Source organism: Punica granatum, chromosome 1 (genome assembly GCF_007655135.1).
Source record: "Punica granatum isolate Tunisia-2019 chromosome 1, ASM765513v2, whole genome shotgun sequence".
Classification (NCBI taxonomy): Eukaryota; Viridiplantae; Streptophyta; class Magnoliopsida; order Myrtales; family Lythraceae; genus Punica; species Punica granatum.
Window position 1 is genome coordinate 42217883 of NC_045127.1, and position 70881 is coordinate 42288763.

The 70881-nt window shown below is 37.0% G+C and overlaps 6 protein-coding genes and 1 pseudogene across 9 annotated transcripts; 4 read left to right on the plus strand and 3 right to left on the minus strand.

The window, feature by feature from the left end:
- Positions 1 to 2174: 2174 nt before the first annotated feature.
- Positions 2175 to 10813, plus strand: LOC116206299 (formin-like protein 14). The gene is given in 20 exon segments (XM_031539130.1): positions 2175 to 2395; positions 2761 to 2881; positions 2990 to 3408; positions 3410 to 3593; positions 3596 to 3690; positions 4143 to 4364; positions 4825 to 5442; positions 5444 to 6217; positions 6262 to 6551; positions 6646 to 6769; positions 7183 to 7225; positions 7228 to 7253; positions 7783 to 7881; positions 8013 to 8054; positions 8140 to 8220; positions 8348 to 8398; positions 8818 to 8898; positions 9282 to 9368; positions 9455 to 9521; positions 10211 to 10813. Coding segments are annotated over 19 exon segments (3531 nt in total). The 5' UTR covers positions 2175 to 2395; positions 2761 to 2799; the 3' UTR covers positions 10357 to 10813.
- A 421-nt stretch (positions 10814 to 11234) lies between these two features.
- Positions 11235 to 14029, minus strand: LOC116192487 (phytochrome-interacting ankyrin-repeat protein 2-like). Its single transcript, XM_031521047.1, has 3 exons — positions 13224 to 14029; positions 12193 to 12364; positions 11235 to 11840 (listed from the first exon to the last, which is right to left on the minus strand). Exons 1-3 carry the CDS (start codon positions 13368 to 13370, stop codon positions 11626 to 11628), a joined length of 534 nt encoding a protein of 177 aa, XP_031376907.1. The 5' UTR covers positions 13371 to 14029; the 3' UTR covers positions 11235 to 11625.
- Positions 14030 to 18374: 4345 nt separating this feature from the next.
- LOC116206308 lies at positions 18375 to 19790 on the plus strand. Its single transcript, XM_031539142.1, has one exon. It carries the CDS (start codon positions 18375 to 18377, stop codon positions 19788 to 19790), a length of 1416 nt encoding a protein of 471 aa, XP_031395002.1.
- Positions 19791 to 20018: 228 nt separating this feature from the next.
- On the plus strand, positions 20019 to 21462 carry LOC116206318. Its single transcript, XM_031539153.1, has 4 exons — positions 20019 to 20825; positions 20905 to 21108; positions 21200 to 21355; positions 21457 to 21462. The coding sequence occupies exons 1-4, from the start codon at positions 20019 to 20021 to the stop codon at positions 21460 to 21462; spliced, it is 1173 nt and encodes a 390-aa protein (XP_031395013.1).
- A 7737-nt stretch (positions 21463 to 29199) lies between these two features.
- On the plus strand, positions 29200 to 38001 carry LOC116213502 (LRR receptor-like serine/threonine-protein kinase FEI 2). Of its 2 annotated transcripts, none has more exons than XM_031548489.1 (14): positions 29200 to 29356; positions 29961 to 30186; positions 30424 to 30559; positions 31431 to 31502; positions 31622 to 31693; positions 32464 to 32535; positions 33931 to 34002; positions 34117 to 34188; positions 34410 to 34498; positions 34980 to 35144; positions 35259 to 35591; positions 36012 to 36257; positions 36845 to 36978; positions 37233 to 38001. In XM_031548489.1, exons 2-14 carry the CDS (start codon positions 30087 to 30089, stop codon positions 37446 to 37448), a joined length of 1779 nt encoding a protein of 592 aa, XP_031404349.1. In that variant the 5' UTR covers positions 29200 to 29356; positions 29961 to 30086; the 3' UTR covers positions 37449 to 38001. The 2 variants fall into 2 exon arrangements, with proteins under 2 accessions (XP_031404349.1, XP_031404343.1); XM_031548483.1 differs by lacking the exon at positions 29200 to 29356 and adding an exon at positions 29364 to 29592.
- A 5979-nt stretch (positions 38002 to 43980) lies between these two features.
- LOC116192228 (protein NUCLEAR FUSION DEFECTIVE 4-like) lies at positions 43981 to 51621 on the minus strand. 3 transcript variants are annotated; one of them, XM_031520707.1, is made up of 5 exons: positions 47292 to 47365; positions 46986 to 47175; positions 45245 to 45908; positions 44737 to 45004; positions 43981 to 44630 (listed from the first exon to the last, which is right to left on the minus strand). In XM_031520707.1, the coding sequence occupies exons 2-5, from the start codon at positions 46986 to 46988 to the stop codon at positions 44150 to 44152; spliced, it is 1416 nt and encodes a 471-aa protein (XP_031376567.1). In that variant the 5' UTR covers positions 46989 to 47175; positions 47292 to 47365; the 3' UTR covers positions 43981 to 44149. The 3 variants fall into 3 exon arrangements, with proteins under 3 accessions (XP_031376567.1, XP_031376565.1, XP_031376566.1); XM_031520705.1 differs by lacking the exons at positions 46986 to 47175; positions 47292 to 47365 and adding an exon at positions 51211 to 51621; XM_031520706.1 differs by lacking the exon at positions 47292 to 47365 and having other exon boundaries at positions 46986 to 47276.
- Positions 51622 to 52258: 637 nt separating this feature from the next.
- LOC116198102 lies at positions 52259 to 53892 on the minus strand (annotated as a pseudogene).
- Between the last annotated feature and the right edge of the window lie 16989 nt (positions 53893 to 70881).

The following is a 70881-nucleotide window of genomic DNA, read 5'->3' on the forward strand; positions in this document are numbered from 1 at the left end:
TTTTTTCTTTTTTTTCTGATGATCTAAAACGTCTTGCAGCAAAAGTTCTGGCTGGGGTTGGAACAATGCCAAGACCTGCCCAAGTCCCAAGACCCCCTTTGCCTTTCTGACTTGAACTGCACTGCCCGTTCCCCTTGTAATGCATTGATATATTAGCAATATCTGGCAAAATTTATGATTTTCATTTTATGATAATGTTTTCACCAGAATGGACCTACAGAGCCATAAAATTATCAAGTGTGGACCACTGGAAATATTCATAGCCCCAAAAATATGATCCACCCACCCTGAAAGTCTCATCATGAATTACAATGGGCCATGCATGCTCTGCTTCTGCTTGGTCATCATAATAATAAGAACTGGACCACATACGTGCTGCTCAGTTTCCTCTGATGTAAGATCAATACATTATTATAAGTCATAAAAGAAAAGGATAAATAAAACAATTAATACGGGAAATTATAGCAAAGTCTAATATAGATATAAATATATATCTCTGCATTGGTGGTCTCAAATATATTACTTTGAGAGTAAGGAAGATCTCGCTATCGAATACTAGAAATTACAATCCTCAGAATGTAAATCTATGTTTTTAGTCTCTGTTACAGACCCAAATTCAAGAAGGTCATTTCCCAGTAACTGTGTTGATACGAGATTCCCTCTCGTATATATAAATTTAAAATCCCCACGATATGTCGAAATAAATCTAAATATATATATCACCTAAAACATTTCCCACTTGACTAAAAAAAAAATAGATGACAGGAAATCATAACCAAAAAAGAAATACCTCGACAAACAAAGTCACTCAGAAAACACGGTATTAAGCCCCATTAAAAAGGTAAGAAGAAAGTCTTGTGTATAAGAAATACAACACGTGCCACTGTCTCACAAGACAATATTTTATTTAAAATTACACTATGTCACAAATTTGTAACCACATGTGCCGATGTGTTCAACACCATTGGCTTGTGATACGTGCCATGGTTAGGATACCTTGTCCCCATTAGCGCAAGTCACATCCTCGTTTGGGTGCTTGACCATGGTCAAGGTTACTAGAACGCAGTCTACAAGCACCAAATCAACTTCTAGCCCTTCAAGATTGGAATCACCAGCCCCATGACTGCGGCCTTGATCCCAAATTCACTCATCAACTTCCTCCGATCGTTGCAACCTCGTTTGTTCCAGATGCTTATCAACTTCCTCCGATCGATATCACCTCTTTTGCTCCAGAAGCTTGGTGAAGTGAAAACGGTCCAGGTCGAGGCGTTGGGCCAATGCCATGGTTGGGCTTGAGATGGCATAAACGTTTGGGCCACAATGGGCACAACTTCCAGAGGATGGGCCTCTGAATAGGGCCCAAGATTAGGCATCAAATCAGAGAGCAATATATTATTTATTGCCCAGTAAAACGGAAAGAATTTCAGCAGAGATTAAGAAAATTGAAAATAAAAAATAAAAAATGGAAAGTATTCAAAAAAGGAAAAATCAAACATCAAAATCAAAATCAAAATCGTTACTGTTCCTCTCATCTCCTCTTCTCCTCTTCTTTCCATCCTCTCAAATTCAAAGTTCAAAATTTGATAGAGAGGAGCAGAGCTCGGAAGCACTCCCCTGCCTGAGAGAGACTTCCGGTGCGCTGAATGTCAGTCTGTTCGTCGCCTTCACTTCGCGCCCTCATCTTGCCCAAACCCTTCACTCCTTTCCTCGCTCCAGGTTCGCCTCAATATGAGAATTTTTACTCTTTCGCGCAGTTCATCTGGATTTCTGTTGCATTTTTACGCGTTAATCGCCTGCGAAGTTCTCAGTTTCAGCTCAATCTTTGGTTCTTCCTGAGGTTGTCTGTCGTGGACTGTGTTAACATTTCTTGGTATTATGTGGGCGGGTTGCCATTTTGAGTTTGAATTAATCAATTCTCTGGATGTTAGGGTTAATGGGTTGCTAATTATTTGTTTTTGAGCTCTTTCTTTGTTATTCGTTGCATTCTTGTATGGAAATGTTGAACTGACTATGTGAAGAGGAAGGGGAATTTTGAACTGAATTTTTTTTTTTGGGGGTTGAATCCTTGAATTCGGTTCAGGCGCTTATTCAATGTGGTAGAAAGAATGGGTCGCAGAGATGAACCTAGACTCACAAAAAAAATGGAAAGTATTCAAAAAAAGGAAAATCAAACATCAAAATCAAAATCAAAATCGTTACTGTTCCTCTCATCTCCTCTTCTCCTCTTCTTTCCATCCTCTCAAATTCAAAGTTCAAAATTTGATAGAGAGGAGCAGAGCTCGGAAGCACTCCCCTGCCTGAGAGAGACTTCCGGTGCGCTGAATGTCAGTCTGTTCGTCGCCTTCACTTCGCGCCCTCATCTTGCCCAAACCCTTCACTCCTTTCCTCGCTCCAGGTTCGCCTCAATATGAGAATTTTTACTCTTTCGCGCAGTTCATCTGGATTTCTGTTGCATTTTTACGCGTTAATCGCCTGCGAAGTTCTCAGTTTCAGCTCAATCTTTGGTTCTTCCTGAGGTTGTCTGTCGTGGACTGTGTTAACATTTCTTGGTATTATGTGGGCGGGTTGCCATTTTGAGTTTGAATTAATCAATTCTCTGGATGTTAGGGTTAATGGGTTGCTAATTATTTGTTTTTGAGCTCTTTCTTTGTTATTCGTTGCATTCTTGTATGGAAATGTTGAACTGACTATGTGAAGAGGAAGGGGAATTTTGAACTGAATTTTTTTTTTTGGGGGGTTGAATCCTTGAATTCGGTTCAGGCGCTTATTCAATGTGGTAGAAAGAATTGGGTCGCAGAGATGAACCTAGACTCACTGTTCAGTAGATTCTTCCACAGAAGACCCCCTGATGGGCTGCTTGAGTTTGTCGAAAGAGTTTATGGTAAACCCTCCATTCTCGCTTTTTTCTTCTACCAGCTTACTTCTGATGCAATCTGATAGATTATTGAATAATATACTGACCTGCCTTTTGTTTTTTGTGCTTATGCAGTTTTCGATTCCTGTTTTTCTACTGAAGTGTTGCCCAATGACATGTACGAGATTTACCTGCACGAGATCATAACAGAATTACACGAAGAATTCCCAGACTCCGCATTTCTTGCATTCAATTTCCGGGAGGGAGAGAAGCGGAGTCAGTTGGCGGAAATTCTGTGCCAGTATGATGTTACTGTCGTGGACTATCCTCGTCAGTATGAGGGCTGTCCCCTGCTCCCTCTCTCTTTGGTTCAGCATTTTCTTCGAGTCTGCGAGAGCTGGCTCTCTCTTGGGAACCACCAGAATGTCGTCCTCCTGCACTGCGAGAGAGGAGGGTGGCCCCTCCTGTCATTTCTGCTCGCGGGTTTCTTGATTTTTAGGAAATTCCACGGAGAGAAGAAGACTCTCGAGATTGTCCATCGAGAGGCTCCCAAGGGGTTTTCTGCAACTCTTATCGCCCCTCAATCCGTTGCCTTCTCAACTCCGTTACCTTCAGTACATAGCCAAGAGGAATATGGGTCCTCAATGGCCACCTCCAGAGCGGGCCTTGTCTTTGGATTGTCTGATTTTGCGGTCCATTCCAAGCTTTGATTCCCATAATGGTTGCCGGCCGGTCATTCGTATTTTGGAAGGAATCTTCTGAGCAGAGGTGGGCTTTCAACGCAGATGCTCTACTCTATGTCCAAGGCAAAGAAAGTCCTACGGCATTATTGCCAGGTGAGATTTCTAAGTCTTATCTGATAAAGCAATTGATTTTCTTTGGTTTCTAAGAGCCGTCTCAATCTTCTGTTGTCCTGGGTGAATGACGCATATATAGTTCTCTTTTTTCTGCTCAATTTCTTTCAAAACTTGAGACAGCTTTGATATTTTGATAAAAAAACCCTATCTTCTAAAGTGCAATGGGATTTTATTGCCTTATCTTATTGTACTTTCAAGAAAAGGCCAAGCTGCCCTGATTTTCCCTGACCATCCAGACCTATTACCCTGTTCTTTGTTTTCATTTCTTGATAACCCGGAAAAAAGAGAAAACCATGTTGGGACTGCACCTTGAGAGATGTTTCCTTCAGTGAGGAGCATCGGAACTTCTTGTTTTCGAACTCCCTGTCATGCATTTGCTTTTGGATTTTCCCTCTATTATTCGCCTCAGTTGTTGTAATGGTTTGTTACAGGCAGATTGCGATGTGATTAAGATTGACATCCAATGTTTAGTCCAAGGAGATGTCGTGTTGGAGTGTGTCCATTTGGATGCAGATTCAGAAAGGGAAGTTATGATGTTCCGGGTTATGTTCAGCACTGCTTTCATCCGATCAAACATATTGATGCTGAATTCCGATAACTTGGATATTCTTTGGGACTCAAAGGAGCGGTATCCTAAAGGATTTCGTGCAGAGGTGAATGTTTGATGGTTGGATTGTATTTCTGCATAATATAACATGCTAAAGCAACAGATGTTAGCAATGGAAAGAAGACCAAGGTTTTTTCTTGTAGCCAAGAGAAATTCTCCAATTTTTCATTCCAAGTTAAAAAGAAAAATGCTGGATTACATTTTACAAAATATTATGATGGAAACACATGAACTAGTGTTTCAATTTTTTTTTTCCTGAAGAAAGAAAATAGATGGTAAATTGAACGTGTTAGAAGATATTACTTCGGAAAATTGAAACTGTGTGAAATAATAAGCACAAGCTTCGAGTCAAGCAATCTATACATGATCCTTTCATTAACCTTTTCAGTCTGACATGATAAGTGTCGTGAATGTGTTGTATTATATCCAAATTTCTTACTCTTTTTTTTTTTCCTTCACCTTTTGACTTTTGAAGTCATATTAATATGAAGATTTTTTTACCTCAGGTTCTGTTTGGGGATGTTGAGAGTATCTCTCCACAGAGAGCCCCCATTACCATATTAAATGGCGAGGAGAAAGGTGGATTACCAATTGAAGCTTTCTCTAGGGTTCAGGAACTCTTTAGTGGCGTTGAGTGGGTTGATAATGGTGATGATGCTGCCCTTTGGTTGCTTAAACAGCTTTCAGTCCTAAATGATGTGAAAGAACTGTCAAGGTTGCAAAAGAAGGTGAGCCTATACACATCTCCTATCGATTCAGAGGAAGAAACCAATGCATCCAGTGCGGCAGATAGTTCTGACGAAGCATCTGAGTTTCCCAATAATCCAATGGATCCAACAAAGCCTGACAAGCCTACAACTTTTGAGGGTGAAGATTCACTTGATGCCAAATCGACCATGGAACTTCTTGATCGAGGATCAGAGAAAATGGGTGGGCCATATGCTGATCAAGAACCCTCCCCTGATGAGCTTCCAGTTACTGATTCATTCAATTTAGAATCACTTGCACCAACTACAGTCTACAAACAACCATCGCCTCCCCCGCCTCCTCCTCCATTGCCTTCAAATTCTGTCTCCCCCCAGACCCACCTGCCTCCACCACCTCCTCCACCACCCCCCCCCTCCTATGACTACTGCTATAAAAGCACCGGCACGGGCACCACCACCACCTCCCTATATTTCCAGTAGTTCTTATGAGCAACCTTCTGTTAATGACAGGACACCTCCTGAAGTTTCTTCTTCAGCTCCCTCACCTTCCTCTTCTTCCTTGTTTCAACAACCCTCCCAAACTCCCCCTCCACCCCCCACCCCCACACCCCCACCCCCCCCCCCACCCCCACCTTCTTTCATGTCTGGTAAAGTTCCTGAACCACAGTCAATATCTCCCCCTCTTTCGTCTGCATCACTTAAATCATCCCCAACGTTGTCGCGTCCAGCGCCACCCCCACCCCCACCACCTCCTCCACCATCTTCAAGTATTTCTTTGCAAAGACCTCCACCTCCACCTCCACCTCCTCCATTACCTCCCCCCAAACCAGCTTCTTTGAAACCACCTCCGCCTCCGCCACCCATGCCTGCTGCTTCTTTGAGAGGCCCTAAACCACCGCCACCGCCACCTCCACCTCCACCTCCACCTCCACCTCCACCTCCACCTCCACCTCCAACCTCCACTTCCTTAACTGCTTGCCGTCCACTTTCAGGTTCACCTATGCGACCTGCACCACCTCCGCCACCACCGCCGCCGCCCCTTAGTTCCAAACTGCAAGGACCACCTCCACCTCCACCTCCTCCACCGCCACCTCCATCGACATCCAATTCCAGTTCATCTGCTAGTAATGGTACTACTCGTGGGCCACCTCCCCTGCCTCCACCTCTCCCCCCTTCCCTTGTCCCTTCTCATGCCAGCCAGTGTGCCAAAAGCACCACGTCCTCCACCCCCATCAGTCAGGACCTGGCCGGCCAGGTCCACCTCCGCCACCCGCTCCACCAAAACTTCCTGGTGCTCCCCCTCCACCACCAGGATCCAAAGGGCCAAGTGCACCACCTCCTCCCCCTCCATCTGTAGGCAAGGGAAGACCTGGTTTGATAAGCCACAGTAAAAGTCGAGCTAGTGTTGTTGGGACTGCAATGGCACCTAAGAAAGCCTCTCTAAAACCATTGCACTGGGTAAAAGTGACACGCGCAATGCAGGGAAGTCTATGGGCGGACTCTCAAAAGCAAGACAATCAGTCCAGGTGTGCCATTACTCAATACGTACTCAATATGTCACGGAAGAAATGTTTCTGGATGATGTTTTTCTGATGTCATGGGATGAAATAACTTTAATAGGGCACCAGAGATTGATATATCAGAGCTGGAAAGTCTGTTTTCAGCAGCCACTTCAGATGGCAGCGGGATCAATAAAGGTGGAGGTCGACGTTCTAACATCAACAAACCTGAGAAAGTACAATTGGTGAGCCTCACAAGTCGCAGTCCTTATAATCTTTTTTTGGTATTCTATTTGCTCAGATATGTTTTAGTTAGATGGCCGAAAAATCAAAAACTTAAATGAATTTGTAGAGGGGCGCACTACCGCCTGTATACATGTAGATGCCAAGCTTACTTCAAAATCACAACTCATTGTATGAATTGGAACCGGAAGGGAAGGAACAAATATTTTTCCCCTCTTGACCTTTGAAAGAGAGAATCTGTAGATTATATGAACATGTGTTACATTCATTTAGTAAAAGAGTGTCCTCGGCTCCTTCAAAGCATTCTACTTGAGTTTATTGTTGTTAGGTTCCTTGTCATATATAATAAATATTCATACTGTACATTGCTATATTATTCAGGTGTCAGTATTTACTTTCTGATTTCTTCTACCAGGTTGACTTGCGTAGAGCCTATAATTGTGAAATAATGCTCTCAAAGATAAAATTCCTTTGCCTGATATGCTTGTAAGTATTCTTTCCTTTAACTGCTCTATATAGTACTTTCCCAAGATTATTGCTTTGTTGGATTTGTCTGTTTTATTCTTGACTTACTATGTACTTCTCTGCATCACAGCAATGACACCAGCTTTCAGAGTTTGATTAAAAAAAATTTCATTGTTTGAATGTACAATTTTTAAAGTGAAACTTTCTCCAAAAGCCCTTTTCTTTTAAATCTAGAATAGAAGAATTATGTGGATGGCACCGGACAAGGCTTTAGTGCTATGGTTCTGATTTATCTTGTTGATCGGGACAAATGAAACTGTTGAAATGCATATATGTGTGATGAAGTTGGCTTCATTTTTTGTTGTAGATATGATTCTGCATGTGCATCTGGGAAGTCCACTAACATGTATACATACCTTGTATACTATGCTCTTTCTTAAAGCGTAATTTCTAGTTCATTGTTTATTTAGTTGAGTAGCCACCATTACTGCTGCTATTGTGTTAGACATTTCCTGCAATTCATCTTGTCCTAAAGACTGTATGATTTCAGAATGCGGTTCTGGCTTTGGATTCTTCGGCTTTGGACATTGATCAGGTCGAGAACCTCATCAAGTTCTGCCCCACAAAAGAAGAAATGGAGACTCTAAAGGTACTCTACCGCACTCAATCGAACTCCAACTCTGTTGCAAGAGAAATAAAGAGACTATCTTTTGACAAAACGAATACAGTATGCAATCCTTCTTCTCTAATGAATATCTTTTTGGTAATCTTTGGTTTCAGAATTACACGGGGGACAAGGAATCACTTGGGAAGTGTGAGCAGGTCCTATGAAAATCAAATACCACCTATATGAAGTGATAATAGCATTTAGATTTTTGATAGCTGAAATTGATTTCCAATGTTTCAGTTTTTCATGGAGCTAATGAAGGTTCCACGGGTGGAATCTAAATTACGCGTGTTTGCTTTCAGGATCACTTTTTCCTCACAGGTATACTCTACTTATCTATCTCTCTCGTGATATTTTATTCATAAGTAATTTTTATCTTTCCTGGTCCAATAGATCTTTGGAGGTTACTCTACAGATTATATGATGCTTACAGGCTAACCTTTTTCAGGTGAATGACTTGAGGCATAACCTCAGTACTATAAATGATGCAACTAGAGAGGTACAAATTGAAGGTTTCACTTTCTGTTTGCAATTCTTTGGCACATATTTTTTGGATGCAGACCAGCCTTCGGACTAGCAAGCTTTGGGTTCAATCAGGTCAATAGGTCCCATCAGATTATAATACCGAAATTAAAGATATATATATATATATATATAAATCCGTAAATTAGGGGAAAGGGGTATTCAGGGGGCAAAAAAACAACAACAGTGGAGGATGGGGGTGGGGGACAATGAGCAAGAACTGGTTGGGATCCGGGAAACAGGCCGGTGCAGCGTGCTTTCTAAAAGTGTGATTCTACATGTATTTATAGTATATGCCTTTTCTGTCTTTTTTTGTTTCCCCCCCATTTTCGTCTATTTATTTGTTTTATTTTTGCCCTTTTGGCTTACATTCAATCTTTATGTTGTGCATTGCAGGTAAAGGAATCAGCAAAATTGCGTCAGATAATGCAGACAATTCTCACCTTGGGCAATGCTCTAAATCAGGGCCTGCACGAGGTACTTTTGTGTTAATTGTTTGGTCTAAGTGTATGCTATAATGAAGCTGTCTCAAATCTGATTTTCGTAATTGGAATTTGATCAACAGGTTCGGCAATTGGATTTAATTAGACAGCCTTCTAAAATTGTCTGATGATACTCGGGCGAGAAATAGCATGATGATGTAACATTTTAATTTTTATTGATGAAACATGGTAAGATTGGTGACGGTCATAATCACAGACAATAAGAGAATTTCAGGTTTTCACTGCACAAATAGCATAAAAGCCCCTAAATAAACAATGATTCAAGTTTGAGTTTTCAGCATTTCTAGTGGGTTAAACAGCAAAAATTGCAATGATGGAATATGAATAGGTACTGTATTTTTCCTTGTATGATTGCTCTTTGTTTCTCTATTCCAGGCACTGAAAGGTTTCCTCGATACTGCTGAAGCTGAAGTGAGGTCACTCATATCTTTGTACTCGGAAGTGGTGGGTTCTTCTTGTAGGATTCTTCTTTTCTAGATTTTATCTGCAAGCTGCTGCTGTGTTGTATGCTAAACACGATGCCTTTGCAGGGAAGAAATGCAGATTCATTGTGTCAGTACTTCGGAGAGGATCCAGCTCGGTGTCCCTTCGAGCAAGGTTTGGTTATCTATTTCATATTTTTGCATGCGTATCATCTCACTAGCTTATTGTGCTTCTCTATCCTAATAATATGTTTATTTTAGAAGAATGTTGCATTGAGATTTAGAATTTGTACTATCTCATGAATTTGTTTCTGTATGTATTTCCACATTTGGAGTGTGGTACCGGGGGGTACTTTTGTTTAATTTGGAGACTCTTAGGCATAACGAAGTACCTGGATGCCCGTTGGTTTCACAAATTTTTGGAACTCTACTCCACTTATCGGCAATTCAACAACACAAGGATTACTTTTCCCTTTTCCTTAATTTTTAAACCATTCAATTCAATTTTTAATACTAAATTCTCTCAACTATTCATTATTTTTCACACTTTTTTCTCATAATTCAATAACACAATCATTACAAACCAATTAAATAAAAACTCAACTCTACTCAACTCTAAAACCAAACACAATTATATCTCACCTAGCAAGTTTCCCATGATTTGAAAAGCATCGTTGATTTGTTTATTGCATGGAAATATGAGGCTTCAGTGTACTCCCATGGAGTTATATATGTCCATTCTGTTAAATATAGATGCTGTTTTACGTGTTAGGTGGCAGTTATGTTCTATGTTTCAACGTCATATGAGCTTCCTTCTCAACAAATTGCTAATTCCTGTATATGGGCATTTATTGTGTCTTACAGTGACACAAATCTTGGTCGTGTTCGTTAAGATGTTCAATAAGTCCCGCGAGGAGAATGAGAGACAGGTGGAAGCTGAGAAGAAGAAACTTGAAAAGGAAGCCATGAAGGAGAAGGCAGCTGCTAATTCACCAGCAGTGAGACGTTGAGATCAGAATGAAAGGACTATTACTATGAGACATTCCTAAGACTCGAGGGCCGAGACAATGCGATTCCCAGGAGACTGCCATAGTTAAGAGACACTGCAGTTCTTTTTCACCAAGGTGAAGATTTAGCAGCAACTATCGGCTCTAGGTTCTAATAAGCTGAGTCCAACACCTGGAAATTGCAATTTTCAAATTCCGTCCAGGAACATGTTCTTGGCCTCCCAAAGTTCGATTGTTGCCACATTCGTAGTGTAAGTTTAGCCATCTAACCCACACTAACCCCTATTCTCAAGAATACGAAACTACTAATTCTTTTACTACTATGTAGAGAAAAGAGTTATCATAGTAATGGGAGTAGCTTCATTTAGTGTTGTAGATCCGAAACTGCTGACTTTTTTACTAATATGTAGAGAAAAGAGATATAATAATAATGGAAGCAGCTTCATTTTACAGTGTTGTATACCGTTTGTCTCAACTCTAATACAGTTAAAACTTCATTCTATTTTTCATGGGCGGGAGAGGTTAGCTCTTACGGCTGACTCTGATAACTCGCACGAAAAAGAGGGTTCTCGAGTCTAGCTCGATTCTACCGAATAGAAAATTGAACTAATTTAGTGCCAATTTTTGGTGCAACTCAAAGGGCAATTAGCTAGACTTCTTAATTGAATCAACCACATGGGAGCTTGCAACTTTTAGGCAGGTTGGGTACATTGATTTCCGTCACCCACAAGAAACTTGATTTTGAATCTGCAGTGAATACTGTTTCAAGCTCCTCAAAATGAAAGAGGTTGCGCCGGAAATTAACTGGCACCCAAAGATATCATCTGTCTGCCGTGTCAAAGGTGAATTGGAAGCGGGGATGGGCATCTATTGTGGTCTGCTTAGAATGGCATAATTACCATTGCCATTCATAAATTAAGTAGGCGGATTAACGTCATGACTCGTTAACGAGTAAGATCAGTGTCTGAAGATGTAAATACATGGCTTGATACATTCATCCAACACTGAACCCATCCCATATGGGTCACTGATATGATTCTAATAACAAGGCCGCCAACTCTTCAAGGTATCTGACATGACATGGACTTATGACACGAGTTGTACGACAGAACTGCTTAGACTCAACTCAGCTACGACGGGAGACCGGACGCTCAACAAGGAAATATATTGCAAGATGACTTGGACAAGATAGAAGCAGATGAACAGGTCTTCGGGATGTGTAATCTTTAAAGACACCAGGCGAGGAAGTGTAGAGGAGCTTGCAAAAGCCATTTAGCTCTCAGAGCTGGAGGAGACCTCGCTTGAAGATGAGTTCTCCAGCTGAAGACGCTTCATCTCCTCGTAAGCCCATTCGAGACCCGAGCAGTAGTGCAGTGGCGGGTTAAATCTACAATCATTCATGTCCTCAGGCAGGAAGGCCCCATTCTCTACCAGGAACTTGACAGCTTCCCTTTTCCTCTCTTTAGCTGCACTGTGGAGCGGCGTCCCTGAGTTCACACGCATTAAAAAAGGCCATCAGCAATTCGTCAGAAAAGGAATCAACAAAAAATTGTTCACTGAGCATTGTCTTTCAGGAGTTCCTCGATACAGGTAACATATGATCGAGATCTTAAAAGATCCCTAAAGTTAGCTCATAGACATATTCAAGAAGCAATGGGATGATGCAACAGTATTCCTTGGTACGTATATGAAATTTTCCGCAATATGGTCACAAGGTTACTTAGATTGACCAAGAAACAAAATCAAGCTCCAATGGTGTAAGATAGGGGTTCATTCAATATTTAAAACATAAAAAATTTTCCTCCTACTTGCTTTGGTAGAGACTAGAATTTAACTTACAGCCACAGGCACCCTTAGTTCTAGCATCAATGTTCGCACCACGCTCAAGTAATTCATCCATGACCTCGAGATGACCACCCTCAGCGGCAAGGTGGAGAGGTGTAAAACCTTTCGATTTGGGGCCCCATGCAGGGACATTCACATCCATTCCTTCATCAAGCAGGCGCTTAACCTGTTCCAAGAAAAAAAAATATCAGCCTGATTCAGTATTCAGTGAAACTCCAAATAGCATTCCATAGAAGAATTAAACAAAGCATACTCAATTACCAGGACAAGCACACTCACAGAGAGAGGGTCGATTAAGTACTCCCCATGTCTCAATTGAATTTGAAAAAAATGACAAAACCAATACTCTTCAAAAACTTGGAAAAAAAACCACCAATTACCAATACGAGCAGTTTTGTTAATTCACATAGCAAGCCACTATCTAGTGGAATTCGCATAAAATTTGGAAAAAACAAAATCTCTCACAAGCAAAAAGGTTTGGGCTGTATACAGAGTTACCATCAGCAATATATCTCAAAGCACAAATGTCATCAATCTGGTTTTGAACTTTTCAAAGAAAAGTTAAACAGATTAAGCAATAACTATTTGACTTTTGTGTCGAATAACTGCCCACGTGGTATAAATCAGTGATATCGCTGAATCCATAAATTCAACAATTTGATCCTGATATCCAGATGCATTATTTATATTTCACTATAATCCTTAAGAAATTTCAATCAATATGGTCCCCCATAATGCCCTTTATCCTATCCATAACTCAGAAATCTGCCAACTTAATGCATGCCAATCCTATACATTAACCCATTCTCTTCCATACTGGAAACATCATCATCGATCAATCTAGGTCTCTTATAATCACAATCAATCATATATATACGCGTCTGTAAACAAGCGCGGGTACTATTAACAATATGGGGTTAGGACACTGTTTAACGTGTCAGAAAGCCAATAACAACATCATTGAACCGTACACATATAGAGTCCAAGCTTCAGCACACAGGACCAACAATTAACAGTTGAATTACCTGTTTCAGATCGCCTCTTCGGGCGACGATATGCAGCAGAGTCCATCCCCTGTCATCCCTATCAGACCCGCTCCTAAGCAAGCGCCTTCTCGTCAGCGAAAGGCTCCTCCGTAACGGACGAATATCCTCTTGCGGCATAATTATCATATCCAAATATTGGAATCGATACTATAACAATCGATGTGCCCGAAATCCCTATAGCCCTAGAAGGCAGCAGCTCGATCAACCAATCCTTATGAAGAAGAACACCAGAGTCTGCAAAGGCGGATAGATTCTCGAGAAGTAACCACAACTAATCGACCAAGACCACGAATTTACATGATCCTCTGACACCAATCCGAACCGATGATCAAACAGAAGAGGCAAAGGAAGGGGTGCTTCGCAATTAGCGGGAAGAACCGGCGACAGTGCAGTGATGGGCGACGCAATACGGAGAGAACGGATTCAAACCAGGGCCGAAGACGCGGAGATTCTCACATAGCATGATAGAGACGACGTGCGGTGAGGATGATATGTACATATCTCTCGGAGAAGAAACCCCAGACCCCCGAAATTCGAACAGCGATAGGTAAACAAAGTAGGAGATCGAACTACAGGGGGACAATCAAACGAATCCGGCGAAGATGAGGAGGGGGGTTATCGGGAGCATGAAGTGGCGATGAGGGCTTCTGCAACGAGAGGAGGAGGAGGAGGAGGATAAACCCTAGGGAGCTAGAGAGGGAAGGAAGGATGGAAAGAGACGACGAACTCTGCCAGGGAAAGTCTTTGAGGTGAATCGGAAGGGAATCAAGGAAAATTGTCGGGGCGGCAGTGGGAAGTCTCAATAATATATATAATCTTGTGACCCGATAGTTACGCTGGCATATATTTTATATTTGAAGTTTTTATCTCCTTTTTTTCCAAATCTATTTCATACTTTTAAATTTATTAAAAATATTTCATACTTTACATTCTTTTTAAATCTATCACGGTATTATATTTTTCATTAAGTAGACTCAAAATCTATTGTATGGTTTTAATTTTTTCTCAATGATAGTTTTAATTTTTTTTCTCAAATCTATCACGGGTAAAGGACTACAGTGGCATGACCGTTAAATGTTGACCGAATATATAACGGCGGGATAGATTTGGAAAAAAAAAATGTAAACTATGAAATATTTTTGATAATTTTAAAAGCATATGATAGATTTGAAAAAACGATGAAATTAAAAAATACATTTTGTTAATATGTTTTATATTTTATTTTTAGTTAATATGTTTTGTTAGTTGGATCAGTTGAACTCTCATATATTAGGTATAAATCGAAAAATATGTAAGGTTAACTCTATTTACGATGTGTTCAACTATTCCCTCATAGAAAAATATATTTCGTTTGCATTAAACTTTGAATTTTGAACGAACATCTATATCTATCTATCTATCTATAATATTAAGAGGAGATGTGGTAGTCCCAATCAGGTAGCTTATAATACTCAATTGCTAAAAGGATTTCTCTTGATTTTTTTGAGGTTATTTAAAAATATAATATAATGTTTTAAAAAATATTAACTATAAATTTATGAGATCGATTTTTATTTTCTTGATTTTTTGTGCTTTTGTTTTAAAAAATATTTTAAATTTTTTTGAAATATATAAATATAGATTTGTAAAACCAATCGTCATTTTCTCAACTTTTTGAGCTCTTCCTAAAAAAATTTGTTAATTTTTATTTTTAAAAATATATCAATATAAAATATAGATTCGTGGAACTAGTTGTTATCTCTTAATCTTTTGAACTTCTTTTAGAAACCAAAATTTTAATTTCTCTTAAACAAACTGATATAGATATAAATTATGGCTAATAATTATCTTTTATTTTTTTAATTTCAAATTTTTTTACAAAATATCCCTACATGACCAATCTGCTTTTCAGAAAAAAACAGATAATATTTTTCGTAGATATATGTGCTACATCTGATTTTCTTTACCCCACTATTACAGACTGCAGAAATTGAAAGGCTAATTGAGCAAAAAACAAAGGCAGAAAAAGCATATACACTCCTCCTTGGAACAAGAACTAATCTTTTAGTAAGTCCGCTCCAATTTGCCATTATAGGGCCATGTAACAACGATTGGTTGCGTGATTGAACTTGATGCTCTTGCAATGAAGTGGAAACAGAAGCTTGTGTACAATCCCCAACCTTGCTGGATATAATTAGTCACCCATTGATTATTGTCGGAAAATGTTGTGTTTGTTGTTCATGTCCTCTCACTTCAACTCATGCACTTGACTTGTTTGTTCCACCAAGGACAGAATGTGTACATCAAAATAAGTTTGAACGTTAATTTTGGATTGTTCGTCCCAGCTACTGTGCAATATGAACAATGGAATCATTATGCAACTGTGCAATCTTGTTTTTGTATATATATGTGCAGGCCCCTTAGTCTAGTAGAAAGAAAGAATGACAGAGAATCGCCAACAGAATGAGAAAAGTAAGATATAAACAATGCAGGAGGAAATTATCTAAATTTTAAGAATAAAGCCAGGAAGTAATCTACGGTTACACTTTGTTTAAATACAATGCACTAAAGAGAAGGATGTGAAGGGAAGTGAAGTAAAGTGAATGGAGGAAACGGAAAGAATTTTAAATTAAACTAGGTTATTGAATTCGTGTATTGAACACATTTTATATTTTTTTATAAGAATTTAAATGTGAAGACACTAATTTTTATCATTTTATTATTTAGGGTTTTAGGGTTGAGATTGAGCCCATGCTAAATAATATTAATTGAAGAGTTTGAGCAAATGATTCATGTAAAATACTTCATATATATAATCACAAACATCTTAAATTTATAGAAAAATAATTTTAAACCCTTAGCTTTAATTAATGAAAGGATAATAATCATAAAATCTTTAAATTTTTAAAGTTAGTATTAAGCTGATTTTTATTCTCAATCACATTTCATGTACTAAGTTGAAGATAAAAATAAATAAAAAATGAAAAGAAAATAAAGGTGAAGGGTCAAAAGAAATTTATCTATTAAGTTAACAAAATCAACGGGGTGGAATATTTATTTTGATTAAGAAAGAGGTGGAGTGTCATTGCGCAAAATTTAGAGGATGGTGTGTATTTTATCTTTGACTTTTTTTATATTAATTCATTCATTTTTTTTCAAATACTCTTATGCCTTCATTCAATTCCACATTGGGAATTTTTTTTCCCCGTTTAGTTTTGACATTTTAAAATAGAGTGAGAGGATAAGTAATTTTAAGAAAATAATTTCAATGAAGATATTGAAAACGACTTGTTAGTAATGTGGGGTGTCGGGTGCTCTCTACTGAGGCTGCATGTGTTGGCAAAGATTACATTCAGAGAAAGCTTATAGATTTAATTTAATATTAGGCGAAAACCTGCTCTTTGCACTGGTAATGCATCGATAAATTTTTATTATATTTGGACTACAAAATTTCAAACTTAATTTGAATAGCAGGTAATGTCTGAATAATAATAATTCCTATCATCATATATAAAATCTGAAGTTACCATATATTATCCGAAAAATATAAATAACGCATATAGCATATTCCTCATAATACGAGAAGATAATTGATAATATCTGGTTTTTTTTAGAAAATATTGCATGTGATAATATGATTGATATCAACCTACTGAAAAAAATATAATTGATATCAAATATTTTGCCATACTACTTTTAGAATTTATTGAAATATTTCATGTACAATTGTATAAAGTGTACGATCATAGATCATATTACAATTAATTAAATTATATAGTTGCCCAATTAGATATTATGAGACAATTATTCAATATTAGATATAATATTTAAGATATCGTGTAAATGATATTATATATATATATATATATATATATTAAAAATGGGAATCTCCATTTTATTAATAGGAAACTGTATATTAATATTAATTTTTATAAAATTCTTTAGAAACTATAATTTTTTTGGGTTTTTACTTAAAATGGCCTATGGTTTAACCGTTTTGTCAAATTTATCATATGTTTTTTTTTGTCAAATCTATCCCATGGTTTACTTTTTGTATCGAATCTATCCCGATGTTATCTTTTCCGTCGACATTTAATGGACGTACTGACATGGCATGTTTGAAAATCAACGGCACCCACGTGGAGCGTTAGTGGGGCCACACTTGCCACTCTGGACAGATCCCTGGATAGATTTGAAAAAACTAAAAACCATGGGATATTATTGGAGTGATGAAAAAAACCTATGAACATTTTCCCGCCCCTTCCGCCCCTTCTATACCAGAATCCCGCCTAAGCTCTGCCCTAATCCCGCCAAACCTCAGCCATAATCCCGTCCAACCTCTTTCTCCCCAGTAAAATCTCGAATCCTCTACTAGAAGGAGAGCCAAACATTGGCGTTTAGGGTTTTGCTTTGTTTTCAATCATAAAAATATCGCACTGCGTACTGTCGATCAAGGTAGGGGTTCATCGATTTTGACTGTTTGCGGTTGATTATGACTATTTGTTGAGTCAAGTTAGACTATTTAAGCCTGATTTTGATAATTTGTTGAGTGGATGTGAGGGACTTATATGCCTTTTTTCTGTTCGAAAAAGCAGAGGGACTAAGCTGAGCTGGATTGGTCTCCTTTGCAGCAACAAAGACGAGGCTTCGTTGAAGGAGGGACCATTTGCCTGCAAAAGTTGAAGCTTTTTGTGGTCCCAACTGTTACACGAACAGGTTGGTACAAATGATGCGTTGTTGGGTCTTTAATGTGCAGTACACTATCGAAATTCTCCTTTTTTTTGGCTTTGTCTTGTTTGTTGGGTTCATTGGAGAACATAAATGTAAAAAAATTGTTCTTTTGCAGGTTTGGTTGACTGGAGAGTCTAGCCCTATTTGTTTACTAATACCAAAGTGGACGTTGAAGGTAAACTGTCCCACTTCTTCCCTTTTGACTGTCTGAGTTATTCTTTTTTATTGACTTTGCTAAAAGAATATGTATCATTAGTTTTTTAATGCTTTTACTGCATTCCTTTATATATATATATATATATTAACAGGATGGGAACAAAATTTGGTTTGGCTTTACATCATGGAGGTTATATACAATTTCAACCTCAAGTGAGGTATGTTGGAGGGATTGAAACCATCATACAAGTTGATCAAGATAAAATGTCATGGCATGAGCTTAAAGGAATATTAGATGACTTTGGTTACAAGCCACCAAAGAGGATGTGGTATGTGGTTCCGAAAAATAGTTTGGATGTGGGTTTGATAGAGATGAATACTGATTTTGAGGTTATGGAAATGGCTGCTCTTGGGGTCAAACATGAAATTATGCATGTCTATGTCGAAGCTGATTTGAAGGATGATGATATTGGTGAATGGAGACGGTCTGCAGATAGGAATGAAGAAAGGAATGAAGAAAGGAATGAAGCTGTTAATGAGGGAGGGAATGAAGCTGCTGATGAGGGAGGGAATGAAGCTGAACATGAGGGAGATATGGCAGTTGAGGGTGATAGTGCAAGTGATAGTAATGTTTATTCCAGTGATGATGAAGAGTATGGCAGTGAGAGAGATAATGATGAATTTATGGATGGTCAGAGAAGGAAAAGGATATCGAAGAAGCCTCAAAGTGTAGCACCTCTGCAAGTTAGACCTGTTGGAAGTGATTATGGTGATTCAAGTGATGAAGTGATCACTCCCAATAGCACTAATGATGAGGGAGAAAGTAGTAAAATGGTGAAGAGATCGAAGACATTCAATCCCAGGTGTGATATGAAGAATATCACGTTCAAGAAAGACATGTGGTTTGAGAGTGCTAAGCAATTCCAGGCTGCAGTCAGGGATTATGCCATATACAATGGCTATGCAATTAAATGGTTGAAGTCAGGTAAAAGGAAGATGGAGGCTAAATGCAAGCAAAATTGCCCATGGAGAATATATGGAAGCCTCGCGCAGAGGAGAGATGCCTTTGTTATTAAGACTTTTCATGACGAACACAAATGTAGTCGAGGTGAAAAAAATCAGCAGGCTACATATTATTGGATAGCAGAGCACTTTCTAGACAAATTTAGAACAAATTTTGATTGGAATGTGAGAGATTTGGCTCAAGAAATCAATGAGAAGTTTGGGATTAAAGTTAGTATGTCTGTGTGTTATAGAGCTAAAGCTCTTGCACAACATAAGATACCAGGAACTATGGAGGAGCACTATAGCTGGTTGCCATCCTATGTGGCTGAGCTAAAAAGGGTGAACAAGGACAACACTTTTGAAGTTGTTTATGACAGAGATAATCCTGATTATGTTGTTCGATTTAAGAAAATGTATGTCTACTTTGAATCATTGAGAATTGGCTTTCTTGAGGGATGTAGACGAGTTATTGGGATGGATGGATGTTTTTTGAAGACAGAATTGAAAGGGCAACTATTAAGTCCTGTTGGAAAAGACGGGAACAATCAAATGTTCCCGATAGCATGGGCTGTTGTTGAAGGAGAGAATGAAAGCTCATGGAGATGGTTTATTCAACTGTTGAAGGACGACTTGGGACTATCTGAAGGATATGGTTGGACTATACTCAGTGATTAACAGAAGGTACTGATTTGTCCTCATTTAGTAGATTTTCATTTGATTTCTTATGTTTAATAACATGGGATATCTTTGATGATTTTGTAGGGGCTCGAGAATGTAGTGAGAGGTCTCCTACCCCATGTGAAGCATAGGAACTGTGCTAGACATCTATATGCAAATTGGAAAAAGAAGCATATAGGTCTTTCATTAAAATCATGCTTCTGGAGGGCAGTTAAGAGCACTACAATGGTGGGATTTCAAAGAGTATTAGCTGAGATGAGAGCATTATCAAATGAAGGTACTGATGATTTTCTGAAAATTGATCCCACTAAGTTCTGTAGAGCCTTTATCACTGAGATTCCAAAGTCTGATGCTGTAGACAACAACATATGTGAGTGCTTTAATAGCTATATATTGCATGCTAGGGGTAAACCGATAATAGACATGTTGGAAGACATTAGGACTGCCATTATGCAGAGAATGGCAGAGAAGAGAGATCTCTTTGTGTGTTCTACTGACGCATTGTGCCCTAGGATAAGGCTGATAGTGGAGGAGAACAAAGAGAGGTCTAGGTCTTGTTTGCCCACGCATGCTGGAGATTGGAAATTCCAAGTTAAGGAATTTGGGAATACATATGTTGTTGATTTACCTGCCAAGACATGTAGTTGTAGGAAATGGAACATAACAGACATTTCATGCCCCCATGCTGTGAGTTGTATTCGTTATGTGAGGAAAGATATTGATGACTATGTGAGTGAGTGGCTTAAAAGAGATGTGCATTCGTTGGCCTATAAACATCTCATGCTACCATTAAATGGTAAGAACTTGTGGGAAATGCCTCAAGGTGATCCTATATTCCCTCCCATGGTGAAGAAACAACTTGGAAGACCAAAGAAAAATAGGAAGAAGCACATCGGTGAACAAGAACCTGAGGGAGATCAAGTTTCAAGGAAAGGACAGGAGATGAGGTGCAGTATCTGTCATGAATATGGCCATAACAGGAGGACCTGCAAGAAAAATAACAACCAACCCACTGATGGAAAAAGTTGTGAGGTAACTTTTCATTCTTTAAGTTAGATAATGACATATTCTATATCTCTGGTAGATGACCAAATAATGTGGTCATTGACAGGTTAGACAAGTGGATGAGAGCCAGCAAGTGGAAATGCAAAGTCATGTGAATGAGGTCTCTGTCAGCCAGCAAGTTCAAATGCAAAGGCAAGTGGAAGTGCAACACCCTCATGCACCAGCATCTACAAGCCACCAATCAATTACTAGAGAGGTGCAAGAATCTGGAACTTCAACACGTGCACAGGACATCAGACCAAAATTACAGGTTTGTGCATTTTTCAATGCTGGCAAATGTTAACAACTTCACTTCTTATATGTTGTTGTGTTGAGATTTGATATTTCCTAAGAACTTGCAGATTTGGAGGAAAGAAAGAGGAGAGTCAAGCTCCAAGAAAAAAAGGTCTGCCACAAAAGTGGATCCAAGTGTGGATGCTCTTATACGCAGAGAATTGTCCCTGGCTTTTAAAGGGATTGGGGTCCTAACAGGAGAAAGTGGAATGACATACATTCGTGTAAGTTTCTTTGAACACTTATATATATTTGTGCAAGTCTTTACATATTTAGCTCTTAAAGTATGACTTATATGTATATTTATTTTAGATGCCTGATGAAGAAATGAGGATGTCTTACAAGGGTAGGCATGGAGGGCAGTTTGTTAGCCCTGTCCAAACCCAATCATCTCAAGTACAGCAACAACAACAACAGCAGCAGCAGTAGCAGTAGCAGGGAGCAAGACATCAAGAGCAACAACAGTGGCAACCCAGGACAAGGAACCAACATAAAGGTACGCAGGTACAGCAGCAACAGCAGCAGCATCAGTAGCACCAGCAGCAGCAGCAACAGCAGCAATAGTAGCACAGAGCAAGACCTCAAGAGCAACAACACCGGCAACCTAGGACAAGGAACCAGCACAAACAGTTCGAAGGTATGAAAACGGGGAAGAAATAGATTGTTAATGGAAGAAGAGGAGACACATGATTGGTTTTTGTGTAATTTTTTGCTGTGATTAGTAGGAAATATGTGGAAGAAGTGGAGGATGATTTTTTGTGTAGCTTGTTGGGTTAGTTATGGATAAGTAACTTTGGTCATTTTGTTATTGTTATTATGTCAGATCTCTGAAAACTAGTGGTGGATTGGTTTTTTTGTGTAGGTTGTTGGGTTAGTATTGGATATGTAAATGTTGGTCATTTTGGTATAAAGTTGGATCTCTAAAAACTATAGACTTTGGTGTTCCACTTTTCTTATTTATTTGCTGTTACACTTTGCTTATGGATTTTTTGTTTCGCTTGCTTTAACGGTTGCTTTTTGTTTTGGATAATTCCTAAACCTATCCCATAGTTTTCATGTAACTTCAATCATATCCCATGGTTTTCAACTAACTTCAATATATATCCCGTGGTTTTCAACTAACTTCAATAATATCCCATGGTTTTATATTTTTTTCAAATCTATCCCGAAAAAAATGTTCAGAGTGGCAAGTGTGGCCCCACTAACGCTCCACGTGGGCGCCATTGATTTTCAAACGTGCCATGTCAGCACGACCGTTAAATGTCGACGGAAAAGATAACGTCGAGATAGATTCGATGCAAAAAGTAAACCATAGGATAGATTTGACAAAAAAAAGCATATGATAAATTTGACAGAACGGGTAAACCATAGGCCATTTTAGGTAAAAACCCCCAAGTTTTTTGGGTGAAGATAAACTATAAAATAGAATAGATGTGGCGGCGTGTGAGAGTTAAGAATTCCAATGATGTGATAACGTGAGAGAAGACAATTATAATTTTGAGGTTTCAGCATGAGAGGATCGCTCGAGTGTTTGTTATTATATAGAAATTGATTGATTGATGATGACTCACATACCATGAAGAAATTCTAGAGAAATGAGATCGATGGAAACTCTCGCACGTTAATAATGCAACGAGTGATATTATTTTCACAGACTCTAATACACATCAAATATTGAAGATATGATGTGTCTACTATGGGACCCAAAAAAAAGGCCACCATGGGACACAATTCTCATTCGTTGGATTTTTCAACTTCTAATTATAACCGTCTATAATTTAAATATTTTTGCCTCTTATATGATAGTCCTTCGCATTTTTGTTTTTTGTCTTTTGCGCACTAAATTATCAAGACATTCGTGATTCGTCCAACACGTGGGCAAATTACTTTGTGACATGTGTCCTGAGTATAATTGACCTAATTAACCAACCGGGTTATTATCCAAATCAAATAACCTGCCCAATTTTAAGAGTCGGATTAAAAAAAGTAACCAAGTTAAGTGGCCCGAAACAACAATTCAGCTTAAAAGAATGGTTTAGTCAATTAAATCAGTTCATCTTTCTCTGTAATACGCCAATAATGGCTTCCACAACGACCTTTTTTTTTTCCCTCAATGATGATGTTCAACTTCGACGACGTGAATGTGTGTCATCTTTAATCGTTTTCTAAGTGGATGCTCACGTAAGGTCATGCCACGCCACCCCATTTCGATCGTTTTCTTTTATCTCAGTTGCAACTCCTATGAAAGAATAACGTTTTCGTCCATATATTCTCCATGTTGGCCTTTAACCAACCACCGTCTACGGATGTGACCAATGCAAGTTGTCGAAGGTCCTTTCTTTTTTTTCTTTTTTTCTTTTTTTTTCTAGTTACAGCTCCGATATATTGTTTTCATGATTTTTTCCGGAAAATTTGCTTACCTAATTTTACTCTCAGTGAATATGGATATTTTCTATTGAAATATGCGTGATCTAAAAGGAAATTACTTAAATTATCTTCTTTTCCAGAACAAGTATGCCATAGTTGGTTCATCCCGTTTCTTATTGAGTAAAATACACTCCCCTCCCTCGAAGTTTTGCCCAATTATACTCCACCTTGTTCTTGACGAAAATAAACACTCCACCCCATTTTTAATGAAAAAATCGATATTTCACTCAATTGATCATGTTGACTTGATAGAAAAAAATTCTTTTTGATCCTTAATCTTTAGGGTATTTGTTAATTTCGTCTTGATTCATCTTTTCGCTCACTATGATTCTTAAGGTGACATAATTAGTTCCCATTAGATCTTGCTACCTAAATCACCATCAAATCTTTTGACATGCAATTTTTTTTACAAATGCAAAGAATTTAAAATTAAGAACTTAAACAAAAAAGAAATAAAAAGATGCTTAGAACTACTTTGTTCAATATTGACGATGACCATGGAAGATTTTTGTTATCTATAGAATGGGTATTTGTAAACGGCGAGGACCCCTCCATAATATCAATATATACACTAGGACCTTTAAAATTTTAGTATTTTGAATGAAGGCTTTGTTGGGAACCACACCACCACCCTAGGTTATAAATTGTTTAATAGGTCGTCCCTTACTTTGTTGGATTGTTGACGATCATTACCGTGTAACAAGAGCTACCATGAAATATTTCATAAATAATAAACAATTTTTGAAAATTAATAAATAAAAAAGGATACATCAACAAGGAGTATGAAAGGGATGGTATTGCCACCACATCGGTACCTTATGGGGCCACTAGCTGACAGTGATTAATAGGAGGTGCGAGTGTGGACGAATGGCGGTTAGGGTGGGGTAAAGGCATAGCCACACCCCAACCTAGATGCTGGCCTGTTTGTTTTGGGAGTTAAAATCACTTTCATTTTAACTTTAACTTTAATTCAACTCACTATACAACAAAATACACATTTTCCAAGTCAAAAATTTTAACTTTAACTTTAACTCAACACACTACACAACAAAAATACACGTTTATCAAGTCAAATTTATAATCACAACTTATTTGTCATTTTCCACAATCAAAATCAAAATTATTTTAACTCTGAATCCAAACGCATCGTAAGACTTCAAAGGACAGTTATACTCATCAACTATAGATTGGCTCCCTATGATGTGGTGTTGTCATGTTTTATAATTTTGTTTTAAAAATTTTTATTCAAGAAAATATTGTTTCGTAGTAGGTATGATCTCCTCGCCCTTGCTTGTTGAGAGCCTCAATGATTGTTAATGAACTGCTCTCTTTTCTTTTTTATTTTCAAATATATTTTATTCTAAAAAATATTGCATATTGATAGGTTTATCGAAAATTTGAACAGTAAGATCAAAATGAATAAACCGTATAATGTTTAAGATGATAACAATTCAAAAGAAAAAGAATTAGTATGAAAGTGAAAAGCAAATAAAGATTGAGGACCAAAAGAAATTTATCTTATTAAGTCAATAAGACTAATGAGGTGGAGTGTCTATTTTCCTTTAAAATATGATGAAATATCATTACACAAAACTTTAAGGACGGGGAGTGTATTTTACCCTTCCTTATTTTTAGTCAGACTAACCTTATTTATTTCATGGAGTCTCAATCAACGTGAAAGTTTTCTAGAGACTGTTATCTATAATCAAGGGAATGTTGCAATATCTTCATCCCCGCGTTTTACAACTACCTTATGTGGGTTATGATATGGGTAGATTATGAGCTATGTGATTTTCGGATACGGGCAATCTAACATATCATGATTTATGAGATATTTTAATAATTTTTTTATTTTTTTAATTATCACTTCATGGATTGGCTTGAGCAAATATGTTGGTTTGCTCCAAGTTGGGCAACGGAATTTGCGTTGCTTTCTTTAGTGGCTTTGCTACATTATTTTCCCATTATCTCTCTGCTTGCTGCTCGTGTTTCTCTACTATCAATTCTACTCTGCTCCAGGATTTCATATTAAATTAGCCTAAACGTATTCTCCAACTAGCTATAACCATATACTATGATGAACATATTCAATCCCCTTAATGACTCACATGATTCTACAAATAAGTGCCCTTAGACCCCAAAAGTTTTGTTCCACGTAACAAATTTTCTTTTTATTAAGGTTTTAACAATTGATACTATGTGATTTAAATAATGTGCATAAATTTATTGCATTATTGTAATGGACAACATAGAACATAAGGAACTCTTTTGTTTGTAGTACTTGCAACATGCTTGCAATAAACATGGTCTTTCCCCTTCCTCATTTTTGCATACGTTAAAGACAATGGACATCACTTGGACGACAATAAATTATGTTCATTATGAAAAGCATATACAATGTTCACTAGCAGTATGACCAAATCACCACCGTGATTTGATAAATGATGATTTGCCCAATGTGGCCTAGGGTTCGGGCGATCACTAGCGGCAGTTATTTCTAGTTTAACCTTGGTGAATAATGATGTTCTCCTAGGTACATGGACATACTTGAAACATGAACAAATCATTTTCATAGGTGATATAGTGTCTTGCTGTTATTTCGTCTAGGTTGTTTATGAAAGCAGTGGTGAAGAAGACCATGATGACAATTAATACTTCGAAACGATATGACATATTAAAAATGGTATTTTCTTCTATTTATGCATAAGTGTAAGCTAGCCTTAGTGTTCACTAGAGTGATTTTCAATAGAAATATGTTTATGAAAATGACTTTTTTTGGCGTTGGAACAATAATTTTAGTCTTAGTTAATTTTGTAATACTCTCTGGCTATATTTCTCAAATATCGTGAAAATATCCCTCTATGCTTATACTTTTTATTTGCACGGGCGATACCTTATGTTAGCTCTAGCAAATTATATATTTATGCGGATGCTCTTTAATATTCAATTTCTTCATTTTTAGGTAAAAAATATTTCCTTTATTGAAAATAAATCATGTTTACTGATTGTTGCATTTTTATTTCTTTAATTTTACTTGCCTTATTCTTGTCCTTAATTATAGGGATGGTGATCCCAATTAAAAACTAATATTTTCCAATTTTAGGAAGTTATTTTCCCAAAAAACCAAAATAGGGATTTTTTCTGGTAACGACTCAACAAAAAAAAAAAGACCTTCTCCGGTGACCTCCTTCAATGGAGGTGGCCGCCATGCCATGTATCCGATTGAAACATACAAAATGATTCACGATAAAGACAACCGCCAATGGTCCTCCTTACACTCTTCGGCGTCAATAGTCAATAGGCCGTCACTGGTTGCCGTTATCACGTCGGATTACTTGGATGTTATCGGTCGCTGTTACCATATTCACATAGATACTGCAGTTTCAATAATATGTATTGGTGTTTTGAATCGTGAAAATAATTAACTGGAATTATTGTTTTAAACCGATTGAGTTGGAACCTGACCAAGTATTAACCGACTGATTTTTAAGGCCCCGTTTGATTTGTAAGTTTGATTTTAGAATCATGATTTTGATTTTAACTCAACACATTACACAACAAAAATACACGTTTCCCAAGTCAAATTTATAATCTCATCTCATTTGTCTTTTTCTACAATCAAAATCAAAATCAAACTTACTTTAACTCTAAAATCAAACGCACCATAAAGAACGGTTCGGGTTGTAAACCCGACTAATTGTTGAATGGGTCGGGCTATGGTTGTTGGTTGGATTGGTTGAATATGATACGTGGCACCTTCTCCATGCAACACATTAAAGTTTCATTAATTTTGAATATGACATAATGAAATTGTAACGTAATTTAAATATCTGAGGTTTAAAAAGTAATTTTCAATATCTTAATTGATATTTAAACAAAGGGTCCCACCATGGGACATTTCTTTGGGTAGAAAAGTCCTTGAAGATATGATCTACCTAATATATAGTAAAATGTCCTAAAATTCTTTGGAATTTTCAATATTTTATTGCGTGGTTTTGACCCATAACTATGCATAAATTTGATATACCAAAATACATAAATCCCCACATATCTTTAGTTCTCGATTCTCTTCATTAAAACCGATTAAGTTCTGAGCGACATAATTAATTAGAATTTGAACACAATTGTCATTTTTAGTTCTTTTTGGGAATAATTTTCCAATAGTCATAAATAGACTGTACGTTAACTCTGTTTAGTGCGAAAAGCAACAACTTTCGAACTGAATGTTCTGATTTTAATCTGTTCAAGCTATATAAACTGGTTAAGCTTTAATGTCCATGTAAATGAAGGTTTTGAATCTCATTACCGTTCTTGGCACGCTTTAAGTGAATTTGTTAACAGAACCTCATGATTGTTTACCTCATTTATTACTCATCATTATTTTTGAAATTCAGGTTAACGATTCTATTAAAGTTTGATGTGATAAATTCATAGCAACCTTTTTATGCTGTGTCCACAAGAGGTTGTGGAAGATACCTCATGTGGATTTAAGCAACTGGCAACTGCCTCTCTTATCCTCAGACCTATTAATTTATTTACTTACAATTCCTTACACGATAATAATTCTAAAAATGAAAATAAAAGGAGAACTAATCAAATCAAACAATAGTGTATAAAAACATCTCAAGCATATATGAGGTATAATTCGAGATGTAAACTGCAGGAAATTTTTCAACGATTATAATATGAGAAAGTATCAATTATATTGTAATAAAATTGAAATTACTATTTATCACTCAAATAATTATCATAATTGCTTTTTTTTATAGATATTATAATTGCTCTTATTATAACAATCTTATTGATTTTTTTATTATTACATCATTATAAAATAAGATTATTTAAGATTTTTCATAAAGATACAAATACAAATATATATATATATATATATGCAGAATACCATCCTCTTCTTTTTAGTTTCCCCATATTCAGCAATTAACAAGAATATTTTTGTTATGAATTTCACTATTTGTTCCTCTCTTCTAAGTTCTAATCGAAAAAAATATCACTATTTATTTAAAGGTCATTGGGTCGTATTAAAAGAGGGTTTGATTTTCTTTCCTAGACTGACCGATATAGAGGGTCTCCTACTTGCCTGATCCACATTATTGAATTTCATTCCACATCACAAAATAATTCCAGAACTGCAGCCGAACTGAACTACAGACCTTTCTAACGATTAATAATGTATCTCCGACATAATAATTGAAGGCCTTAATTTAAATATCACTCGGAGTAGGAGCACATAGTTCCAATTTGGCATCACGATTATCGCAACTGCTCCTACGATTATGTATGGTTGTATATACACGTAAAACTGACGAATCTAACTGTGCATATGTATGGTAGCGAATAAAATATCCACAGCTTCTAATTGTTAATGAATGAATATATGTATGAAGATAAAATAAAATAAAGATATGATCGTCTTATTTCCGGTAGAAAAAAGAAAAAAGGAAAAAAGAAAAAAGAGGAGGGGAGAGACAGACGTATAGAAGCGTCGGTGGCACGTACGAGAGGTCGCGGTCGCACGTGCGTGGCCCCCCCTTCCCATTGGCTGCGCTGATGTCCCCACTTTGAATTCCCCCACCCCCCCCAAGCATCTTATACTATTCCCACACACACCCGCACATCCACACAAACTCTCTCTCTCCTCTGTGAGCACAAACACTGTTTGCTTCTCTCTCTTCTTCCTCTTCATCATCTCTTCCTTCCCTCACAATCTTCTCCGGGGGGTTCCCGTTCCTCAGCCAGGCCTGCATTGCCTCCCGCTTCCGGCACCGCCAGATCGAGCCAAGGTTCGCCCTTCTCTCCCCGGGAATCCCACACTCTGCTGATTTAGCTCATTTCGAGCTTGAGCCCCATCCCTCCTCTCGGCTGCTTCGATCTTTCTCATTTCCGGGTCCTCTCCCGATTCTTGAGAGTTCGCCACTGTTTTGAGCTGCTCGATGCTACGGTTCAGTGGTTAAGCTGCTGTTTGAGTGGCTGCTCCGGGGAGTGTGACGGCAGATTTGTCGATTGAGGCGCTCTCTGGGTCAGTGTGCTTGGTTTGACTTTGTTTCGGGCTCAATTGAGTCGGCGCAGCCACACCGGAACCCACTGTTTTTGGGATTTTGATGTGGTAGAGGCGATCCTAGGGTTATTTAAGTCTCTGTTGCTTGTCGCATTATCGGAAATTTATCAACTTTGGCTACTTGATCATTCAATTTTCGGGTTTTACGTGGGGGAAATGTTTGTCTTGTAAATGTCATGTGGTTCTTGTCGGGAGCATTGGCATTTGTTTTTTGAGTCAATGGTTAGTCCCGGTTACTTTGATGATGTTATTGCTTGTTGCTTCTGTCGGTATTGAATGCAGACCTGTTACATTGATTATTGGCAATTCTTTGCTTTTCTGCTCCTCAGGAAATTTTTCTTTTTCTTGGCTCCGGGATGGTATAATCTCAGACACAGCTATATGTTCAACACGGCCATTTCACGAAGTGGTGCATCAGATGATATCTGATAAAATTATTATGCCCGACCAGTGCCATGATGGGCATTTGTCAAGCAAGATGTAAAGTATTACGGGTTCTTTGCATTTTACTTCTCTATGGCTCAATCAACAACAGCTTGGCTCTCAGCCCTGATGGTATGCTGATGCTCATCTTTTGCTTTATGACTACTGACTACAGTCGCATAAAATTTTATCGCTTTGCGCTGTGGATCTGTAGACAGAGTTTTGTATGAATGTTCCCCACTTTCAGATGCAGGTGCATCTGTTTATTATATGGCTTTTGTTGTAGAAGAAGCTGATTTGTTTGTTGTAAATGTAATTCTTAATTTCCCTCCCTTATTTGTGTTTCTAATGATCTTATATGATTTGTAGGTGAGGCACTTTTGAGCTTCAGATCAGCAATTGTCACTTCAGATGGTAGCATTCTTCAATGGAGGCCAGAGGATCCCGATCCATGTAGGTGGAAAGGTGTGACTTGTGATTCAGAATCGAAAAGAGTGATATATCTGTGAGCTCTCAACTTATCTTGAACTTTCCTTTTAATATTGTGCAGACCATTTAATTTCTTTTCCATCATGGTTCTTGGTCTTGGCCATATATTGTATTAGTTTCCTAAGTGGCGAGATTCTTGATGTTTCTTGTCTTTGCTTTAAACTTCTATTTCATTTGTATTTTTCCTCCCATTTTCCTTACTGTACTGTTTACTTATTTTAGCCAATGTATGGCTGCTTGATGCAATGGCCAGACAATTAACATGTAAACATCCAAATGAATTGAAGACTGTAAAACTTGGACTCTTTCATGTTTAGAATTTGATGTCCTATTAAAGAAATAATGATAGTTGATCAAGTCCATGCGTACTCTTTGCATAAAATAAATCCAAACCTGGATATTGATCCTGAAGGTTTTTGGCTGTTTCTTTTCTATGGATATATGCTGTTTTGTTCGACTCCCTGTTTCTTTTCATTTGCTTGGCATGGTGATTGAAGTACTTATTCTAAAAATTTGGCAATTGGGCATTCCTTGTTCCTGAGTGTGAAATGTTGATTGCATGTGAAGCGAAGGAAAGTTTTCAATTTCCAAACTGATCTATTTTTCTAGTAGTTTGCTCTTTGCCCAAATTATTTTCCCCTGATAATTGGATGGGACTTCTGCCATTTGAAAGCTTACACAACCCATAAACTGATGTTAGTAATGGAACCAGTCTATTCTCATATGAACTGCTCAAAATTTTTAAACAAGGACTTTTCCTTTTCTGAGGAAGCTTATTCTTTATGCCATTCGACATGTTTGGAAATCTTCCCTTATTCTTTATGCTATTTGACGTGTTTGGAAGTGCTAGAAATAGAGAATAATTAATTGCACTGATTTAATTGCAGGAGCCTTGCTCATCAAAAGTTGAGCGGCTCGATTTCACCTTACCTCGGAAAGCTTGAGCACCTAAGAATTCTGTATGTGTCCTTGAAGAAATCTCAGTCTATCTCTCCTTGTATTTTTCTTGGTTGTTGCAACTTAATACTTTTGATGAAAATTTCTCTATCTGATCATCTGTACTTCATATTTTATGTAGAACTCTTCGTGATAACAATTTCTATGGGCCAATCCCATCAGAGTTGGGAAACTGCACTGAGCTGCAGGGAATGTAAGTGCTAACTGTAGATTTTCAGAGCCTGCATTCTACTAGCTTATGTTGGAACAATTCCTGCCGGCACTATTGTTTGCATAACCTCGATCTGTTTTAAATGCTTTTGCTCATTTTTCACGTCACATCTGTTTCAAAATATTTGCTTCACATTGAATCATAGTTCAATGTGCCCAATGTCTTTCTGAATAAATAGATTACCTTGTAAAATTTTTATTTGCATTTGCATCGCTAAGCTGAAGTGTGTGTTATTCAATGCTTCTTAAGTTTCTTTTCAGTTGAAGTATTTCCTAGATGGAAAATAAAGCAAGTGACGGTGTTTAGGTTTTATATTTCCTAGTAGTACAAGTCCAAGTAATATATATGGTTCACTATTCCTTTCTAGTGGCATCCTAAGCAAATGGCAGGACTGAGTTAATTCCTCATATGGAAAGTACATTTACTGTGGCGGCAAGGAACAAGTAGATAGAAATAACTCATAAATTCTTTAATCAGCAAATGTATCATTCTTATTGGATCTGATCACACCTAGGCTCAAGGATCATTATAATTTTGTGGATGCTTGCTCAAGACAGGTTCCTACCAGCATGTTTTTCTTTATAAATGTCAAACATGAGAACTCAAAGTTTTCCCTGCTACAACATTGCTTGTTTCCTAGAAACGGATTTTCATACTATATTATCTTGCGTATGTAGCATTTCACTGTTCTCTTTCAGATTTCAGATTCCACTCCTGTATTTCTCGTAACAAGATTTAGTTGTTTATTGCAGATATTTGCAGCGCAACTACTTGAGTGATTCTATTCCTAGCGAATTGGGAAATCTTTCAAACCTTGGACACCTGTGAGATTCTAACCTATTGTAGTAAATGTGAAGAAGAGGCTACTCGTGTTAAAGTTAAAATCGATTTGACCTTATTAGTAGATGGGCCCATTACTAGCCGAAAGCACTAGCTAATAGGTGGTGTAACATGACGAATTATTTTGTTTAAGTTCTTATCTAGGGCAACCTTTTACTCTTAACACCTGCCTTCACATGAAATTCACCCTTTTAGAAACCTGCCCTTTGGGGAAACCCTGCATTAGAATCTGAAGGTGTTGACTGGGGACTTTGATCTACGTACATAACAGAACTTAACTGATGTTTTTTTTTTTTTTGAAGAGTGTTAGTTTTTGGCACATTAACTCTGATAAGGATACAAAGTTGGAGGAGAAATGCCATTGTCAATACCTTTTCCTTTGTTTATATTTAATTTGATTTGATTTGTCTTCGTTTTTACACGTAATTCAGTAGTGGGTTCATTACATTAAAGCTTGTGTATAATATGCAGAAGTCCTAAATATAATACTAAAATACCTAAATATAACAAGATTCAATATGTAGAATTATCCCAGTAGCAATTGGTAGTTTTAGCTTGTCCCCTGGGACTTTTAAGTAAGATGATGGAGGTGGCTGGCCCTTGGATTGGAAAGCTGGCAAATCACCTCATTTTACTTGCTTCAGCTTGATATAGAAGGTTTATAGCCCGTTTGTTTTCAGAGTTACAATCACAAAAACTTTAACTTTAACTTTAACTCAACCCACTACACAATAAAAATGCACATTTCCCAAGTCAACTTTAACTTTAACTCAACACACTATACAATATTTGTCATTTTCCACAATCAAAATCAAAGTTACTTTGACTCTGAAACCAAATGCCTCATTATTGTTTTTCTGCATTGACTGGGGTTGGTTACAGAGTTCCCTTTTCTGTTGTGTCAGTTGGAGAACCACATTTATTATCAGGATCCCCCTTTTATTGTTTAATGCTATATTTTATATTGCGTTTTCCCATGCCATTCTTACTTTAGTCCCGCCTTGTTTCAAGGTCTAGTCTAATTTTAGATATTCGAGCTTTTGATAAAAAGGAAAGTAGCCGCTTCCATTGGACCAATCAATCACACTATCAGAACAGATCTACGTTACACCTGACAACTCTTGTACTTTGAGAAAGGGAGGGGCAGAGGGAGAGTTAGTTTTCGTAATTTGCTTAGAATTGCCTGAGGGAGCACATGTAATGTAGCTGAAATTGAACTTCTTTTCTACATTAATTTGCATCTGTCATTAAAATTAAAAATTAATTAAATGCTATTTCTTGGATTTTACAAGAACCTTTCAGGGAACTTTTTTCTGCATTAATTTGTATCTGTCATCAAAATTGAAAATTAATTAAGTGCTATTTCTTTGATTTTACAGGAACCTTTCAGGTAACTTGTTAAGAGGATCTATCCCTCCATCACTCGGGAAGTTGAATAAGCTTGTTACCTTGTAAGCACTGAGCACCATTATATTCTTTGATGTAGGCGTACAATTGAATTTTCCATCATAGTAGTGTTGGGAAAAGTACTCAGGTTTACTGAGGTGCCTTGATTTGATGTGCAGCGATGTTTCTGCTAATTTCCTAGCTGGGCCAATACCATCAGATGGTGTGCTCATCAACTTTCCCGAAAGCTCGTAAGTATCTTTTCTCATCCCATGGATGCATAAAAACTCATCTTCTTCTGTTGTATTTTACATTGCTATTGAGAAAAGACACTTGTGCCAGTTAAAAGCAACTTCCCTTTTCTTGAGATACCGATACATAGCAGTTGATCCAGTTATAAAATATTTCCCACATGATTCCTGTATGTTATGATGCTGCATGAATGTTCATTAGGTGTTTAAGCTTCTTGCAGATTTGGAGGTAACCGTGGCCTGTGCGGTAAGCAAATAAAGGTAGCCTGCAATGGAGGATCATCTACAAATAACATTTCTCCTACTTCGGGTAAATTTGCATTTACGAGATAGCGAACTTTTGTTTTGTGTTCTATTAGCATCTGTAAGGTACTTCAATAGCAACTTTTAGGTGGTTGTGGTAGGATCCAATACCTCTTTTGTTTTGTTTTGTTTCCCCCCACCCCCCCCACCCCTCTCCTTCTTTTTGTTGTTGTTGTACTTCTTGCATGGGGGTGATTCCCTCATGGACTATACCCTAAAAGTGCATGCACGTTCTATCTACTTGGACGAACCTTGGGGGTTACAGTGAAATGAAATGGGGGTTTTTGATCAGTGAGACTGATTGTTCTTTTTTGGATTTGCTATTATAGAAACTTGACTTTCCAATTTTTGATCAGTGAGACTGATTGTTCTTTTTTGGATTTGCTATTATAGAAACTTGACTTTCCAATCATGACACCTTTGCTTACCACGAATTGATCGAGTAAATCAGTAGTTCCTTACATAAGCTTGTAATTCAAATCTTATAGCACAAAATCCAAATATGAAGAGGAACTCTACGCGTCTACTTGTTAGTGCATCAGCAACAATCGGCGCATTGCTTCTGGTGGCTCTTATGTGTTTCTGGGGTTGCTTTTTGTACAAGAAGTTCGGTAAGAATGACAGCAAAGGTTTTGCAATAAACATTAATGGAGGTACTGCCTCTTCCCTAATCAATGGACTTGTACAGAGCATAGCGTTCAGCCTTTCTCATTATTATCCATTAGTTTCTGATTTTTGTCCTCTGTTAAACAAATTTGTTGCTTCAGGTGCATCAGTCGTAATGTTTCATGGAGACTTGCCTTACACCTCAAAGGATATTATTAAAAAATTGGAGACATTGACAGAGGAAGACATTATAGGTTCTGGGGGTTTTGGAACTGTATATAGACTTGCAATGGATGATGGCAATGTATTTGCTTTGAAAAGAATTGTTAAGATGAATGAGGGCTTTGACCGCTTTTTTGAGAGGGAGCTTGAAATTCTTGGAAGCACAAAAAATCGTTACCTGGTGAATCTAAGGGGTTATTGCAATTCTCCTACATCAAAATTACTGATTTATGACTTCCTGCCTGGTGGTAGCCTTGATGAAGCTCTTCATGGTAAGGTTCTTCCTTATCTGGAACATTCAACTTGATTATTTCTGCACATGATGGGCTTGTGTGTTCTCTTTTTTTTGCATGGTGATCTTATTAGTGTGAAATGCATTGGCGGAGTATAGCTGTTAGGAGTACTGAGCGATTGTCTCTTCTGCGGTAGTTCTGGCAATGGAGGCATCAGCTTTTTGGGACCTGCTTGCTCTGGCTTTTACTTTTTTTGGCGTCTTTAATGATGAAAAAACATGTTCCATTGTTATGAAATGTATCAAATATATTGATCAGTTGACCAATCCCATGGCAGCGGATACTCCTATTAATTGTGCTGCATTAGTCGAATTAAATGAGGCTAGATATCTTTGTTGGCAAAACATTTTGGACTCATTTTTTTTAGAAAGGATGATATAATTTTGCTGGCTTCTGCAGAAAGAGGTGAGCAGCTAGACTGGGAGACGCGCCTCAATATTATTCTTGGAGCAGCAAAAGGACTTGCTTACCTGCATCACGATTGCTCTCCTAGGATTGTACATCGTGACATAAAGTCTAGCAATATTTTGCTAGACGCAAACTTGGAGGCTCGAGTATCTGACTTTGGGCTTGCTAAGTTGTTAGAGGATGAAGAATCTCACATTACAACAATTGTTGCTGGAACATTTGGTTATTTAGCTCCAGGTCAGCAGAATAAAACCATTCCTCACGTAGACATTTCCCACCCTTTTTTTTTTCCCTGACTGGTAAGTAGAGCTATTCATTTGAATTGCACTAAAGAGAGTGCAACTAGGTAGAGGAGCAGAAAAACCGTAAAATACAAAAGCTCTCTTCACAGAGTGAACTAGAGAGTAAATCATTTTGAATAAAATCATGATAGTCCCATGCATGGTCCTCTATACAAAAATTCTGTAGCTTGAGAGAAGCACTAGGGACATTTCTCGTGTTGCCTTTCTGGGACTGCTAGGACAGGGCTAACGCTGAGTGCTTATCAATATGCACAAACTGAGAAATGCTCAAATGCCTTCACATACAATTTTGTTTGTTGATTTTCTGTGTGTGGAACTAGCTATTAAAGAAATTAAAGTGAACAGTATATATGTTTCTGGTCCTTTCTGTAGATGTCCATTGAAATAAGAAAATCTGCATGTGCATTAACTTTGCAGAATTGCCCTCTGGTGTGGAATTCATCTTGCTGGATTTGCAGTATTTGTTTCTCCTAAAACTGCAGTATTTCTTTATCCTAAATCTGCACATTTCTACCTTGCCAGAGTACATGCAAAGTGGTCGAGCAACTGAAAAGACTGATGTGTACAGCTTTGGAGTCCTAGTTCTAGAAATATTGAGCGGTAAAAGACCCACTGATGCTGCTTTTATCGAGAAGGGCCTCAATATTGTTGGTTGGGTATGTACTGAAATGTTCTCTTCTAGTTCTCTTTATCTTTGTTTTTTGTGATGGCTCCCAACTATTTCATTGCTTCCTGAGATCACGAGGTGGCAGATGTGGTGGTTTCTTCTTTTGATAACCAATGTTTCTGTTGATTTATTAATTGTGCTGTCGAGAAAGAGGAGTCTTACTCCTAAATCTTGTAGTCTACATTTTCCATGATGTGGCTATTAGCACTCGGTCTCAATAATTCATTTGTTCCTTGTTTGCAGTTAAATTTTCTAGAAAAAGAGAATAGGCAACGTGAAATCTTAGATCCTAACTGCGAGGGGGTGCAACTGGAAAGCCTTGACGCCCTCCTCTCGATTGCAATTCGATGTGTCTCCAGCCCTGAGGAGAGGCCCACCATGCACCGAGTGGTCCAGCTACTCGAATCCGAGGTCATGACCCCTTGCCCCAGCGACTTGTATGACTCCAACTCCGAATGAAGAAGAACCAACGCGTGAAGGCATATTCAGAAACTTTTGTGAACTAAAACTTTGGTGAAGTCTGGAAGAGAGCAGGAGCAAGTGAACATTGAGCTGAGATGGATCTTTCTTTTTACCACTTTTCGTTCGTGCAGAGCCAATTTGCTGATCGAGTCCTTGCTCCTACCTATTTCAGCATTGCATGATCGCCGGAGAATTCAGAATTCCGTTCATGGTGCGGGGTATGCATTCATCCCCTCTCTCTCTCTCTTTCTCTCTCAATCATTTTTGTGTTGTGCTTCCATCATTTGTAATTCCCTTGGGCATTTGTTGAATTCAAACTGTATATTGACATTGTGTAAATTTTCCCCATTCGAGCTTCCCTTGAAGAATTTCATCCCATCTGTTGGTGCCATTTTTTGTAACATATAATCCCAGATCCATTTAAGGTTCAATCACTTGTACATGGGGACATCATACATGCTTCAGTGTTCTCGAATAAGCATTTGATTTGTTCCGTGTTCTTTAAGCCAACAGGTGTGTTGTAGTCAAATATTCACTAGCTTGGCCTTCAGTGACTGCAGATTTTTGTTGCTCCGATTATGGGCCGTTTGGATTCAGAGTTAAAGTTATTTTGATTTTGATTTTGATTTTGATTGTGGAAAAAGACAAATGAGACGTGATTATAAATTTGATTTTGATTTTGATTGTGGAAAAGACAAATGAGATGTGATTATAAATTTGACTTGGGAAACGTGTGTTTTTGTTGTGTAGTGTGTTGAGTTAAAGTTAAAGTCAAAATCAATTGTTTTTTAATCCAAACGGGAAGCTTCTGAGCAGAGAATTGATGAGAAATAGAAATTGGAAAGGTCCATAGAGATGGAGAAGAGAGAGCTTTTACCAACTGTACTTATTATTAATATCAATTAATTTCGAAAATGGACTTCTAAGAATCTATCTATATCTATATATAACATGGATACGCAAATTTATATATATATAATTAATTCAAATTAATAAAATATATATCAGAAATAAAATTTAGTCTATATTTAGTCTATATTTATAAATATCTATATCTATATGTAAATTTGGATACAATGCAATAAATAGTGGTGCAATTGTAAATATATATAATTAATTGACTTTAATAAAATATTTATTAAAACTAAAATTTAGTCTATATATCTATATATTTATAAATGTAGTATATATATATATATATATACACTTTACTCTCGCTCTATTAAATTTAATTGGTAAATTTTTATAGACTAAGAATTTATTTCTCAAAATGCTTAGGCCATATTTACTTTTGGAGAATTATATTAAATTAATTTGGTAAGTTTATAGAGACTAAGGGCATGTTTGGTTCGTGGGAATCGATCAGGAACGGAATAACTATTCTGCACGGAATACACAATCCGACGTTTGGTTCACGGAAGTGCGGAATAGCTATTCCGAATCGGGAGATCTATCCGGCTTATATACGGAATTCGCGTGCCTCCCAAGGATGTTTGGATTGGGCATTTAGCATCCGGAATTAGCGTGAAAAACCAAAAATGCCCTCAACTTTCTTGAGTTATTACCACGAAATGCATCGAGCTTTTCTTCCTCAGAAACCCCCGAAGAACCGCTGCTTGTCCTCGACGACGCACCGCCGCCCGTACTCGACGAACCTTCGCGCGAACCCATGGCTCGCAAGCCAGGGGTCTCGACGAATCAAAGCACGAACCCATGGCTCGCAGCCCCAGCCCTTCAAACCCTTCCATTGCTGAGATCGGGACCCGAGTTTCCAAGCTCCCGAGCTTGGGTTCGTGGAGATCGTGGGCTCGCAACCCCCACGTCATCTGCCTTGATGTCGCTCAGCACCTTCTCCACCTCCTGCCGGTCCAGCAATCCCTTGTCGCCGAGGTGAAGAGGCAGCGCCCTAGCCCTTCAAACCCTAGCTTCCATTGCTGAGATCGGGACCCTAGCTTCCAAGCTCCTGAGCTTGGGTTCGTGGAGATCATGGGCTTGCGATCCTCGGGCTAGGTTCGCGAGCCCTAGATGGCTCGGGAGCCAGAGCCAACTCCTCGCAGCGATCGAGACTGATGGGCACTGTTCATCTTCTTCAACGAAGAAGATGAATAGTGATCGGTTTTTTAAAAATTTTCAATTTAATATATTATTTTTATAGTTGGGGTATGTATGTCTTTTTATTTTATTTATGATCTATTCCCGATTTTCGCTATTTTTCTATTCCGTCCAACCAAACAAAATGAATTTCATCAGAATTTATATTCTATTCCCCGTCTATTCTATTCCTTATCTATTTTATTCCCTGTTTATTCTATTTTAGCGAACCAAACGTGGCCTAAGGGTTTATTTCTCAAAATGCTTAGGCCATATTTTTTTGGAGAACTTTTCAATTTTTCAAGAACTTTTTTAAAAGTAGAGAACTACAAAAAAATATGATTACAGAAACAAAATTGAAACGATTTTTTTTTAAAATTTTTTTCTTTTCCACTATTAAATTTGTATGGATACTAGAAAAGCTTTTTTTTTTTAAATTTTTTTTAAAGTTCTCTAATTTTTCATTAGACAATTCTTTTCTTTTTAATTTTCAATTTATGAATTTCCCTTCTTATTTATTTCAACAAGATTTGAGCCCCAATACTAAACTATTGAGATTTATTACGATCTACGATTTTTTAAATTTAACATTAAAAAAAGTGCTTTTATATTTTTCAATGGAGAAATAAATTTAGAAAAAGGAGAAGAAAAGTTCTTTAAAAGTAAACATGTTCTTAATCATTCTAATCAATATACATATAGAAACACATTATTAAATAGCATATTATTTATATATATAATTTGCTAATTTTAACTTAACAGTTAAAATTTATTTTATACACTTCTGTGATTTTTTTATTTCTGATCATTCATATAAATTTAATGTATTTCACTTCATTAGTATTATTATTATTATTATTATTTTAATTTCCAACATTCTAGACATATAATTTGTCCAGAATATTGATAAAAGAGAAAATAGTATATTTGGTAAGAATTCTAGAAGTCTATAATTAAATATATTATCTATGAACCTTAAAATAGTATATTTGGTAAAGTTTATTTTTCTCTTTTTATTGTCGTCTATCATCCTTTTGACGAGACAAATTTATTATAAAATGGTACTTCATTCAATATTATTTATTAGTTATCATAAAACTTCTCAATTAAAACCATCTTAAACATGGTAATTTTAATTTATGAAATGTAAAGGAAAATATTGTAATAAATGGAACTTACCATCTGATTAGAAACTTCCCATATATATATATATATATTTATATAGAACTAGGTTTTTTATTTTATTTCTCCTAGTGTTCTTAATTCTTATTCATTTTTGTTCAAGTATGCACACAGGTTTTATGTAAAGAGGTTTTGTTCTAACTTTTACATTTCGATTTCATATTATTGGTGCTGGCTATATAGATTTTTTTTGAAAGGGAATCATTTACTATGTCATTCCAAATTCTTAATTTCTTAATTTTATTTCATGCATTTTTTTAGTGTATTTTGATCATTGTCATTTCACAACTTGTTAACTTCTAATCTGATAGGTCACTTGAGGTATTATGTTGTCTCGCGAGAGGACGAAAATTTCAGGACAACATTTTCCTCAAATTAATTCTTTTCATTATATGTGGTCCACAATTATCAAAAACATTGATCTTTATTTTGCATTTAATTGCATAAATTTTGTTAAAGGTGTTTTAAGAATAAAAATCAGTCATTCAAATTAATCTTATCATATAATAATTAGTAGAAATAGTCTTATTGCAAAACCTATCATTCATGTTAATTCGTATGTATTACAATTTCTTTAATTTTGTTCATATAGTCTATTGTAGAAATTTAAAATACTAATAACTTTTTTAGTTGAAAATTGACATATGTAAGGTTATTTTTGGTAGGTACCTCTAAATTTATAGAAATTACATATCTATAACTATTATTGTATTGCAAATGTTAATTGAATAGTTTAATTCAAAAAATGTTTATTATATATATTTATTATTTTACTATGATACTTGTATACAAATTAATTAAGGGTAAATTGCACTGATGGTCCAAAAAGTTTTACAAATATTTCAATATGGTACAAAAAGTATTTTTGGCTACTTGATGGTACAAAATGTTTCAAAGTTGTTTCAGTATAGTACAAACTGTTATCTCACCATTGACGCCGTCAAGCCGACTCTGGTAGTGCAAAATGGATTTTTGTGGGACGTTACATGATAGTACAAAATATTTAGAAGCTGTAACTTAATAGTACAAAATATTTTACGTAAGTTACATGATAGTGCAAAATTTACAGATCTTGTAAATGACGGTTTGACGGCGTCAATCGTGATGACGGTTTGTACTATATTGAAATAATTTTGAAACATTTTGTACCATCAAGTAACAAAAAAAACTTTTTGTACCATATTAAAACATTTGTATAACTTTTTGGACAACCGGTGCAATTTACTAATTAATTAAATAATAACTAGATTTGTCATGCAAACATGTCTAATTTTTATTTAGAACAACCACTTGGTAAAAGAATTAATAGTAAACTAGCCATGTGATGGCGCATCACGCGGGCATCCACATTTTACTTTTCAGTAATAATTTTAATGGGAAAAAAATTTAGAAAATATTTTATAAATTAATTTCAAAATGTTCATATAGTTTTATTGGTGGCTTTAGCAAATAATAAAAAAATTCTAATTTCTTGTTTTATTCTTTTGAAGAGTAAAAAATAATGCTATGTGATATAGATAAATATTGAAAAAAAGATCTATAATGCTTATTTTTAAAATGAAATGTGCATAATAATGAAATTTTCATTAAAAAGAAATAATGTACATAGCGGCAAAGAGGAAGAATATAATAGAAAAATTATTCCCAAAAAAATAGGAAAATAGAAAAGATTAATAATGCTTCATTAAAAATCTAATATGCATAATATTGAGATCATAATTATAATTAATCAATACACATATCAGTAAAGAGGAAGAATTTATCACAAAAAAGTTGCTTCCCCAAGCAGTGAAAAAAAGGAAAATAATTATGAATTTTTTTTTAAAAAATTTAAAGAGTCAAAGTTTATATTAATGGGGAGACCTCAAGAGATGCTTCCCCAGGAACTGAGAGTTCACAAAAAATGCTTACGTGGGACATTCTTGTTAGAGTATGCTAAATTACATCATATAAAGATTGTTCGTAATTGTATTCTCCATACGTTTATTTATTATCTTAAATTATGCATATAATTTTTAATTTATGACCACAATTTCATTAAAGTTATTGGAATAAGAAACCATCAAAAAGCAAAACCTTCAATCGTAATATTTATCTTTTAGATATAATTTTGAATATATTTTATTATAATAAATGTATAAAAAAACCTGTGCATCACATGAGTAATAGACTAGTTTGTTATGTAATTTAAATAGTGATTTAGAAAAAAATATGCAACTTTTTTTTTAAAGTTACATATCTAAACAAGAAGTTTCATATGTAATTAATAATTAATAATAAAATAAAAATTCTTGATGTGCAATAAGCATGATCAAGTATTTAATATTTTTGAAAAGGTAAAAGATAAAAAATCTATTTCAAAACTTAAGAAAGTATGATTTGCAAGAAGACTTTATAAATATGATAATATGATGTAGATATTCTTTGCATTCTATTGAAGTATGGGTTATAATGTTTTTATTATTAGACCTCCATTGATATATATTAATGCACTAATTTTTAAAAGAAAAAATAAAATGTATATATGATATATTTTTATTATAAAATACATGAAAATCCTCTGTTACAACTTTGATTCAGAGTTAAAATTACTTTGATTTTAATTTTGATTTTGATTGTGGAAAAGGACAAATGAGATGTAATTATAAATTTGACTTGGGAAATGTGTATTTTTATTGTATAGTGTGTTGAGTTAAAGTTAAAGTTAAAGTTAAAGTTAAAATCGAATTTCTGAGAATCCAAACGGGCCTATTAAGAGTTTGATATGCAATAAAATGCAGTATGTTTTCTCAGCAGTATTATTTTTTTCATCGATATTTGGTATAATAACTAACTTTGAATGGACGGTGGTGATCAGCGTTGGCCCCACAGCTCTTTGTTTAACTTGAGGGTTATGATTGATTATGATATGTTATTATTCAATCTCGATTAACTTTCCATAACTCTCAATATGACAATGTGGATACTTAGAGGAATTGAAATTCATATTTAGGGCTAATTTCGATTCCCCAGTCAATCTAGTAATGTTTTACAAGTTAGAACGGCAATTTCAATTCCCCCCTAAAGCATTACGATATCTCTTTTGTGGAGACCGAGATCCGTCACTTGTCGTCCCACTCATCTAAGGTAGGGATGAGACATATAAAAGAACTAGTTAATACGAAAGTCAAGTATGAATTAAAGTGAAATTCTATGATTACTTTAAGCGATCATTTTTTTACCGCTCATTTTGAAGCAAGAGTATGGAATTGCACTGTTTCCAGATAATCGCACGCTATCCTCAAATTCGAATTTGATGACTTAAGGTGATCACACAACTAAATGAAACTTCTCTATTCGTATATGATCTCCAAGAACACAACCTATCTTGATCCTAAATTGAGAAAATTAAACGATCATCCTGATTTAAAAGGAAAAAAAAAAAATCAATCCAAATCCAATTGACTCGAAATTCTACCTCTCTCGAACCGGTCGTAGGCCGGTCTAGTCCTCAAGAACAAGAGAAAAGTGGAGGCTAACCCCACCAAAGAGATGCAGCCCCACAACACAAAGGTCAGGAAGTAACATGCCTTCCCATAGCACACCACCGAGTCACTATAGAAGAAGCTCCGCAGGGTGGACCCGGTGCTTGCGTCGTACACTTCTGCCGCTAGGAGCCCGTAGAAGAGAGACCCAAGCGGAATGTTCGTGATGAGGATGTTGTGGTTGACCCCGACGCTGTTGGGTCCAAAGAGCTCTGATGTGATGGAGACCGCTGCGGCGAATATGAAGCCTGAGCTTAGACCGATGAGGGAGGTGGCTGTGGCTAGGGCCATTGCGTGGCCCGACGCAGCCAGCAGGAAGAAGGCCACCGGTGTCGGCAATAAGGCCAGTGTCAGCCAGCCGGTCCGTGCAAAGTACAACTTTCTGCACAGCACGTAAAAGGATCATTAGTCTGGTAATCATTTGGTAGAAACTGCATGCTGCCAGGACCACGAGAAACTGGGTGTAGATGGTGCATATTTATACTTACGCACGGATGTAGTCTGGTGCGGCTGAGAGCAGTCTGCCGAAGAATGAAAAGGAGGAGTAGAGCGTAATGAGAATAGTGGTGCGATCACTCTGCCCAAGTGACTGCGCGATCTGCCCCAAGTTGTTGCTATACACAAGCCCGACTGTGCCCCCACAGAAGTAGGCGATGTAGTAAAGCCAAAAATCAAGCCTCCTCACCAGTAGCCTAGCAGGGTGCTCTTCTCCGAGCATCGCCAACTGATTCCTCCCAACAATCACCTCACAGCAACCTGTAGATATTGCGAAACGAGGTTATGTTCTCAGAAAAGTAAAACAGGAGTACTATGATGTTCTTAGTTACTGTCCCCTTAAATTAAGCTATATGATGCTAACGGTTCATTTTCATATATTGATAGAATGCGGGGTTTAACAATTAATCCCGAAATCCCCGTGTCTTATTTCTTATCAAACACAATCTTAATAAAATCGTTTTTGGTTCTGTTTTTCGACCATTCCTAGTTTTGTGTTACCTGCAATGTATGCGTCCTTCTGCCTTGTGAGTCCATAGCTTGACCCCTTTTCGGTGATCAAATGGGTTAGCCCGTTCTCGTGAATACTTGCTTCGCGTGATATAAGTTCCTTATGGAGCTCAAGGTCCTCGTCATCGACCAAGAGGAAGCCTGAGCCCTCGAGGCGAAAGCTTGAGTGGACAGTTTGGTGGAACCAAGACTGAGCATAGACAATCCCCGGGATGAATAGCGGGAACACAAGGAGGAAAACTGCTCCACCGAGGAGGATACGGGCTAAGAACTCGTCTGTGGTAGCAGTTCCAGTGAGGAGGAGGTAGAGGCCGGTGATCACGGCTAGGATGTTGAGGATGAGGAAGATCACGGAGTCTAAGCGAACGGCATCCGGCGTAAGAGGGCTGAGTGAGGGTTGGCGGAGAATAGGGACTAGGGCAAGGAAGGAGACGATGAGCGGAACAACAGCATTGAGGAAGAGGTAGATGGAGCTTGCGGAAGAGTCGATGGAATTGGCTATGAGGGCGTAGAGGGCAGCAGTGATGCCGTTAAAGCTTACTGTTAGGGACAACGCGAGCGCGCGGTTCGAAGGGAAGTTGCGGATGCATAGGACGTAGCATACCGTGTTGAACCAGCAGATGCTGCAGCCTGCTAACAGGCATAGAAGGAATTCCTGTGACAAGTTGATGTCATTGCAGTTAGTTTAAGATTGATAAAACTTAACATATACACAGGTCATAAGAAAAACATTCAAGAATCCCTAGAATTAAGACGTTCCGAGTTCGATAATCACTAGTGGATGGGATTTCCTATTCCTCTTTATTTCTTCAATTTTCTATACCTTTATTAAGCCTGTGGATTCGGAGTGGCAATATGTATCGTATCTTGTTTAACGAGTTCAATCCGTTTTGGTACGAAACATATTTAGTCTGAACCCAAACTCTCTTAACTATGTAAAGCATCTATGCCGTGTTTTCATGCCGTATAAAAAATTGTCAGGCTGATACGGGCTTCCGCTATAACCAGGGAAAAAAAGGTGCAGGGATTTACTCGAATAAATCGACTAGTCTAGGGGCCAAATTTTTTTTAAAAAAATGCTAATCTAGAGGAGGTGGATTAGTCTAGCCGTAAGAACACTTACATTACCATCATGATCTAACCTATACCACTTTGGTCGGTGCAAGCGTCTTTCATAAAAATTATGGGAGGTGTAAGCGGAAATTGACCGTAAACTCGAGCCTAAGCTTAGTTTGGTGAAAAATGCAAATGGAGAACAAGAACACCTCCTCTATAGTTAACAAGCTAGCTTAGGTATGGGCTTTATGCATGAATTCTAGTAGCTTTGTGTATCGGATGAATGGCTGTAATTGAAGTCATGATCCATTGTGCAAAAGTTGAAAAACTCAAAATTATTTAACAATGTCCTCTCCTCTGGGTTCGACATTCAACAGATCACATCAATTGGACAAGGATAACCTAATCACACTTCAGTTTGAATGACCTTGTTTAAGGGCAAATACATAATTTTGTTTTTGAAAAAACGTACTACAATTAGCATGGTCAAAGTTTATTTTATTTTAGCATGGTAAAAAATTACTACAATTTTTCTTTTGGTGAAAGACGGGGATTTTTTTTTTTGGTAGGAAAAAAAATAGGGGATTCGGATTACTGTATATTGATCCCAATGTCGACAACTTTGACCGACATATATACACATATATAGATAATCTCGCAATTAGGAGTGACTAACCATCAAAATGCTCGAGGTCGATAGGGGCTAGCCTGTTGAAATTTCCTTAAAATGAATATACCCCCACAATGTTGTAAGGGGGAATTCGATCTTAGGAAGTCAAGGCAACTGACCCAATCCACTAAGCCATCGGTTCTTGGTATTTGCTTGCTGACGGGTCTCAACTAACACCAACAGCAAGTCTCAATACCTGACAATCTCATAACTTAATCTCTTGTTTTGGATAAGCATCTCATAACATAATTATATTTTACGCTCCAGGCAATTCCGTTTTAGGGTTTGTGAGAAATATTAATAAACTCGTACCAGATGATCATTGGCTTTTCTTCACATATTGTTTGTGGGACTAATAACACCCTCCTCGCTGGTTTTTACTGCTAAGAAAACCATTAAAAGGAGATGATTATGCCATTACTCCTTAGTCAATATATGCATTTAATTTCAAAAAAAGACAATATACGAATTTCACAAAAGACAAATCTTTACAAAGCCATTTCTTCAATATAAGTTTTCTAATCAGAAGATATATTATTATTGTTTTTTTATTAATTTATGAAATGTTATTCAAGCTGGATCTACTCCCCCAACAGTGAAGCCACCACACCAAAATTCCATTTTGGCTATTGCTAGCCATTCATAAAGAGGCACGACATGGATGCTGGCGAGAGTAAGAGCTGGGGAATATTAGGACCCACTAGAAAAACACAGAAACAAAGAATAATTGTTTGATGTGTCTTTTTCTTGCAATTTTTTATTTTTATTTTCATCAATGGTATCATCCTTTCTATATAAAAAAAAGAACAATAAATTATATAAATATTGAATGGACTTATATTTTGTGTACTTATTGTTCTTCTGCGTTTAATGGACGATGACGTGGTGAGCTTTGAATCGGTGAGAACTGTACTTTGGTGGGCCAGCTCCCAGCCCGACCTGTTTTTTTCAACTTATTTTCTTTCATATAAATTAGACGTATACCCGCGCTCGCACATGAATTTAGTAAATAGGCTAACGATATCCATAATGAAATTACTAATGAATGAATTTAAAATTTTAAAATATAAGTTGGAGAAAAAGGAAATATTAAATAAATCTATAGTAGATTATCAATTAATATTTTGAGTGTTCAGGTAAATGTAAGGGCAGGAAAGAGGGAGATAAAAGACAGAAATAGGGAGAGAAGGGGGAAGTGATGGAAAGAAAATAAGATGGTTAATCGTGAAAATTTATAATTTGACTCCTAATTTAGTAGTTGTTGTTAATCAGAAATATTACTTTAATGGTAGTTTAAAAAAATTAAAACTTACTCCACTATACTCTTTTCCAATATAGTAATATAATATATATATATATATATATATATCCAATGGTCCCTACATTTTTTTTGCTAGTGACTATAAGTAAAGGAAAATAATTAATTCGGCCAGCAGATAGAAGAACATAGAAATGAATATACGGAGGCTGGGGGTTTAAATCGGTGGAACTAGACCTCAACTTGGAACTAAAAAATTTATACTTAATTTAGGTAAGTGGAGTTTTTTTATGCCCTTCGTTTTCCATTCTCTCTTTCCTATTTCTTATTAAGTCCGTGAACATCTATTATATATCAATAAATACATATGCGAATTGGTATGTCAAGTGGAATTTGTACACTACTATACTTATTATTTTCTTTTTGGGTTACAAGAATTGGATCTAGTTAGGACTGTGTCGATAAATCATACTTCCTTTCTCAAATGTATCTAATTGTTCATCAAACTAAACTAAGAATATGGGTAATCAAATATTAAACAGTGGGAAGCTTTTAACCACGTACGTGCATGTAGTAACCAACCTATATTATAATGTTTAATCTCTTCCTCTTTTTCTAAGGTCAATATATAAGATCTATATCTTTCTTTTGGACTGTGCATGCTATACTAATATATATATATATATAATATACACAAATAGATATAGCAAACTGTATTAGAAACAGTGACGTATACAAGACCGAATCAGTGGGTGAAAAAGATCTTATGCTATAATATTAAGAATGTTTGATTCCTATCTACATATTAAAGTATATCTAAAATATAAAATAATAACTGAGTGTTTTCAAGTATTATTAAAGTTACAAAATAATTTTAAAGCTCTTAAAATTGCTCTTCAAGGTATTATTTCAAGACCTTTTGTGTATCAATTATCTCATACATTTGTTTCTGCTGAAAAAAAAAAACTCTCCGCACATTTGCAAGTGACAAGCAAATGGAGAAATAAAGTTATGAATGTCATTCAAAATGAACTATTTTATAAGAAAAATATTATTTTGTCCGAGAGGGAATGTAAACCATCAAACACTAGAGGACAATAAGCTTAATTGATTAAGAGGTATGAAAGATAATACTTCGACTTGAAATTGATAGAATATACGAAGAGGTCAAGATTTGGGATTCTAATAAAATTAGGGTTGGAGATTTTTTTTCCTGTTATTGTAAAAGAATATGCGGACAGGAACAAAAAAAAGAGAGAGGGGAAAATAAGCTCAAATCTTAAGAAAGATATTGGGTCATAATCCACCGAAAAAAATTGGGCGATAATTTTTGTATTCAATCCCGATTTTTAATTTTTTTTTTTACAAATTTCAAAGAAATGAAATGGAATTATATTTTGCATCACATTTATTTGTTGCAGTATAGGGGAAAAATCAAATTAAGAAAATATTTATAAATTGTAATACATTTGTTCAATTTGTTAAAAGTTGAGTGAGGTCAATACCACTATTTTCCATGTAGATCCGCCACTATTAAGAGAGGATATAAAGTAATGACGCATTTCTTCTCCAGTGATCAAGAGGTTCTAGGTTCGATACTTAGTAAAATTATCCGTGTCCCTTTATTAGATATTTAAGATTTATTTTTCAATGTACTAAACTAATGAGCATCCCCTAATCGAAACTCTTTCATGCACCTGTGTCCGTCCAAAATGTAGTGAGTTTTCTGCATTTCTAGCGGCTTGTTTTGTCATTTGTTTGGTCATTTCGAGAATTTACATGAGAGTGCTCAATGTGAAATGTTCAAGAGCTAATGAGCGTAGAATATCCTATCGAAATTTCAACGGAGGTAAATAGCTATAAAAAAAAATCACTCGGGGAAAATGATAGAAAAGAAAAGAAAGAAATAACGAAAAGAAAAACAATTAAGTTGTGCGTCATGAGAAAGTCTTGTATGTAAATATTACGAACTAATAAGTGTTAGACGTCTTCGGTATAAATGGTTATAAATTTATGATATGGTGCTGGTTAAAATATATATATATATATATATTTATTGAGTCATGTGATATAATACCTAGTAAAATACCTACAAGATTTAGGTGATACCACGGAATTTTAGCCGAAGCCTATAAATGCGGACCGTCAATTAGCAAAATCCTAGTGTCCTCACGTAGATCGATTTGTTATATCCAAAAAAATATTTACAGTAACTACAAATATAAGGATTCCCTGTTTTCCGTACAGAAATTGACACCCAAAAATCTCCTTTTCTTTTTTCCTCTTTTCCGGAAATTGTTTTCCTAATGCTCGCACTCGGAGAAGAATTAGCGGAGATTTTCTGATTGCCAAACATCTTATAATTCCAAAAGAAGAAAAAAGAAAAAAGAACAAAGAAAATTCAGAAGCAGGTGAGAGAAAACCATCGATCAAGAAACAGAATTGAATGAAGATTTTACGGAATGACGACAGGGCAGAATGTTTTCATCGGACGTTCCCAAGTGTTCCTTTCCCGTAGAAAACAAGGAAAATGGCATTTAAAGTTTTAAACAAACATATGTGCCCCCACCGCGACACAGGAGGCACTAATAAAATTGCAACAAATAGATGAATGAACTCATAAAGAATAGTGCCAAAGAAGGTTGTAAATTTATGTGATGAAAGAATTCTCTTAATATCGTCAAGTAGCTATAAGGAATCACCGTCTGAAAAATATTTTTGATAGTACTCGAGAGTTATATTGAAGTAATCATATTAGAGGGTTCGTTTGGAGTGCAAAAAAGAAAAAAAAATTGAAACTCATCTGAATATATTACAAGCTATAGATTATATATATGGCAATCCACTGAAATTATTTTCAGTATTCTTTTTCACACCAAACGTGGCGTTAAATGAATCATACGTAACATAATTAATAGGGAATTATCGACGACTTAATGGTGAATTAATTAGAATGGGATGGGTATCACTGACCACGAAATAGGGGACGGTGATGATGCCGCTGATGACGAGCCACTGGAGGCCGTAGCCGATGAAGCCCATGGTGGTGGCCATGAACATGACGACCGAGAGCGGGAAGTAGATTAGGGCCAACCCCGACGACCATCCAAACACCTTCCCCATGTCGGAGGCCACGGCCAGGTAGTTGAGCTGCACCTGCGATATCCCGAGGACCGACTTGAGGGCCGAAGAGTAGGCCGAGAAGTCGAAGTTTGTGCCTGTAAAGGCCTGGATCCATATCGTGACGACGAGGATCATCCACTTCCTCGACTGCCGCGCCATGGCCTAGGCCAGAAGTGATTGATTTGCTCCAGTGATGGGCGAGCGGATGCACCGCTGTTGGAGAGTGATATATCGGGCGGTTGGGCTAATGCTTGGGATTTTTGTGGTGGTCTCAGTCGCAACGAGGCCGCATTAATATAGGGATGGTGGAGACTGGACAAAACTCACAATTTGGTCCTTGGAAGATGCACTTTTTGGAAACACATCCCTGAAAGATATTTTTTATACTAATTGAACCCGGCGTGTACAACGTTTAGTCATTTTAGTCCTTCCATTGAAAATCGCAGTTAGTCCCTGACAGAAAATGCTGATATGACCCGTTATCCAGTTGCATGGAACGTGAAGTTCTACATGAACATTCTTTTCCCCGAAATAGCTGAATAAAGAAGACAACCGCCTCTCATCCCTCTGCTTTCCTCAACCCCCAAATTGACCACAGGAATCCTATATCCCAAATCCTCTCCATTGGTCTCCTCTCATTCCATCTCATTCGCCATTTTGTGCAGGACAATGGGAGGTGGAGGAAGCTATGTCAGCATAGACTCGACTCACTCCGCATAGACTCGCCTAGCTGCAATTGAAGATGGATCGGCAAATCTCGATGAAGGGTAAGCCCAGGTTCTCTTCAGTTTCTCGTTGAAGTCCTCGAATCGCTGTTCTTTTTCTTCAGAGTGACCGTGACGGGGAAGATATAATCTCACTTGTCTTGGTGAAGGGATGAAAATGTGTAACTAATCCATAGGAGAAAAAGTTTAAAGTAGATTGTAATTCGGATACATCTCCAACTCCAGTATCACTGGGTGATGAATTTGCATTCAACACCGCAGTGTCGAATTTGGACAGTCACAGTTTCATCATCATTCTCTAAATCCAGCAAACTGTGCACAGCAAGAGGATCAAATTGACTACAAACTGAAGTAAAAGTCGATGGCATATGCTTGAAGAGAATAAAAAAATCTCATTCTCGCAAATTAGTTAACAGAGTCGGAGCATTCGCAAAATGTGTTCCGAATTCGTAAAAGCTATGATTACAGTCTTGGCAACATCTGCCATATGCTATGCTCCATTTGCAAGAGTCCTCTTCGAGGTGCTAATGTAAAGCACTGCATCGCATTATAGATAAAATTTCCAGTCAGTAACATATCGTGCGCACAAGAAAGAAGTACAACAATCATCCGTTTGAATATGAAGTTCTACTGTTCAAAGACAATGTAATTCCCAAAATCATTACCGTTGTTCCTGCAGTTGAAAGCATCTCCATACTTATTCTTTAGCTGCTCGTTCACATATTCCTCGGTCTGCTCCATTGCTATGTTCATATAACATCTAGACAGGCCAGAATACCTGCATGAATAGACGGCTTAAATCCAAACCTCAATCACACTGAGCTCATCGATCAATAGAAAGATAGTTGCAGTAAATGTAAGGATCAAATGCCATGATCTTTCGAAAATATTTACATAGAAACAAGTGATTAGAGATTGGTGTAAAATGCGAGCATTAATCAGAAGAGGCCACAAGAAGCTTTTCGAGTAATAACCGACAAGGGACCCTTTTCTCTAAGCAATAAAACTTCGAAAATCTGAAATCTATCAGCTGATGGAATGGAATAACATCACCCTCCTAGATAAATATAACAAAAACAACGAAGAATGAGCAAGAAAAGTAGAGAATTTGAAATCACATGCCTCGTTAATCGACACCCAAGTTAAGGCTGACGATGACAGGCCTTCCACGAATCGACTTCAGGAAATCCGCAGGAGTTTTCGTGGTGGCTGAACCCTTCTCTCCCCCTCCACTCATCTTCCTCGCCTTCAATCCCTACCTGACAGTCTGAAATTTGTAATCTCACTAATGAAAAGAACAGATATTTCCAAACTAAAGCACGGAATCGACTCGATGTTCACTATAATTGCATCAGAAAACTAAACTACAGCAAAGCTCCATCGAGATTTTGCCATCACTTGCTTCAGCAGCTTGACATCTCACTTCCGACAGAACACTAGGGTTTCATGCCAAAATCACAAACCAATGCCGCTCAAGCGCGAGCAACAACGATGAAGAGAAACGGTCACTTTGAACAAAAAGAACAGCGATTCCAGGACTTCAACGAGAAACAGAAGAGAACCTGGACTTACCCTTCGTCGAGATTCGCCGAAGGATCTTCAATTGCAGCTAGGCGAGTCTATGCAGAGTGAGTCGAAGAGAAGGATTTGAGATTTTGGAGGGAAAATTGCCCACTTAACGGGCCACGTCAGCATTTTGTTTTCTGACAAGGACGAGTTGTGAAAGGTAACAAAAGGATTAACGGGTTCTAACTTTTTATTTGCAAATCGTAATTTATCTAATTAAATTCTTTCGGGGACTAATTTGTACAGAGCTGTATTATTCAGGGACCAAAAAGTGAGTTTTGTCGTGGAGACTGTCAATCGCTTTCCTTCTGCCTCGGGTCGGCTTTATGAAGTGGAGGATTTTTGTTTTTTTGGTCTAATCTCTCTCTTTCTCTATTTATTTCCCTTTTTTCATCTATTTTTCATCCCTTTTATTTATTTATTTGTTTATCCATTTTTTTTGTTATCATTTTTGTGGATAGAGTAGTTAGAGAAGTCATGTCAAGAAATAGAGAAGTGGAGGCTGCCCGAGCCCAACAATAGTTTTTTAATGTTTTTTTTCAAATAATATGATCTAACCGGTCAATTGTGTATCTAAATAAAATAATCTCTATTTTTTTATGATATCATTAAAATATGTCAAATTTTTATTTTTAAAATCCTTTTCATAATATTTTTTTAGTAATCACATATCTTTAAATTTTAAATTTAAATGAATGTTTTAGTATGTGATTACTTATCGAATATTTTAAAGCATTTTAAATTTTTCATGATATATTAATCTTGAATGTTTAAGTTTTCAAATATTAAGTTCTCATTTAATAAATAATAAATTTTTATGTTGTTAATTAGTTTTTATTTGATATATCTGTAAATGGCGTTGAATATATAACTTTAAAAAAATTGCATTTTTCATACCTATCTTCCTATTTATATGAGATCTTGTACATCGCTTTAACAAAGAAAATAATCCTTTATTCACTAAAAAAAAGAAAACAATCCTTTATGTTGATATTAACAAAAAAAAACAGAAACAGGATAAACTTTAATGAAAGGCCAAATAACGAGCTGGGAAAAATCGAAAAGGAAAATGCACGGTTACTTCACTTAAGTCGTGGTTCAGTGCTGAGCTGCTGAAATCTGATATTTGTTGAGTTTTTCTCTTTATTTCACTTTCAATTAACTCTCTATATAGCAAAGGAAAATTGGAATTTGATGATACTTTTTTGGTTTTCTTTCAATGTGAGCCACCTAGCGTTAATGATCCGTTATCTTAAGTTGATGTGTAGAGTCATCTTGTAAATACTTGTGCCTTCAATGAAACAAAAAAAAAATTATTTTTGATTTATTCTCGTTAGAATTCTGTTTTATCATGAATATAACTCTTTGAGTTTTGATAGGTCCTTGACGATGGCGCCATATCGTCAAAGAAAAAATACTTCAGCCACTCTTTAAGTCAGTTCTACTCAATCCCAATACCATCCTGCTTTGCCAACAACTCCTCAAAGCATGTCGCCTCAAGTAGGAACTGCTAATCAAACTGGTAGCTCAGTTGCCCCTACACCAGCTAATTCAGTAACCGAAGGTTAATTCTTTTTCATATTTAGCCTTGTTTCATATTCTAACTACTTGGTCATCTTGTATATGTTGACTTTCTTATATTATTCATAGGTACTACTTCTACTACCAAAAAGAGAGGTCGTGGTTTAGCTAGGGTTTTTCAGGTCATGAAACAACTTAAGGAGGGCGGCAAAATTGATGGAGTTATCATTTTTGAAGATAACTACAAACCCGTAGGCCTAGCTGAGAAAATACTTAAGATGGATTTAGGCGTAATCACCCGATTACTAGCTCCCCTTTGAGTATTTTATTGGAAGAGAATGAAAAATGAGATGGAAGAGCCACTGCTTGCTTGTCTACAAGTAAGAGAAACTATGAATATTCTAATTTAATTTAAGATATATTATGTATTGCAGACTTTAGCTGCAAATTTTATGTTAAAATGTGGTAAAACAAGCATATTTATTTTCTTATTATACTTTTTACTGTGGGAGCGCATGGAAACTTCATTTCTAATTAATAAGATCAATAAATTTCTCATATTGATATTTTTAGTGAGTACAAGAAGGAAATTAGAAAAAAGAGATTATATAATATGCATCATGCTATTTTTCGGACATAAATTATATAAACAAAAGTAAGAGAATATCAAAGTTATCTAATTTTGGGAGAAACTACACAATTCACTTGGTCCGGGATCTTGTTTCATGATTACATGCTCTACTCTTTGCAGGCACTCATGAAAATATGCCAACGAACCCACACAGCTAAATCAGAAGTAAAAATTAATTTAAAAAATGATCTACCTTGTAAAAAATATTTGCCAATAGATAGGAAGCTCAAGCCAAGAGTTTGTATTGGATGTTGACAAAAAGAAAAAAGAAAAAAAAACCTCCCTACGTACATATAAATTCCAAGGCAAACTTATATAGAGATTTTTGTACAATCATAATATCTTAAAAAATTTAACAATCATAATAATACCATTACTTTTTAGGGTAAATTGTACCGGTGGTCCAAAATATTTTACAAATGTTTCATGATGGTCCAAAAAGTTTTTTTCGCTACATGATGGTACAAAATGTTTCAAAGTTGTTTCATGATGGTACAAACCGTCAACTCGAGCTTGACGCCGTCAAGCCGACGCTGACGTGGCTACTACGTGTCACCTCCTTGCTGACGTGGCCGAAAAATTTTAAATAATTCTAAAAATTTTAAAATTTTAAAACTTTTAAAATAATTTTAAATTTTAAAAACTTCTAAAAATAATTTTAAACTTTTAATTTAAAATTTAAATTAAAATTTAAAATAATTTTAATATTAAATTTTAAATTTTTATAATTATTTAAAATTATTTTTTTTAAAAAAAATTTAAAAAATTAAATTTTGAAAAAAAATTTTTTTTAAAAAAATTTAAAATTTTCAAAATTTTAAAATAATTTTTTAATTATTTTTCTAAATTTTTACTCTTTTTTGTATTTTTTATATTTTTTAAAATAATTTTAAAATTTTCAAAATTTTAAAATATTTTTTTTTAATTTTTTTCAAATTTTTATTCTTTTTTTCTATTTTTTAAATTATTTTTTTGTATTTTTTGGACTTTTTAAAATTTTATTTTGTCTTAAATGACGTGACGCACTATGATTGGTTCCACGTAATAAAAGTGACACATAGGATGCGTCACGTCAGCAAAATGTTAACGGCGTCAGCTCGAGTTGACGGTTTGTACCATCATGAAACAACTTTGAAACATTTTGTACCATCGTGTAGCGAAAAAAACTTTTTGGACCATCATGAAATATTTGTAAAACATTTTGGACCACCGGTGCAATTTACTCTACTTTTTATGAGGTTGTTCAATGCAAACAATTAATAGACTATCATTCATAATAGACTCATTAGTACTGCTAGGTAAAAATTAATAGGATTTTTTACCCCGTATATCTCATGGTTTAACATTTTTTTCAAATCTATCATATACTTTAAAAAGTGTTAAATCTATCCCATGATTTACATTTTTTCTAAATCTATCATGTCGTTATATTTTTGTCAACGTTTAATGATTTTCCCACCGTGGCCTTTTTATCGGAGATAGATTTGAGGAAAAAATTAAAACCATAGGATAGATTTGAGAAAAAAACCATATGATAGATTTGAGAAAAAAAATTAAAACCATGAAATAGATTTGGAGCCTACTAATGTTTCATTAATGAAAGATATAACGACGAGATAGATTTGGAGAAAAATGTAAACCATGAGATATATTTGACACTTTTTAAAGCATATAATAAATTTGCAAAAAAGGTTAAATCGTAGGATATATGGCGTAATTTCCCTTAATTAATATTTTTTTTAGTAATATATATATATATATATATATATATGTTGACTCATACCCAATAAATAGGGGAGGTTTTTATGCTATATATCTCATATTTTACCGTTTTGTCAAATCTATCACATGCTTTAAGAATTACCCAAAAAGGCCTATGGTTTACATCTTATTTCAAATTTATTACGCCGTCAATTTGTGTGTCACGGAAATGTAAGAGGGCTCCAAACCTATCCTATGGTTTTAATTTTTTTCTCAAATTTATCATATGGTTTTAATTTTTTCTCCAATTTATCTCGGGCAAAGGGTCACGGTGGCAAGAATGGGCCCACTTACGTTACACGTCAATAATACCGTTAAATGTTGACGGAAAAATTAACGTCAGAATAAGTTTGGAACTTGATGAAAACCATGACCTTTTTTGGTAATTTTTAAATAATGAGATAGATTAGAGTAACGGGTAATATCATGAGATATTTGATGTAATAATCCCATAAATAGAGCTACAAAGGTAATTTTTTAAATAGTATAAGGTCATAAAGATAAACTTCTAAATGATATCAAGATTGAAAAAATACCATTTTAAGAAAAATAAGTATTATCTTAATGATATATTTGCATGAATTAAATGCAGAACTTTAATAGAATTTTAAAGGAAAATAAATAGTAAAATGGTAAAAATTATTAAACGTTTTCATAAAAATAATTATTTGAAACTGTCAGTACTTCAAGTACTTATGCAGTATTGATATTACATCGATTTTAGTACTTTCAGTTGTCAAGTAAATTTTCAAAATACTAAACATTTAAACTAAAATAGTCAATATTTGGAAATTTTAGTACTTCAAATACTATCGTAATATCGTAATTAGGCAGATTTTAATATTTTTAACTATTCAGGTTAGTAGTTACTTGTACTTTCAAAATTCCAAATATTTGAACTTAAAATATTAAAACTATTTTAGTTAAATTACTAAGTATTTGACATTTTGGACCACCGGTACAATTTACCCATATATATATATATATATATATATACACACAATGTATATATTAGCTATACAGTCATGATTCACATATTATATAGTGATGTAATGAACCCCGATGACAACATTTCAAGTGATTGTCATGTCATCTTTGCATGCTATTACCCTTTATTCGCCTCTCAAGTCGAGCCCATCATAACTAATTCCTAAGTTTTTGCTTCAACTGGTTCTTCTTCGATCTCCTTCAAGTTCGACAAGTTCACAATGACTAGGCTAACCTCACCCCAAAAAATCCCAATTGCTCGCAAAACCCGCCATATTTCATTGAGGCAATGGAGCCGATGTGTTTTCCCCGGCAGTTGTTTCCCCCTCAACCGATAACTTTCCCAGTAATTGAGGAAAAATAACTACTCGTAAAGCACTCGGCTCCGTTAGCCTCAATGAAGTCCAACATGTGTTGCTAGCAAGTGGGAGTTTTAGAGGTGAGATTAGCCTAGTAGTCGTGAGTTGGACTTGATGGCAACTGAATAAGCGTCAGTAAGGCCAAAATTTAGAAAAAAGTTACGACGGGCTCGACCCGAGAGGCGACTAAAGGGCAACCAATTACAACATAAGTGGCGTGCTAGACAAAAAAGGTAGGTATAAAAAGTTAAGGCTAAGAAGTTTTAAGTTAATATTAATAGTTACCTTTAATTAATCTTTGAAAACCTCGTAAGGTAATTACCCAATCAATATACATATCCTCTTTGCATGTCACGTCGCTTACTCAGATTTGATTATTTTACTTTGTTTTTTCTTTCCTAAATTTCATTTTATTTTTGCTTGAATTTTTCTTATTACTTCTAAATTTTGTACTTTTATTTTTTGTTATATATCTTTTCAGATTTTATAAATTTTTAAATTTTTTAATATTAAGTATTTTTAACTATTTTTTATTTTTATTTTATGAATTATATTTTTTTATTGTTTATATTTTGTCCTAATCTTTTTGAACATTTTTAAAATTTTCTTTTTTGCAATTTTTCTGAATCTTTTATTTTTATTTGTATATTTTATTTTTATCTTTATATTTGATCCGAATTTTCCTGAAATTTTACAAAACTTTCTGATTTTTTGCCACTTTTCTTTTTATGGATTTTTTTTGGAATTTTGTGTGGATTTTATAATATTTTGAAATTTTAAATGCCATGTCAGCATTTTTGTTTGCCATGTTATCAAAAGTAAATGGAAAAGCTGAAGAATGCTAGATTTAGGAAGAAAATGAAAGTTGGTGCATTTTGTGGGAAAAAAAATGGTTTGTGTTAGATTTGAACAAGCTAGTAAAATTCGTGATTTTTGGGGTAATCAACTTATTACTTTTGCATCATGGTAGTACAACTAATTTCAGCCATTGGATCCTTCAACCTTAGATTTTATCCATCCATAACTTACAATTTTGCCTATAATATTTTTAGTCGTTCACTCTTTCTTTTGCATCTTTCACCCAATATATTATAGAGCTAATCTCATTTCGTTCGGTTACGTATACCAATCACATTGCACTATGTCACCATGTACTAAACCAGCCTCATAAACAAGGTTTTTACCAAAAACGAGTAATTAGTTTATCTTTTTAGTTCACAATTTTTTAATCCGAATTTATAATAACTTATAAAAAATTTTTAAAAAAGAGGAAAGAAGAAGAGAAAAAAAGGAGTCATTCAACTCCAAGTAATCGCCGTTGAGGGAGGAGCTAAGGGCATTGGCGACCTTGACCCCACCTACAGGGTCGTTGACATCAGTAGAGAATGCCGGCCTGAGATCTCGATCGATAAGGGCTGGGAATGTCAGATGGCAGGCTCGACACCACCATCGTGGTGGCTGATGTCCTCTTCGGCCGATAGTGACCTCGGAGTTGGGGTCGAGGCCGCCAACTGGTGCCCCGAGCGACTCTGTCCTTCTCCGATAATTAACTTTCGGTCCTCTATTTTCCTTTTATTTTTTGAAGCTTTTGAAAATTTAATTCTTTTTCTTGAAAAATGTTAAGTCATCTTTTTGAAATATTGAGTTTGCTTTTTTTTTTTTAAAAAAAATTTACATTCTTTATTTTCAACTTTATTTACTGGTATTTTATTATCAACATCGATTTACATTTGAACAATTTAGTTTATTTTATTTTAAACTTTATATTATTTTGTTATCAACTTTTTAATTAATTTTTTAAAAAATATTTACTTTTTAATTAAATAAATGTTTATTTTTTATTAATTATAAAAATTATCATTAAAGTATTCTATTTAACTTATTAAATCTTATTATATTTGGCATGAAGGGCATTTATGTCTTTTCGTCCTATCTCTGTTTTTTTCCATTCCTTATTCAAACCAATCAAATTTTAAAATTATAATTCTTAGTTTTCTTATTCCCTCCAACAATATAAATAAAAGTTCATCAGGATTTATATTCTATTCCCTATTCATTCTAATCCATGTCTATTTTATTTTGTATCAATTTTATTCTAGCGAACTAAACGTAGCCTTAATTTTTAAATTTTCATTTTGGGAAATGAAATTGACCGCAAGGAAAGATACTGTCTATTTCTTCTCTCCCCTAAATTTTCAAATTTTCTAAAATGCTGTTTATTATTATATACAAGCAAAGATGGAAATAATTCAGTGTTTTATCATATGATCAGTAGTAAAGGATTAATAATTCTATCACTAACAGGAAATTATTAAAGAGAAAGCTAATTTAATAAAATGAGTTGATCTAAGTAGTTCGGCGTTTATTTCCTTTAGGTGAGGTCTTAAATTCGAGTCTTGTGAACAGAAAAAATCCATAATTAGAAAAGCTATATCCCTTAAGGGTCCAATCTGGTTCTAACTAAATTATTGGGACCGTTAAACTTTCAAATACACTCGTGCACAACCACCAAAAGACAAAAACTGGTTCGGTTGAGTTTCACATTCGAACGGAAAATTAGATATTTTAGGTTTTGCTTTCACTATAGTGGCCACCATGTCTCTTTATTTGTCATTTTTCTATGTTCAACTAAGTCCCCAATTTTCATTTATTACCGAAAAGAGAATATACATAAAAAATTCCGAAGCGATTCTATGCTTCGTTATGCATGGTAAGGTAGTATTGATAAATTTGAAAGGACTGGAGCGATAGAAAAAATTGACAAGTCATGCATAAGTTAATCTAATTTTAAGAATCTTACACGTCTCTCCTTTCTATGATTTTATTATGAAAAGAAATTATTTAATATTTTATCTTAGCTCACGTATATGAATTATGATCGAGATGCATGCCGAACAGACAACTCTTACAGTTAATAAATACATTCTTGGTTGAACAATTATATGTAAAATCCGAAAATTTATACGATGAAATGTAGTGAGTATGTAAAAAAAAAATGTCCGTATAGCACTTGAAATTTAGGACGTTACAAACTTCCCATCTATAGAAAATTTCGTCCCCAAAATTCAATTTGTCGAAAATAAGTTTATATTCCACAGTCTCAGGAGATCGAAAAACCTATGCCTAGTAACACATCAAATTTTACTTTACTTTACTTTTCCATTAACTCACAATACAATCATTACCATTTTATCTTTTTCTTTAAATTCTCTTGTACTTTTTCTTATCTATTATTTAAATTAATTTTTAATACTAAATTCTCTCAACTATTCAATATTTTTTTCTCATTTCAATAATACAATCATTACTTTTTTTATCTTATTTTTCAAATTATCTCGCATACTTTTCTTAACTACTTTTATTTTATCTCCTCAAATCAAATTAAACCAAATTAGATCACATTTAACTTCGTTACTAATTGCGATGCTAAGCTTCGACACCATTTGTAAAATTCGTATGTATTTATCGATTTTTATCTATAAATCTTCAAATTTTACAAATTGTAAAATCCGAAAATTTATACGATAAAATCTAGTGAATATGTCAAAAATATAAAAAAATATATATGTATGCGTATAACACTTGAAATTCGGGATGTTACATTGTATATATTAGCCAAGTCGTGACTGTGCGTACCCGAATTTCGTCTCGTCGGGGCACGCATGCGCGCGCCTAAATGCAACGCGGCTTGGGAGTGTCCACCTTCCCGGGGATGCGCGATGGACGCACGTGAGAAGGAGTCGCCACTTGCCATTTTACGACTCGAAGGTCGAGGGCCGGCAAGTTACCCAGGTCTAGGGGTACGGGGTACACCTAAGATGCTAAGGCAATGGTCTGTACGGAACCAAAAATTCCGAATTTGGGGGTTCTATTACGTGTGGGCCTATATCCCACACGCCCTTTCGGTACTCTACCTTGTCTAGGCTTGCTATTTTAATTTAATTACCGCTTAATTAAGTTCCGCTCATCTTATGCGTTTTGACACCGTAAATTCGAAGAAACACTCTGACCGTCCCCTCTCCGACCGGGATTTTACATGAATATATGTATAATATAAAACCTTATATTGTTCTCTCAAATAAATAAAAGACAAGCTACAATGACTATACCCCGATCGGTTCGCATTCGGCCATGATTTCACTCATGATCACCGTATAGTTTTGGAAAAAGACCGAAAATTAAATTAAATGCGCACTCGGTGTATGGGGGTATTGGACTCCGTGATCGACGGTTATGGGCGTTGGACCTAGTGTGAATTGAGTCCTAAGGGATCAGGCTCGATCCGCATAACAATCAAGTGCAAAAGATGTAACAAGCAAACTCAAATAAGCAATCAATGGGGTTTTGTTATCGCCGAATTTACGTGAATTAACTGATTATTAACCGAGGTATCTTGACATACAAATCCTACCTTAAAACAAACAAAATGGGTGATAGATAGAGTGTGTAGCATCTGGCATTATTTTAACGGACCCGACAGACGTGATGTTCATAGTCAAGTCTCGAATGTGTGGGTTGTTTTTAGATTATTCTATATCGCGACAATATGGCTTTTACAGATTAAAAGTATTTTCACCTTAAACCCAAAAACCTAACCCTCTATTTGACTATTGCCCATGTTTGATTTAAGCCGAGTTTGTAATTAATTTGTTTTTCCATGTTTTGACCAATTCTATGCACAAACCTATGCTAGGATTAAGGCAGGACAAGAACCGGTAATCATGCCCTTGAATCGGTAAATATGTGTGTGCATGAAAATCAAGATTACGTAGCACGTATCTCGGTGCTTTTGAAATTGTGAATTTTGAAAAAGGGCATTACTAACAATTCTTGAACTGTCGACGCGATTACAAATTGTTAATCAATTCGTGCAATCCATTTAAAGAAATCAAGTGATTTAATTTAGCCAAATTTAACGTCTCGATTATCCCGTATGTAGAATTTTAGGTTAATTAAAAACTTGCCGAATGCTTTAGTCTACGGATTTCGAGCCGTCGAGATAGCCATTAGTTGACCGCCTGTTAAACTCTAATTTCCAACATGGTCACATTGTATATAGTTGCAAAAATGAAATATTTAAATGGGGCACATACATTATCGGTGGGTGATCCAAGTAGAAAAGGGTCGGATATTTTTAGAAAATGTCCAGGGGACTGAATTGAACGATTTTAAAAGAGCAGGGACTGATTTGAAAATTCTGAAAAAATTGGGGACTGTGTAAAAAATTACTGAAACTGCCCTAGGACTTTTTGAAATGAATTTGAAAATCTGGACTAATCTGAAAAAAATAAAAAATGGCCCCAGGACTAAACTGAAACAACTTGGAAAGTTTTTTGGGATTCTCGAAAAATTCTGGGAATTACAAGACTGATTGGAAAATAGTAAATGATTGGGATTTGATTGAAAAGAATTTTTGAAGTTCGGGGCAGATATGAAAAGGGTGAAAATGGTCCCGGGACTAAACTGAAACAATTTGAAAAGTTCTTTGGGATTCTTGAAAAAAAATCTGAAAAATCCAAGGACTGATTAGAAAATAGTAAAATGACCAGGACTTGATTGAAAATAATTTTGAAATTCGGGGCAGATCTTAAAAAAATAAAATACGTCCTCTGAACTGAAATGTGACAAAACAGAAAGTTCGTAAAATCGAGTTCGGAACAAATCCGATCACGCACGCGACCCAATAACACTTTTCACATTATATCCATCAAGCAAGCAATAATATTAAGGAAAGGAGTCCTAATCATGCCACTAAGTCGAGAATTTACCTAGTCCGGAAAGTTGAGGGGCTTCTCTATAAAAATAAAAAAAATCGCCGGACGAATTGGGTCGGATCGGATCTGGCTAGCCCGCCCGAAAGAGAAACCGCCCGGAAGAGCGCTGGACCGGACTGGGGATGTTGGGCCGGAATGGGCCGAACGTCTGGGCTGGACCTGCGAAGAAAAAACGAACTGGGCCGAGACCCGTTAGCCAAGGGCGGTCGGGATCGGGGGACAGCGGGTCGGCGCTCGCGGGCGGCGGTTCTCGCCCTGCGGGCGGCGGTTCTCGCCCCTGGACGCCGCGATGAGGGCCGGAATGGACGCGGGAGATGGCTCTGGACACCTCCGGCACTTCGTCGTGGTCGATCTGGGCCTCACCGGAGTTTAAGCAGTCGGAATCGAGGGAGTTTTTGCGGTTTTCCGGCGAAAGTCTCCGAGTTCTCCGATCTCCAAATTCCCCGAAACGAGAGCCAATTTTTCGATTTCTCTCAATGGATCCTCGTCCTTCTCATCCGAATTCCATTTTTGTTTATTTAATTGCAATTTCTTCCGATTTGGAGAAAATCGCGGAAAACCGCGATTTGGGGGTAGTTCTGGGCCGGCGGGGATCGCGGGCAGTCGGCGAGTGTTGCCCGGCCTGCCCGAATTTTTTTTTTAAATTAGGGCCGGCGGGTCATGGGCAGCCGGTCAATGCTGCCTGGTCCTGCCCGAAATTTTTTTTTTTCTTTCCTTTTTTTTTTCTTTTTTTATTTTTTTTTTATTTATTTATTTATTATTATTATTAATTAATTTTTTTTAGAAAAGGTAATAAATTGAAAAAAAATGACGATTTTGCCCTCCGGAGCCGATGGACCGAAATTGGGTGCTGATAGCTTGCCCCTTTTTGTTTGCGTGCTCGGATAGAAGATGCAGCCAAAGAGTATGAGAAGCACCTCATTTGGTCCTGGTGACCGTCTGGCCTGTTGCAAAATAGTAAAAACTGTAAGTTAGTAAATGTAGACGCATACTTGAAGAGCATTAAATGTGGACAAGAAATCCAGAAAGCGATATGGACACGAAGTTCGAAAAGCAGTAAAAGTGGACACGAAGTCCAAAATGCAGTAAATGCGCGCACGAAATCTGAAACATAATAAATGTGGATATGAAGCTCGAAACGAAGTAGGTGTGGACACGATGTCCTGAAAGCAGTAAACGAGGACACGAAGTCCGAAGGTGGTAGATGAGGACACGAAGTCCAAAATGTAGTGGACATGGACACAAAGTCCGGAGTGTAGTAAGTGAGGACACAAAGTCCAAAAATAGTAAATGCGGACACGAAATCTGGAAAGTAGTTCATGTACGGAATGCAATAAATGAGGATACGAAGTCCGAAATGCAGTAGATACGGACACGAAGTCCGGGAATAAGCAAATGAGGACACGAAGTCCGGGAAGAAGCAAATGCGGACACGAAGTCCGAAAAGCAGTATATGTGGACACGAAGTCCGGAAAGCCGTAAATGTGGACACGAGGTCCGAAATGCAGATGCGGACTCGAAGTCCGGAAAGTAATAAATGAGGACACGAAGTCCGAAATGCAGTAGATACAGACACGAAGTCCGGGAAGAAGTAAGTGCGGACACGAAGTCCAAAAGCAGTAAATGCGGACACGAAGTCCGGAATGCAGTGAATGCGGTCACGAAGTCCGGAAAGCAGTAAATGAGGACACGAAGTCCGAAATGCAGTAGGTGCGGACATGAAGTCCGGAAAGCAATAAATGAGGACACGAAGTCCGAAATGCAGTAGATGCGGACACGAAGTCCGAAGAACAATGAATGCGGACACGAAGTCCGAAATGAAGTAAATGCGGACACGAAGTCCGGAATGCAATGAATACAGACACGAAGTCCGGAAAGCAGTAAATGAGGATACGAAGTCCGAAGAATAGTGAATGCAGTGATAACCGTGCTCTGTCATTGGTCGTGCGCCTATGGGTTTGTTTGGCGAAGTTGACGTATGCTCCTTTTCGGGTCCTTCACCCGGATAGGGACTGCAACTTGTCGAACGAGACAAACATACGCCCGCTCGGGGGGACGCCTCTTGAGACCTGTACACTCAGACCTGTATGCAGGAAAACGATAACCAACGATCGTTGTCAGTCGTGCAGAACTTGCTGAAATTACGATATGTAAAGAAATCTATGTAATGTTATTCCGGGAATTTAAATTCAGTGGCCGTTTGAGGGGTGGCCGCGTCCCCGAGTATGACATGTATTTGACTTAAAGGAATGGCCTTTGCAAGGCGGGCATGACCCGCAGAGTTTTCGTATGAAGGTAAAGGAAGGATCTTTAGGGATCCTCTAAATGAAGGATACGACGATTCGAACTCATTTCGAGGCATGTCTTGAACCCGAAGAGTCGAAGAGAGTTTGCTTGCGTTGAAAATCGCTAAACCACTACTTGTCATAGCTCCACACGAGGTGTCGCAGCTCTTTCGTGGTTGAACCGACAATTCCCCTAATTTTTGCCCAGCCGCAAAACGCGTGACAACCTGACGGGGTATTTTATTTTGACTTTTCCCTCATAAATGCTCACCTTTTGCTACGACCGCCCAATATAGGGTCCGATCGCACCTCTAGGTTCCTTTAACTTTTGCCTAGACCGCCCTTTGTGGGTTTTCAGCCTAGCAAGGATATAATTCATGCTCTCATTTTGCCACGGCTCCCCTTTGCAGGATTTTAAGTCGTACCTCTCATTCCCTAATTTTTGCCTAGGTCGCCTCGAGGAGGTTTTCGACCTAGCGGGAAAATTATTCTTTTTCTCTCAGAGATGTCCTTATATGGAAGGATTGGATGGAGATGGCATAAATGCTGATAACAGAAAATGCGCTGAAGTAAAACGGGCGCGGAGCCTGAAGAATACAGAAGAAGACAAGTGTTGGAAGTGTGAGTTGTAGCCGCGGGGACATGCAACGGCTGTAGAACGACGAAGTACCCAATCAGGGATAGTACTTCTTAAGGGCATCGGCGTTGACTGGGAGTGCATTTTCGGTCCCGTCCATGTCGCTTAAGATAATTGCCCCTCCGGAGAAGACTTCATTGACAACAAAAGGCCTGTCGTACTTGTATGCGAACTTGCCCCGAGAATTAGGTATAATATGTAGGACTTTCCGCAGGACGAGGTCACCGGGTTTGAACTCGCGGTGGCGGACTCTCGCATTGAACGCTCTGGGCCATTCTCTGTTGGTAGCATTGGCCGTGACAGAGTGCTGTTAGCCGTTTCTCGTCAATGAGATTGAGCTGTTCACAGTGTTGCTTTGCCCATTCTGCTTCTTCAAGTTCGGTCTCGGCGAGGACCCTCATGGAAGGAATCTCCACTTCGATCGGGAGGACAACCTCCATGCTGTAGACCAAAGGATACGGGGTTGCCCCGGTTGAAGAGCGGATAGATGTTCGGTATGCCAAGAGCGCGAAAGGGAGCATCTCGTGCCAATCTTTGTAAGTCACCGTCATTTTCTCGATGATCTTCTTGATATTTTTGTTTGCAGCCTCCACTGCACGTTCATTTGGGGATGGTATGAAGTGGAGTTGCGATGATGCACTTTGAATCGCTCACAAAGCTCGTCAGTGACCTAGTTGTTCAGGTTATTGGCATTGTCGGTGATGATCGTCTTGGGGACTCCGTATCGGGCGATAATGTCACGCTTGAGAAAACGTGCCACGGCATTTGCAGTGACTGCAACAAGCGTTACGACCTCGATCCACTGGGTGAAGTAGTCTATCGCCACCAAAATGAATTGGTGTCCGTTGGATGCTTTGGGGTTGATAGGACCGATCACGTCGATACCCCACATTGAAAAGGGCCATGGGGCTGCCATCGGGCGCAACTCGCTAGGCGGTGCTTTGATCTGGTCGGCGTATACCTGGCACAAGTGGCAATGCTTGACGTGTTTGACGCAATCGGCTTCCATGGTGGACCAAAAGTAACCCAAACGCATGAGTTTCTTGGCAAGCATAAGCCCGCTCATGTGGGGTCCGCAGCTCCCTTCGTGTATCTCTCCCATGAGACGTTGTGCCTCGACTTCGTCAACACACCGGAGTAGCGTGGCGTCAAAAGAACGGCGATAGAGAGTTTCTCCACTCAGGAAATAATGTGCTGCGAGTCGCTGAAGTGTTTTTCGATCACGACGGTTAGCGAATGTAGGGTATTGACCGGTTTGCAAAAAATGCTTAATGTCTTCGTACCATGGCTGCTCATCGGTCGCCTCGACTGCGTCGCAGTCAGCAGGGCCTTTGGCGATATCGATCTCGAGTGGTTCGATGAGGTTTTCTTTCGTGATGCTCACCATGGATGCGAGCGTCGCGAGTGCATCTGCAAATTGGTTCTTAATGCGCGGTGTGTATGTGAATGAAATTTTCTCGAAATTCTCCGCTAACTCCTCAAGATACTCGTGATATGACACTAGCTTTTCGTCCTTCGTCTTCCATTGCCCCAGAGTCTGGAAGATTGTAAGTATAGAATCTCCGAACACTTCCAGTTCTTTCACCTTGAAGTCGATCGCTGCTTGCAGGCCAAGGATGCATGCCTCGTATTCGGCCATGTTGTTGGTGCAGGGAAAATCGACTTTTACTGCAATCGGATAATAGCGTCTGTCGGGGGATATCAGCACTGCACCAATGCCGGACCCAGTGGAATTTACTGCGCCGTCGAAATACATCTTCCATGCGAATTTGGTCTCCTCACTATCCACTTGGAGGATCCCTTCATCTGGAAAATTAGAGTTGATCGGCGTATCGTCTTCGATTGGGAACTCCGCTAAGTGATCTGCAATTGCCTGCCCCTTAACTGATGTGCGGGGCACATATTCAATGTCGTATTCCGTCAGCTGACATGGCCCTTTGAAATGTTCTTCATGGAAGATGGACATCGAGCAAGTATTTCAGGGGATCCGTTTTTGACAATAAGCGGATAGTGTGGTAGAGCGTGTATTGTCGAAGTCTCTGCATAACCCACACTAGCGCGCAACATATCTTCTCAATCTCCGGGTAGTTAGACTCCCCTTCGGTAAACTTCTTGCTCAAATAATAAATGGCGTGTTCTGCACGCGTGGACTCGTCTTCCTGCCCTAACATGCATCCCAGGGATTGCCGGCGCACTGTTAAGTAAAGGATCAACGGACGATCTGGTGTCGGCGGAACTAGCACTGGTGGCTGAGCCAAATATGCCTTGATAGTATCGAAGGCCTTTTGACATTCCTCGTCCCACTCAATTGCCGCATTTTTACGAAGCAGACGAAAGAGTGGTTGACATTTGTCTGTCAGGTTTGCGATAAATCTTGCAATATAATTCAGTCATCCCAAGAAACCTCGTACTTCGCGGGCCGTCGATGGCGGATGTAGCTCCTTGATTGCCTTCACCTTGTCCGGATCAACCTCAATACCTCGCTCACTGACTATAAATCCTAACAGTTTCCCTGATTTAGCGCCGAATGTGCACTACGTCGGGTTGAGTTTGGATTTGGCAATCATGTCGTCAACGTAGACCTCGATCTCTTTGTGCATCATGTCATGGAATAACGTGACCATCGTTCTCTGATATGTTGCCCCGGCATTTTTGAGGCCGAATGGCATGACTCGGTAACAGAAAGTGCTCCACATTGTGATGAACGTCGTCTTGATCTTGTCCTCTTCGGCCATCCAAATCTGGTTGTACCCGGAGAAGCCATCCATGAAGGAGAACAACGTGTGGCGTGCTGTGTTGTCGACTAAGACGTCAATGTGAGGCAGGGGGAAGTTATCTTTGGGGTTGGCTTTGTTGAGGTCTCGGTAATCGACGCAGACTCTAACTCTTCCATCCTTCTTTTCCACGGGCACGATATTCGCTACCCACTCAGAATAATTGCAAACCTCCAGGAACCCTGCGTTGATCTGTTTAATAATCTCCTCTTTGATGCGGAGGAGAAGGCCGGCACGTTGCCGCCGTAAGTGCTGTCGCTTGGGTGGAAACCTCTCTGTATCAAGCGGTAGGAAGTGCTTGACTATCGATGGATCTAAGCCCGGCATGTCGGCGTAGGACCAAGCAAAGACCTCTTGGTAGTTTGTTAAAAATTCGATCATCCTGACTCGTTGTGTAGGGTCGAGACCCGTCCCAATCTTTAGAATGCGAGGTTCTTCTTCGGTACCCACATTGATCTCCTCTGTTGGCTCCACGGAAGTGAGTTGGCGGTTCTCAAGGCG

What these genes read in the sequence shown, in the direction of transcription:
- LOC116192487 (XM_031521047.1), bottom strand. Translation starts at nt 13,370, where the DNA reads ATGATAATTATGCCGCAAGAGGATATTCGTCCGTTACGGAGGAGCCTT. An exon ending in GAAGAGGCGATCTGAAACAG is followed by an intron (nt 12,365 to 13,223) that starts GTAATTCAACTG and finishes TTCTTGGAACAG; the next exon opens with GTTAAGCGCCTGCTTGATGA. An exon ending in AACTAAGGGTGCCTGTGGCT is followed by an intron (nt 11,841 to 12,192) that starts GTAAGTTAAATT and finishes GTGTGAACTCAG; the next exon opens with GGACGCCGCTCCACAGTGCA.
- LOC116206308 (XM_031539142.1), top strand. Translation starts at nt 18,375, where the DNA reads ATGTCATGGCATGAGCTTAAAGGAATATTAGATGACTTTGGTTACAAG.
- LOC116206318 (XM_031539153.1), top strand. Translation starts at nt 20,019, where the DNA reads ATGGTGGGATTTCAAAGAGTATTAGCTGAGATGAGAGCATTATCAAAT. An exon ending in CTGATGGAAAAAGTTGTGAG is followed by an intron (nt 20,826 to 20,904) that starts GTAACTTTTCAT and finishes GGTCATTGACAG; the next exon opens with GTTAGACAAGTGGATGAGAG. An exon ending in ACATCAGACCAAAATTACAG is followed by an intron (nt 21,109 to 21,199) that starts GTTTGTGCATTT and finishes AAGAACTTGCAG; the next exon opens with ATTTGGAGGAAAGAAAGAGG.
- LOC116213502 (XM_031548489.1), top strand. Translation starts at nt 30,087, where the DNA reads ATGATGGGCATTTGTCAAGCAAGATGTAAAGTATTACGGGTTCTTTGC. An exon ending in TGCACTGAGCTGCAGGGAAT is followed by an intron (nt 31,694 to 32,463) that starts GTAAGTGCTAAC and finishes TGTTTATTGCAG; the next exon opens with ATATTTGCAGCGCAACTACT. An exon ending in TAACATTTCTCCTACTTCGG is followed by an intron (nt 34,499 to 34,979) that starts GTAAATTTGCAT and finishes CAAATCTTATAG; the next exon opens with CACAAAATCCAAATATGAAG.
- LOC116192228 (XM_031520705.1), bottom strand. Translation starts at nt 51,519, where the DNA reads ATGGCGCGGCAGTCGAGGAAGTGGATGATCCTCGTCGTCACGATATGG. An exon ending in GAAGGACGCATACATTGCAG is followed by an intron (nt 45,005 to 45,244) that starts GTAACACAAAAC and finishes CAATATCTACAG; the next exon opens with GTTGCTGTGAGGTGATTGTT. An exon ending in GCACCAGACTACATCCGTGC is followed by an intron (nt 44,631 to 44,736) that starts GTAAGTATAAAT and finishes CGTGCTGTGCAG; the next exon opens with AAAGTTGTACTTTGCACGGA.